This window comes from Saimiri boliviensis, chromosome 2, assembly GCF_048565385.1.
Source record: "Saimiri boliviensis isolate mSaiBol1 chromosome 2, mSaiBol1.pri, whole genome shotgun sequence".
Classification (NCBI taxonomy): Eukaryota; Metazoa; Chordata; class Mammalia; order Primates; family Cebidae; genus Saimiri; species Saimiri boliviensis.
In genome coordinates, this window is record NC_133450.1 from 3881393 (window position 1) to 3952999 (window position 71607).

Sequence of the window (71607 nt, forward strand, 5' to 3'; positions counted from 1 at the left end):
AGTGAGCTGACATTGCACCACTGCACTCCAGCCTGGGCAAGAGAGTGAGATTCTGTCTCAAAAAATAAATAAAAATAAGCAAATAACTATATAATGAATTTTTTTTTTTTGCATTTTTTTTTTTAAGAGCTCATCCGCTATCATTAGTGTTAGCGTTTTTTTTTTTTTCTTTTGAGATGGAGTTTCGCTCTTGTTGCCCAGGCTGGAGTGCAATGGCACAACCTTGGCTCACTACAACCTCTACCTCCCAGGTTCAAGCGACTCTCCTCCCTCAGCCTCCTGAGTAAGTGGGATTACAGGCATGTGCCACCACGCCCAGCTAATTCTGTATTTTTTAATAGAGACGGGGTTTCTCCATGTTGGTCAGTTTGGCCTCAAACTCCTGACCTCAAGTGATCCGCCCACCTCGGTCTCCCAAAGTGCTGGGATTACAGGCATGAGCCACTGTACCCAGTCAGTGTGAGTGTATTTTATGTGTGGCCCAAGACAATTCCTCTTCTTCCAATGTGGCCCAGGGAAGCCAAAAGATTAGACACCCCTGGTAAATTGTTGAGCCGAGATTCTGTCCAAAGCTTCCCCACTTTCATTACATCGTGTGCCTTGCTATGGAAAAAAGCCTTCCCTTCGTCCCTAGTACTTCTCCCAAAACACACACTCATATAGAGTGGCACTTGAGATCCAGCGCCCTTTGGCAGCCGACTGCAGTGGGTAAGCTGAGCTGGAGTTGGGGGGCTGCCAGCACACAAGAGCTTTCCTATCCCCCCAGGAAACCTGCAAGGACCCCAGTAGGCCTTAGATGGCCAGTGCTGGCAGATCCGAACTGGGAGGCAAATTGGGAGAGCCCACTGCCCTTGCAGACTGATGACTGTGGTGCCCTGCTGGTGCCCTGTGGAAGGGAATAGAAATCCAGGCCCAAGGAGGTTGCCAAGCCAGAGCCTCCTGCCCCCTAGTACTCTAGCCGAGGGCGATACAGTGAAGGTAAAAAGCAAGTTGCAACCTGAAGGCTGGGCATTCCAGGTGTAGGGCTTTTTCTGGTTAAAATGTGTGGGTACCGAGACTAGGGAAGGTCACTCAAAGAATCTGGAGCATCAGTAGCAGAATCCTTTGGTTCGGGAGGGGGTTTTTCCAGAGTTCTATGAGTGTGTATATACTTTGAAACACTTAGAATCTTATTGTCAGCATGGACAGACAGAGACCATGGGGACAGAGGGACATTAAAGCCAACATCTTGTTTTACAGATCAGTAAACTGAGGTCCAGAGACCCGTGGCCTAGTGAAGGAGTGCAGGTTCAGGGGCAGGGCTTCTTGCCCACAGCGCACTGCCAGGGTGCCTTCTCTGCACCACTGTGTGTGTGCGCGTGCGTGGGCAGCTGCACACCACCGTATACAGAAACGTACTTACGCACGGAGTGCATGTGCTTTGTGGTCCATGGGTGAAGGCACAAAGGCCTGGGGGTTATATTAGCACACTGAGCAGACTGTAACACGGGGACACACATCTCTCTTTTGGACCAACCCGTGTTTGGAGAAGACAGGAGCTTTCTCACGCAGAGGGGTCAAGGGAGGAAAGTAACCCTGGCTTTAGGCATCTGTGCTGACTCCTGCCGAGGACCATGTGGAAGCCTGAAGATGCCTGGGGCCTTCGGAGTACCATTGTGTTTAGCCACGCATGGCCACCTGCAGCAGCGGCCATCACCCTTACTGTGGGATGGTGCTGCACAAAGTCCCCAAGGCCTTGTGGGATGGCCAGAGATGTCTGCCCTTGCCCCACTACCCTCTGTCTTCCCTGACCACTCTGGTCTCCCAACCTCAATGTCGACCCCACATCTGCAAGTGACGTCACTGTCCATGCAGCTCTGTTAAGTCTTCAAACTGGGCATCAACCTACCTCCCACCATCACTGACCTTCAATCAATCCAGATGAAAAATGCCTCTGGGCATTTTGGGGACAGGAGATATAAGGAATGAGTCATAAATATCCTGTCATATTAGAAAACAGGAGGCTATGAAACACCCCTGGGGTTGGCTGGGTGTGATGGCTCATGCCTGCAATCCCAGCACTTTGGGAGGCTGAGGCAGGCAGATCACAAGATCAGGAGTTTGAGACCAGCCTGGCCAACATAATGAAACCTGGTCCCTACTAAAATTACAAAACTCAGCCGTCCCAGCTACTTGGGAAGCTGAGGCAGGAGAATCACTTGAATTCAGGAAGCAGAGGCTGCAGTGAGCCAAGATTGCACCACTGCACTCCAGCCTGGGCAACAAAGCATGATTCTGTCTCAAAACAAAAACCAAATAACAAAAAAAGCATCCCAGGGTCATGTCAAATGGACACAGTAGACAATCTGAATACACTTCTATTAGCCAAAGGAAGGATTTTTTGAACATCAGTAAGATTAATAACTGCAATGGACTGACACCTGTCATTGATGTTTAAATCCACGGATTCACACATTTAAAAATAACTCATTTTTCACCTTAGGGGGATTCTAGGCAGCTGGTAAATAAAGAGAAAGGAGTAAATATTTTTTCTGTCTTTTTTTTTTTTTTTTTTTTTTTTGAGATGGAGTTTCGCTCTTGTTACCCAGGCTGGAGTGCAATGGCGCGATCTCGGCTCACCGCAACCTCCGCCTCCTGGGTTCAGGCAATTCTCCTGCCTCAGCCTCCTGAGTAGCTGGGATTACAGGCATGCGCCACCATGCCCAGCTAATTTTTTGTATTTTTAGTAGAGACGGGGTTTCACCATGTTGACCAGGTTGGTCTCGATCTCTCGACCTCGTGATCCACCCGCCTCGGCCTCCCAAAGTGCTGGGATTACAGGCTTGAGCCACCGCGCCCGGCCCTGTTCTGTCTTTTGCATATGATCTCTCCCTCAGGGTAACTAAACAATCAATGAGGGCAAGTTTCACTTTGTAGAAATATGCAGGTTAATAAAAGAAGAATAAATAATATGGTTACAATGTCACTTTTTTTTTTTTTTTTGAGACGGAGTTTTACTCTTGTTACCCAGGCTGGAGTGCAATGGTGTGATCTCAGCTCACCATAACCTCCACCTCCCGGGTTCAGACAATTCTCCTGCCTCAGCCTCCTGAGTAGCTGGGATTACAGGCACAGGCCACTATGCCCAGCTAATGTTTTGTATTTTTAGTAGAGACGGGGTTTCACCATGTTGACCAGGATGGTCTCGATCTCTTGACCTCATGATCCACCCGCCTTGGCCTCCCAAAGTGCTGGGATTACAGGCGTGAGCCACCGCGCCCGGCCGTCATTTTTTTTTTTTTTTTTTTTAATATTTTTAAAAATAAAGATGGGGTTTCACGACGTTGGTCAGGCTGGTCTTGAACTCCTGACCTCAGGTGATCTGCCCACCTTGGCCTCCAAAGTGCTTGGATTACAGGCGAGAGCCACCAAGCCCGGCCCATAATAAAACTTTTTTTTTTTTTTTTTTTTTTGAGATGGAGTTTTGCTCTTGTTACCCAGGCTGGAGTGCAATCTCGGCTCACCACAACCTCCGCCTCCCAGGTTCAGGCAATTCTCCTGCCTCAGCCTCCTGAGTAGCTGGGATTACAGGCACGTGCCACCATGCCCAGCTAATTTTTTGTATTTTTAGTAGAGACGGGGTTTCACCGTGTTGACCAGGATGGTCTCGATCTCTTGACCTCGTGATCCACCCGCCTTGGCCTCCCAAAGTCCTGGGATTACAGGCTTGAGCCACCGTGCCCAGCCTAATAAAACTTTTTTTAATGCTTCCATATTAGTCTGTCATTGCTACAGTGTAACTGCATAACAAATGACCCCCCAAATTCAGAAAAGGCATTAAACTGACTTGGTCATCTACATCAGCCAGCTTCAGCCCTTGACCACCCACATGCTAGTACAAAGGACACGTGAAGTAACTGATCACAGTTGGAGAGATGGAGGCTATGCGTGGGCCCAACAAACAGCATAGGCTCCCACTAACCAAGGCTGAGTGAGCTGCTGGTGCCGCTGCACGTCCAGCCTGCCAGCAACAGAGAGGAATGCGGAATTCCCCATAGAGCACCATTCCTTAAGGACGCCAATTGCCTTTTTGGGGGTAAGTTAACTATTTTGGGTCCCTTCTATCCTGCAAAGGCCAGTGATTCATTATCATAGGCTAGTATATATCTATCTATACATTTTTTTTGAGACAGAGTCTTGCCGTATTGCCAAGGCTGGAATACAGTGGCATGATCTCTGCTCACTGCAACCTCTGCCTCCAAGGTTCAGGCAATTCTCATGCCTCAACCTCCCAAGTACCTGGGATTACAGACATGCGCCACCACACCCAGCTAATGTTTGTATTTTTAGTATAGACAGGGTTTTGCCATGTTGGCCAGGCTGGTCTCAAATTCCTGACCTCAGGTGATCCACCAGCCTTGGCCTCCCAAAGTGCTGCGATTACAGGCATGAGCCACCATAACCATGCTTGGCTTTTTTTTTTTTTTTTTTTTTTTTTTGAGACAGAGTCTCACTTTGTTACCCAGGCTAGAGTGCAATGGCACGATCTCAGTTCACTGCAATCTCCGCCTTCCGGGTTCAAGCAATTCTCCTGCCTCAGCCTCCCAAGTAGCCGGAACTATAGGCGTGCAGCACCACACCCAGGTAATTTTTGTATTTTAGTAGAAATGGGGTTTCTCCATGTTGGCCAGGATGGTCTTGATCTCTTGACCCTGTGACCGCCTGCTTCGGTCTTCCAAAGTGCTGAGATTAAAGGTATGAGCATGGCCCTTTTTTTTTTTTTTTTTTTTTTAAAAGACAGAGTTTCACTCTTATTGCTATTGCCCAGGCTGGAGTGCAATGGCATGATCTCAGCTCACTGCAACCTTCACCTCCCAGGTTCAAGCAATTCTCCAGCCTCAGTCTCCCAAGTAGCTAGATTACAGGCTAATTTTTATATTTTTAGTAGAGACAGGGTTTCACCATGTTGATCAGGCTGGATGGTCTCGAACTCCTGACCTCTGGTGATCCATCCGCCTCCAAAGTGCTGGGATTACAGGCGTAAGCCACCATACCTGGAGGAAATTGATAGTGATGCAATCCATAGATCTTGTTCAGATTTCAGCAGCTTACATATTCGAAGTGACATTTTAAACAAGCAAATCTGATCATATCACTTACCTGCTTAAAACTTTTCCACGGATATTCATTCATTGCATCACTGTTTGAATTTGTTAAAAAATTATAAACATTGTTCTTGACAGCCGGTTAAAAAGAAAAAAAAAATAAAACGGAAAAAAAAATTAAAAATAAATTATAAACAACCTACATGTACAGCAACAGCAGGATGGATGAATAGATTATATTTTGTTCATTCAATAGGCACACAATGCAGCCAGGAAAATAGTGGCAGCAGCTGTATGTGTACTGATATGTGTCGGGAACCAACCCAACCCAACCCTGTACATGGGTGCCCTGAGTCCCGGCGGTGACTAGGGAGTCAGAAAAGAAGTAAGACAGAGACAGAAGTAGTTCACAGCCTGGATCCAGGGGTCCAACACACTCTCTCGAGGACCTGGCCGTTAGCGTTGTCCTCCACAGGCTTTTATTAGGTGCATTATCTTGTTAATCTTGCAGGCTGTGGGGAGGGGAGATGAGACGGAAGATGGCTGGGGGAGGGGCAAGTGTCTGCGGCATTCAATAGCAAATGTGGTTCTTCTAAGAAATGCTAACTAAGGACTCTGAGTTTTTACCACCCATTGTCTATCAGGTGCATTTGCAAAGAGGCATAGTGGATAAGGCGGCATAGGTCTGACCACACACAATGCATCAAGGGGTTTTTATCTCCCAAGCATTGCGGCCACCGAGCAATCAGAATTACTCCATATGCTGAGAACATAGGCAGAGGCTGTGGCATTCTGGTTATCTCTGCCCTACAAGGCTTTCCTGTCCTACAAGCTCCCATCTGCAAAGACTCTCCCTAGTCTTGAGAGCAGAGGTTGCATTCCTTCCCAGAGTTCTTGCTACCAGACCCTCACACAGACTCTGTTGGGAAGTGATATGGGACCAAAGCAGTTCTTCCTGCTTTGCAGCCACACCGCAGCATTCCACCGTTATAAAGCGCTCTCAGATGGCTTTGCGATGGACCTCCTGTTACCGCTTGATCTCTGCTTTTATTTTACTGCACCATAATTTGGAGTTTTCTTAATTCAATATTTGATCCGTGGCAACAATCTCAGTGTATAAAAAGCAAAGCAGGGCCAGGCATGGTGGCTCACGCCTGTAATCCAAGCACTTTGGAGGCCAAGGTGGGCGGATCACCTGAGGTCGGGAGTTCAAGACCAGCCTGACCAACATGGTGAAAACCCATCTTTAAAAAAATAAAATAAATTTTAAAAAAATAAAATAAATTTAAAAAATTAAAATAAATAAAAAGAGCAAAGCAAACTTGTAATCATTTCACTATAATTAACACCGGTCTGCCCCTGGCTGTCTTTTCCTACAGATATGTGCTGGGTTCCAGGGTCCATTTTTTTCCTACTGAAAAGACCCTGATGCAGAACTGTGAATACCTTTTGGTATAGAGGCATAGAACAGAGGGAAGGGTAGGTAGCATACTGGCCACAGGAGTGGTCTCAGTAGGCTGAGATTCTGTAGTGGGATGGAAAGTTAATTCACTCTGTTTTGCAGTGGTTCTCAAAGTTCTGGGTTTGAAAAATCCCTCAAAGTTCAGGACCCCTCTCCATTCTAAAAATTACTGAGGGCCCCTCAAAACACTTTAATTAATGAGGGTTATTAGAAATTAAAGCTAAGAAATTGTAAAAATATTTACATATTAGTTCATTTAGAAATAACAACACTAGGCCGGGGGGCTCATACCTGCGATCCCAACATTTTGTGGGGCTGATGCAGGTTGATCACTTGAGCTCAGAAGTTTGAGACCAGCCTGGCTCTCTACAAAATATGCAAAAATTAGCCGGATCTGGTGGTGGTGCATGCTGGTGCTACTCAGGAAGCTGAGGTTGAAGAATTACTTGAGCCCAGGAGGCAGAGGTTGCAGTGAGCCAAGATTGTGCCACTGCACTCCAGCATGGGCAATAGAGTGAGACCTGTCTCAAAGAAGAAAGAACAACAATAAAGCAATTATAGGGTTAAGATAAATAACAGTTTTATTAAAAGTAACTGTTCTTTCCAAAACAAAAACACATAGTGAGAAAAATGACTTTGTTTTGCATTTTTGCAAATCTTTTTATTATCGACTTAATTTAAAAATCTTCGTTCTGGCTGGGCGCTGTAGCTCACGCCTATAATCCCAGCATTTTGGGAGGCCAAGATGGGTGGATCACCTGAGGCCAGGAGTTTGAGACTAGACTGGCCAACATGGCAACACCCCACCTCTACTAAAAACACAAAAATCAGCCAAGCATGGTGGCGAGCACCTGTAGTCCCAGCTACTTGGGAGGCTGAGGCAGGAGAATCGCTTGAACCTGGGAGGTGGAGGTTGCAGTGAACTGAGATTTTACAACTGAACTTCAGCCTGGGTGACAGAGCAAGACTCTGTCTCAGACAACTAAATTAAAAAAACAAAAACAAAAACAATTGTTCTGCCTTGTCCTTTTTTTTTTTTTTTTTGAGACGGAGTTTTGCTCTAGTTACCTTGTTACCCAGGCTGGAGTGCAACGGCGCAAGCTCGGCTCACCGCAACCTCCGCCTCCTGGGTTCAGGCAATTCTCCTGCCTCAGCCTCCTGAGTAGCTGGGAATACAGGCACGCGCCACCATGCCCAGCTAATTTTTCGTATTTTTAGTAGACGGGTTTCACCATGTTGACCAGGATGGTCTTGATCTCTTGACCTCATGATCCACCTGCCTCGGCCTCCCAAAGTGCTGGGATTACAGGCTTGAGCCACCGTGCCCAGCCTTTTTTTTTTTTTTTTTTTTTTTTTTAAAAAAAAAAAACAGGGTCTCGGCCAGGCGTAGTGGCTCACACCTGTAATCCAAGCACTTTGGAGGCCAAGGCAGGCGGATCACCTGAGGTCAGGAGTTCAAGATCAGCCTAACTAACATGGTGAAACCACGTCTAAAAAAAAAAAAAAAAAAAAAAGAATTAAGAATAGTTTTGGCCGGGCGCGGTGGCTCAAGCCTGTAATCCCAGCACTTTGGGAGGCCGAGGTGGGTGGATCACGAGGTCAAGAGATCGAGACCATCCTGGTCAACATGGTGAAACCCTGTCTCTACTAAAAATACAAAAATTAGCTGGGCGTGGTGGCACGTGCCTGTAATCCCAGCTACTCAGGAGGCTGAGGCAGGAGAATTGCCTGAACCCAGGAGGTGGAGGTTGCGGTGAGCCGAGATCGCGCCATTGCACTCCAGCCTGGGTAACAAGAGCGAAACTCCGTCTCAAAAAAAAAAAAAAAAAAAAAAAAAGAGATTGAGACCATCTTGGTCAACGTGGTGAAACCCCGTCTCTACTAAAAATACAAAAAAATCAGCTGGGCATGGTGGTGCGTGCCTGTAATCCCAGCTGCTCAGGAGGCTGAGGCAGGAGAATTGCCTGAACCCAGGAGGTGGAGGTTGCGGTGAGCCGAGATCGCGCCATTGCACTCCAGCCTGGGTAACAAGAGCAAAACTCCATCTCAAAAAAAACAAAACAAAACAAAACAAAAACCAGGGTCTCACTCTGTTACCCAGGCTAGAGTACAGTGGCTGGATCATAGCTCATTGCAACCTCAAATTCTGGGGCTCACTCCATCCTCCTGCCTCAGCTTCCTCACTAGCTGGGATTATAGGTGTGTGCCCCCATGCCTGGCTAATTTTTTTTTTTTTTTTGAGACGGAGTGTCGCTCTTGTTACCCAGGCTGGAGTGCAATGGCGCGATCTCGGCTCACCGCAACCTCCGCCTCCTGGGCTCAGGCAATTCTCCTGCCTCAGCCTCCTGAGTAGCTGGGATTACAGGCACGCACCATCACGCCCAGCTAGTTTTTTGTATTTTTAGTAGAGACGGGGTTTCACCATGTTGACCAGGATGGTCTCGATCTCTCAACCTCGTGATCCACCCGCCTCGGCCTCCCAAAGTGCTGGGATTACAGGCTTGAGCCACCGCGCCCGGCTAATTTTTTATTTTTAAAAATAAAGACGGGATCTTGCAATGTTGCCCAGGCTAGACTCAAACTCCTCAACTCTAGTGATCCTCCCACCTCTAACTACCAAAGTGTTGGGATTGCAGGCATGAGCCACTGTCCTCAGGCTCGTCTGGAACCTTAAATGAATCGTTTAGGTGAGTGTAATTTTGTAACATTATGCATTTGTCATTTGGAATGTACTGATAGAGTTATGCAGATCATCCAACTTTTGACACATTTCCGTGGACAATATTAAAAAATTACCTTTGTTAATATCACTATTAATCTCATAAGAAAAGTGTTGAAGTAAGGCTGGGCACGGTGGCTCATGCCTGTAATCCCAGCACTTTTGGAGGCTGAGGTGGGTAGATCAGCTGAGGTCTGGAGTTCGAGATCAGCCTGGCCAACATGGTGAAACCCCATCTCTACTAAAAATGCAAAAATTAGCCATGCATGGTGGTGCATGCCTGTAATCCCAACTACTTGGGAGGTTGAGGTAGGAGAATCGCTTGAACTGGGAGGCAGAGGTTGTAGTGAGCTGAGATTATGCCATTGCACTCCAGCCTGGCAAGACTCCATCTCACAAAAAAAAAAAAGAAACAAAAAGAAAAAAAAAACTGTTTAAGTACCAGGAAGCTTGTCAAGCTCACAATGGTGGATTCACATTTTCCAAAATTCTAACTTTTGCTTGAAAGCTCAAATTTTATCATTGGTAACAAATGCTGCCAGCTGCTTCTATGGAGTGACAGTTTCACTTTATTTATTATTGAGAAACGTCTGCTAAATACCAATTGGAATAATCACAGTTTGTCAGTCTTTCAAGTAAAAATGGCATTCTGTTAAAAAAGCAGCTAGTTTGATTGACAACTCAATCACACAAGCATTCATCCTTAAAGAAACCCATCATCCTTTGGTACGAAGCAGAAGTGCTTTCTACATGCTCCCCTTTCATAACACAAAATATCAAAAATATGAAAGATATATACTACTCATAGATTGACAGTTAATACAAATATTTTTTACTATTCCATCAAGGTCATTCATAAATTAAATGTTTTTAAATTGCAAATACACGGCAATGAAGAATACAATGCTAGCCTGGGGAACATACTGAGATGCTGTCTCTACAAAAAAAATAAAAAATTAGCTGGGCGTGACGGTACATGCTTGTAGTTCCAGCTTCTTGGGAGGCTGAGGTGGGAGGATGGTTTGAGCCTGGGAGGTCAAGGCTGCAGTGTCAGGGAGGAAAAACTTTTCCTCTGCTTTTTCAGGTTCATTGATTAGAGGTCTGTAAATTAAACTGACAAAGGACAGAATAACAGGAGAAAAGGCACACAACTTTTATGAGTTTTTACATGCATGGGAGTTCACAGAAAAGAAATGAAACTCAAAGAATTAGATATGGGGATTTACATACCATTTTAACAAAGAAAAAAGGGTTTGGGCATCAAGATCAAGGGTGACAAATTGTGGGGAAGTGGCTAGGAAATATATGGGGAATGAATGGACGATAAAGGTTATTTTAGTAAGGTCTGTTTATGCAAACTCATCTTGGTGTTCACAAAGAGAAATCGACGCTTTGTTTTTTGCAGCTAAGAGGAAAGCAGAGAACTCTTCCTGCAACTGTTGATTCCCAGTTGCATTCCGCTCAAAATAGTCCTTCTGCCAAAGTGGCTTATTTTGGAGTGGCATATTTTGATCCTCTCGGGCACTACTGCCTTAACTTGTACCAAAGCAATGACAGATTCACTTGCCATTGCTTTCGAGCAGTCTCAGTCATAATAACACAGCATTTGAATGAAAAGGGCATAGAAGCTGGGTATGGCGGCTCATGCCTGGAATCCTAGAACTTTGGGAGGCCGAAGTGCACAGATCACCTGAGGTCAGGAGTTCGAGTCCAGCCTGACTGATATGGAGAAACCCTGTCTCTACTAACAATACAAAAATTAGCTGGGTGTGGTGGCGTTTGTCTGTAGTCCCAGCTACTCCGGAGGCTGAGGCAGGAGAATTGCTTGAACCTGGGAGATTGCAGTGAGATGACTCTGTGCCACTGCCCTCCAGCCTGGGTACAGAGCGAGGCTCCATCTCAAAAAAAAAAAAAGAAAGGAAGAAAGAAAGAAAAGGGCATAAAATGTCTTAGTATTAGGCTGGGCGCGGTGGCTCACACCTGTAATCCAAGCACTTTGGAGGCCAAGGCAGGCAGATCACCTGAGGTTGGGAGTTCAAGACCAGCCTGACCAACATGGTGAAACCCTGTCTTAAATAAATAAATAAATAAAAGAAAAAAAAGTCTTAGTATTATCATAAACATAGTTTCGACCTTGCAGATCTCTAAGTATCTTGGGGACCTCCAGGGTCCATAGGCCATACTTTCACAACACTCCTCTTCTGTATTGTATTGCTTGTTTGTTTACTTTAACCAACAAATGAATAATTTTTTTGAGACAGGATCTTGCTCTGTTACCCAGACGGGAGTGCACACCACCATGCCCAGCTGATTTTTGTATTTTTTGTAGAGATGGGGTTTCACCATGTTGCCCAGGGTGGTCTCAAACTCCTGAGTTCAAGTGATCCTCCCACCTTGGCCCCCTAAAGTGTCAAGATTACAGGTGGGAACCACCATATCCAAATAAACAACTTTAAAGCACCCCTTCCATGGCTCCCCACTGCTGAGTGTAAGTACAGATGCCTTGGCCTAAGATCCAAAGCCTTATTAAGTGACTGGCTAAGTTACAAAAGCTACCGGGATTCTCAGGCATATTTGCATGCATTTCTGTCCCTGCACATCCATCTCTATTTTCTCCCAAGCATTCTTTTTGTTTGTTTGTTTTTTTGAGAAGAAGTCTCACTGTTGCCCAGGCTGGAGTGTAGTAGTGCGATCTTGGCTCACTGCAACCTCTGCCTCACTGCAACCTCCGCCTCGTAGGTTCAAGTGATTCTCCTGCCTCAGCCTCCCGAGTAGCTGAGACTACAGGTGCGTACCACCACCCTGGCTGATTTTTTGTATTTTTAGTAGAGATGAGGTTTCACCTTGTCAGCCAGGATGGTCTCGATCTCCTGACCTCGTGATCTGCCCGCCTTGGCCTCCCAAAATGCTGGGATTACAGGCATGAGCCACTGTGCCCGGCCTCTCCTAAGCATTCTTTAAGTCCAAGCCCTACAATCAATCTCCCTAACTCCTCCAACTAAAGGCCATTGTGACTCTGATTAATGAAGGGCTGCAGATACACATGTGGGGTGGGACGCATGGCAACTCACCAGGCATCCTCCCAGGGCTTAGTCTGCCATATGATCTCTGGTGCCAGACCTAAAAATGTGTGTGGGAGCAATGGCGGCAGGTGCTGGGGAGAGGGGAGGTCTCCTAGGAATTCTGGAATGCACCAAAAAAGGCCACTCCCTTCTGTTGCCAAGGTACTATCTCTCTCTATGCTCTAGGCCAGGGGTGTCTGGGGATGGTTCTTGTGAGGGGTGACTGGGAACCCTAGTGGGGCAGGCCTAGTGCTGCCAGATAAAATACAGAAAGCTTAGTTAAAATTAGATTTAAAATAACAACTACTCTTTTAGTGTAAGCATATCCCAAATATTGCATGGGACCTCCTCATTCTAAAAAAAAAATTAAGTGCTAGGCTGGGCGCGGTGACTTACACCTGTAATCCCAGCACTTTGGGAGGCCAAAGCAGGTGAATCATGTGGTCAGGAGTTCAAGACCAGCCTAATCAACATGGTGAAACCATCTCTACTAAAAATACAAAAATTAGCCGGGCACAGTGGCGGACCCCTGTAATCCCGGATATTCGGGAGGCTGAAGCAGGAGAATCACTTGAACACAGGAGGCAGAGGTTGCAGTGAGCTGAGATCCGTCATTGCACTCCAGCCTGGGCAGCAGAGTAAGACTCCGTCTCAAAAAAAAAGGCCAGGAGCTGTGGAGCACGCCTGTAATCCCAGCACTTTAGGAGGCCAAGGCAGGCGAATTCACGAGGCCAGTTAGGAGTTCAAGACCAGCTTGACTAACATGGTGAAACCCCCGTCTCTACTAAAGGTACAAAAACATTAGCTAGGGCCGGGCGCGGTGGCTCAAGCCTGTAATCCCAGCACTTTGGGAGGCCGAGGCGGGCGGATCACAAGGTCAAGAGATCGAGACCATCCTGGTCAACATGGTGAAACCCCGTCTCTACTAAAAATACAAAAAATTAGCTGGGCATGGTGGTGCGTGCCTGTAATCCCAGCTACTCAGGAGGCTGAGGCAGGAGAATTGCCTGAACCCAGGAGGCGGAGGTTGCGGTGAGCCGAGATCGCGCCATTGCACTCCAGCCTGGGTAACAGGAGTGAAACTCCGTCTCAAAAAAAAAAAAAAAAAAAAACATTAGCTGGGCATGGTAGCGCGCCTGTAATCCCAGCTACTTGGGAGGCTGAGGCAGGAGAATCACTGGAACTCGAGAGACGGAGGTTGCAGTGAGCAGTGATCGTGCCATTGCACTCCAGCCTGGGCGACAGGGAGAGACTATGTCTCAAATAAATAAAAAAATAAATAAATAAAAATTCAATGTTTATCTGAAATTCAAAATGGAGTTCTGTTCCAGGCATGGTGGCTCGGGCCTGTAATCCTAGCACTTTGGGAGGCCGAGGTGGGTGGATCACCTGAGGTCAGGAGTTCAAGACCAGCCTGGCCATCATGGTGAAACCTCATCTTTAAAAAAATAAATAAATAAAAATAAATGGAGTCCTGTATTGTTTGCTAAATCTGGCGTCCCCACGCAGTCCATTGCTCTTCAGCTCGGCGAGCAAAGTGGTCCCTCTTCACTTACCTGGCCACCTACTAAACCTTCCCGGACCTGGTCCTGGCTGCCTCTAAGCAGCACAGCCCGCTGAAAGGAACCCTTCCCAACCCAAAGCTGCCCAGAGCCTGGGAGCAGAAGCAAACTGCACGCTGGGACGGGGATGGCAGATTCGGCTATGCCTTTGGACAACTAACTTCTCTCGGAGAAGGGGCTGTCTCTCACAGCCAGGACTTCCGGGGCCACCTACGCGGACACACCCTCCTTCCTTGACCCACTTCTTCTCCCCACTCCCCGCTCCTGCCCAGCCCTCTCTCTAGCCTTTCTGGGTTGCCGTCTCTACAACTCCCCTGTGCCAGGACTGGTTGTCAATCCTGCAGAAACTAAAGCCCAGTCCTGCCCCTGGGAGGCCTGGGTGTCTGGGATTCCCGTGGTGGGATGGGTCTGGCCCGAGGTTGGAGGCAATGATGGCTCTCCCTCCCACACAGAGGCTTCTCTACCAGCAGCCGCTTGGCCTTTTCTCCTTTCAAGTACCCCAGGGCAAACTCTCCTTCCCTCTGGGAAGACTTCTTCCTTCCAAAGGTCCCAGAGGCGGATGTGTCCTCCAGCCTGAAGCCGTCACTTTTCTCCATTCTCATGACCTTGCCCCCTTCCCTGTGAAGGGTCTTGTTATGCTGAAGGCACCTTTCCCTCCTTCCAGGCTGGCGTTTCCAGCATCCCCACGGAAACTGAAAATGCCTGCTGCTGAACCGTCTGGCCACATGGCTCCAATCTGCCCTCTCTCCCACCCGCAGATTCCCCTCCCGGAAGGAGCCACAGGGAAAGAGGGTTAGGCAAGGTATCCCTGGCGTGATAATGTAATAGTGGCTGTGTTTCATGCCACTAAGTCTTGGGGTGTTTTGTTACATAACTGGAACATGTTTGATCACAGGCTCCATCATCCTGCCCCAGGCACAGCCTCGGGGTGGTGTGTGGGAGCTGCTGAACGCCTGTCCAAACTCTATGCTCCCGCCATGTCCCTCTGCACAGACAGCCCCCATTGGCCATCCTTTGGGCCTAGAAGTGCCTATCCTGCTTCCCCTGGGAAGCAATATGGGGTGGAGGCCAGCTCAGGTCTGGAAAGTGCACTTGGGGCCTTGTGGGCAGAGGACCCAGAGAGTGGTCTAGAAGAAGGCTCCACGTGGGTTGAACCCTTAGTCCCAGTGGGCCAAGAAGCAGGCAGCAGAGGACCAGAGTGAGGCTGTCTAAAGCATACGGTTAGACAGGAGCCCCATGCCGCAGCTAAGGGCAGTACTGGCTGAGCACTTCATATCTTTCATCTCTTTTTTTATTTTTCTTCTTTTTTTCTTTTATAAAGACAGGGTTTCATCATGTTGGTCAGGCTGGTCTTGAACTCCCGACCTCAGGTGATCTGCCCACCTTGGCCTCCAAAGTGCTTGGATTACAGGCGTGAGCCACCACGCCCTGCCTTTTTAATTTTTTTTTGAGATGGAGTCTCGCTCCGAAGCCCAGGCTGGAGTGCAGTGGTGTGATCCAGGCTCACTGCAACCTCCACCTCCCGGGTACCAGTTTGAGCAATTCTCCTACCTCAGTCTTCCAAGTAGCTGGGATTACAGGCACGAGCCACCATGCCCAGCTAATTTTTTTTTTTTTTTTTTTTTTTTTTTTTTTTTTGAGACGGAATTTCGCTTTTGTTACCCAGGCTGGAGTGCAATGGCGCGATCTGGGCTCACCACAATCTCCACCTCCTGGGTTCAGGCAATTCTCCCGAGTAGCTGGGATTACAGGCACGCACCACCATGCCCAGCTAATTTTTGTATTTTTAGTAGAGACGGGGTTTCACCATGTTGACCAGGATGGTCTCGATCTCTTGACCTCGTGATCCGCCCGCCTCGGCCTCCCAAAGTGCTGGGATTACAGGCGTGAGCCACTGCGCCCAGCCAATTTTTGTATTTTTTAGTAGAGACAAGTTTTCACCATCTCTGGTCTTGAACTCCTGACCTTGTGATCCGCCTGCCTCAGCCTCCCAAAGTGCTGGGATTACAGGCGTGAGCCACCGCACCCGGCCTTCATCTCTTGTTTGTTTGATTGAGAGATAGGAACTTCTTCGGTTGCCCAGGCTGGAGTGCAGTGACTCTTCCCGGGCACAATCACAGCTCACTGCAGCCTCAAACTCACCTCGGGTGACTGTCCCACCTCAGCCTCCCAAGTAGCTGGGACTACGGACATGAGTGACTGCATCCAGCACTATCCATCATTGCTTGATCCTCACCCAGTCCTGCTCCACTGGGCTCATCTTCATTGCCCCAATGAGAGCACCACGCCTTGTAGAAAGCCAGCCGCCTGCCCAGGGTTCTTGGACTGGGTGAAGCCAAGGCCAGGAACTCTCCATTATACCACGCGGCCTCAAAGACCCTGTCATTGGTTCAAAGATACTTGATTGAGCATTTTGTAGAATGGCTTTAGTTTTGTTTAAAATCAACATCACCATCCCCCAACCCCCCACCACACACACACACACACACACACACAAAGATGACTGGGCACAGTGGCTTACACCTGTGATCCTAGCACTTTGGGAGACCAAGGCAGGTGGATTGCCTGAGCTCAACAGTTCGAGCCCAGCCTGGGCAACATGGCAAAACCCTATCTCTACTAAAAATACAAAAATAGGCCGGGCGCGGTGGCTCAAGCCTGTAATCCCAGCACTTTGGGAGGCCGAGGCAGGTGGATCACGAGGTCGAGAGATCGAGACCAACCTGGTCAACATGGTGAAACCCCGTCTCTACTAAAAATACAAAAAATTAGCTGGGCATGGTGGCATGTGCCTGTAATCCCAGCTACTCAGGAGACTGAGGCAGGAGAATTGCCTGAACCCAGGAGGCGGAAGTTGCGGTGAGCCGAGATCGCGCCATTGCACTCCAGCCTGGGTAACAAGAGCGAAACTCCGTCTCAAAAAAAAAAAATATATTAGCCATGCATGGTGGCGTGCACCTGTAGTCCCAGCTTCCCGGGAGGCTGATTCAGGAGAATTGCTTGAACCTGGGAGGCAGAGGTTGTGGTGAGCTGAGATCGTACCACTGCACTCCAGCCTGGGCGACAGAAGGAGACTCTGTCTCCAAATAAATAAATAAATAAATAAACGTCAAAACTAAAACAACTTTAGGCTATAACTGGGGAGCCTGAAATAGGAAGACCTGGCCTTGATCCTAGGGGATGAGGCCAAAACACAGAGGCTGTAGGGATCCAGCTACTTAACTGCTGTCCAGCCAGGAGCACAGTTCCTTTGCAGGTCCCCAGACCACACTGGTGGAGCCTTATCTATCTCTATAGCTCCCCATCAAAGGGATCACTTTATCAGCTGCGCAGTCTTTAAGCCCAACGTCCACACCAGGACTCTCTTTTAAACCAGTTTGACCTTGAGGGGGCAGTCCCGCTTCTTATCTATGTTTTGTTTCGTGTTGGCTTCCTGGCGGGTTATCAGGGAGACTTTGGTTTCTCTGTCTTCTGTTATCTCCCTGCTGGGTTTCAAAGCTGCCCCCTCAGCTACTCCTAGCCTGAGCTGTGTCTTCTGCAGGGACAGAGAGCTGGAGGGGGAAGGGACCGCAGCTGGACTCTGCCAGAGCCTTCCCTTCCAGCCGCTGTCTCCTGGGCACCTACCCCCAACGCCTGGAACTTGCCAGCTGTCATCAAGGCTGGCTGGGTGTCACTTGTGCCTTCTCCAGGGACATATAATGTCTAGAGAGTGGGCTTCATAGGGCCAAGATCAGGGGGAAGGAGAGGGGTTCAAAACCCCCTTTACAAAAATTATAACTGAGGAAATTATGACAGTAAAAGATCAGACCTGACCGACTCCACCTTGCTTCTAACCTTTAAGCTGTCCTGGTTCATTCCTGGGCACAGGCCAAACTAACTTTGGGAAGGAATTCGGTTTATGGTTTGACTCTGAAACAAAATTGATAATAGATCTTTCCTGTAAAGACTCCCTTCTTCCCTGAGGACCCGCCTGCCTTTGCAGAACTAACAAATTAGCTGCGAGATTAGAAATTACGGTTTAAAGCTGGGGGCATCCTGGGTGGGATGGCAGAACTGGCTGAGCCAGATTACCGGTCTGGGTGATGCCAGCTGATCCATCCAGTGCAGGGTCTGCAAAATGTCTCAAGTGCTCACCTGGGTTTTACAATGACGATATTATCCCCAGGAGCAATTTGGGAAGGTTCAGTTTGGAGCCAGAGGCTGCATCTGCATGACCCTTAAACTGTAACTCCTCATCTTGTAGCTTGTCGCTATGTTGGAAACCAAGGAAATGACAGGCATGCTATTGCTACAAATTTACTTACAAATACCAAGGCACACTTTACCTGTCTGGGATGAAGTTTCACTCTGTCGGCCTGGCTGGAGTGCAGTGGCACCGTCTTGGCTCACTGTAACCTCTGCCTCCCGGATTCATGAGATTCTCCTGCCTCAGCCTCCTGAGTAGCTGGGACTTCAGGTGTGCGCCACCACGACCAGTTAATTTTTGTATTTTTAGTAGAGATGGGGTTTCACCATGATGGCCAGGCTGGTCTCGAACTCCTGACCTTGTGATCCACCCGCCTCAGCCTCCCAAAGTGCTGGGATTACAGGCGTGAGCTACTGTGCCCAGCCCGTCTGTGCTACTCTTTTTTTTTTTTTTTTTTTTTGAGACGGAGTTTCGCTCTTGTTACCCAGGCTGGAGTGCAATGGCGTGATCTTGGCTCACTGCAACCTCCGCCTCCTGGGCTCAGGCAATTCTCCTGCCTCAGCCTCCTAAGTAGCTGGGATTATAGGCACGCGCTACCATGCCCAGCTAGTTTTTTGTATTTTTAGTAGAGACGGGGTTTCACCATGTTGACCAGGATGGTCTCGATCTCTCGACCTCGTGATCCACCTGCCTCGGCCTCCCAAAGGGCTGGGATTACAGGCTTGAGCCACCGCGCCCGGCCACCCGTCTGTGCTACTCTTAACTTTCCAGTTTATATATATATATTGAGACAGAGTCTCGCTCTGTTGCCCAGGCTGGAGTGCAGTGGGTCGGTCTTGGCTCACTGCAACCTCTGCCTCCCAGGTTCAAGCAATTCTCTTACCTCAGCCTCCCAAGTAGCTGGGAGTACAGGTGTGTACCACCATGCCCAGCTAATTTTTGTATGTATATATATTTTCTGCTTTCTTTTTTCTTTTATCTTACTTAAAATTCTTGGAGTATAATTTTTGTATTTTTAGTAGAGGCGTGGTTTCACCATATTGGTCAGGCTGATCTTGAACTCCTGACCTCATGATCCACCCGCCTTAGCCTCCCAAAGTGCTGGGATTACAGGCGTGAGGCACTGTGCCCGGCCTCTCCATTTCTTAAGTCTGGCAGCCATGCTAGTTACTTTTAATTGGCTGACAGAGACCTTGTATTTTTTTTTTTCATTTTGGCTATTGTGGAGTCTGAAAAAAGGATAGAAAGAGCAGATTCAGCCAGGCACGGCTACTCATGCCTGTAATTCCAGCACTTTGGGAGGCTGCGGCAGGCAAATCACTTGAGGTCTGGAGTTTGAGATTAGCCTGGCCAACATGGCAAAACCCCATCTCTACAAAAATTAGCTCGGTGTGGTGGTGCATGCCTGTAATCCCAACTACTTGGGAGGCTGAGTCAGGAGAATTACTTGAACCTGGGAGGTGGAGGCTGCAGTGAGCCAAGATCACGCCACTGCCCTCCAGCCTGGGTGACAGAGTGAGACTCCATCTCACACACACAAAAAAGAAATAAAGAAGAGATCCATTTTTATTCATACTTCCACAGATCCTGGATGAGCCCCCAAAATGTTACAGGATCCTTGGGATGTCACTTTGCCAGCTGGAAACCTCTGTGGCCAGTGGCACCTTTGCCTGAGTTTTGCTCTGGCCTGCTGGGCTCATTTTGCCCACTCGCCCTGGCAGGCTGCCCTCGGCTCATGCTACTGGCCTGGATCCCACACCTGCCAAGGGTGAGTCAGGCGTAAAGTAACGAGGGGTGTGTGAGTGAAAATGAGGTTCAGCCACTGTGCACAACCAGACACTGGCTGCTGCAGAGTAGGAAGCTTCAGGTGCTGACACGGGCAATGGCTCCCGGCAAGGCTGCAGCTGGCCCAGGTGTGCCACAAGGAGCTTCCACAGCTGACATGGAGAATGTGGTGGTGCCTGGAAGCTTGGCGATGCCAAGAACCACAAAACCCTAAAGAGGGTGTCACGGCCCTGGCTTGGGGAGCTCCTCAGTCTAGGCTCCCTGAAGGACTGCAGCTCTTCTCTCCTTCTCTCTTCTCTCCTTCTTGTCATGTACAACACGATGAGCAAGAGCCACGTGGCAGCCCTGTTGGTGATAGAGCTCTTTTAGCCCTGCCATTTGGCCGGTCCCAAGTTCTTGTCCTGCATCCAGGAAGAAGGAGGTATACAGACAAGTGGAGGGTGAGCAAGACCAAGGGGAGCTTTACTGAGTGACAGAACCGCTCAGAGGAGACCCGCAGTGGGTAGCTCTTCCCTGAAGCTACTGAGTGTTCAGCTCTCAGGAGAGAGGGTGGGTCCTTTTTGCGCTGGTCGTCCCGTTGTCTCTTCAGCTCTCAGCAGAGAAGGTAGCTCCTCTCTGCAGCTGTTGTCCCATTGTCTTCTCAAGTCTGGCTGAATCCAGGGCTTTTTTTTTTTTTTTTTTTGAGACAGAGTTTCGCTCTTGTTACCCAGGCTGGAGTGCAATGGCACGATCTCGGCTCACCGCAACCTCCACCTCCCGGGTTCAGGCAATTCTCCTGCCTCAGCCTCCTGAGTAGCTGGGATTACAGGCACGCGCCACCATGCCCAGCTTATTTTTTGTATTTTTAGTAGAGACGGGGTTCCACCATGTTGACCAGGATGGTCTCAATCTCTTGACCTCGTGATCCACCCGCCTCGGCCTCCCAAAGTGTTGGGATTACAGGCATGAGCCACCGCGCCCGGCCTGAATCCAGGGCTTTTATATGTCTTAGAGGGGAGGAAGCATGTGTCGACCGGTCTGTGGGCAGCCATGTGCAACCCCAGAAAAAGCACCACAAGTTCCCACTCTGGTTTGTGAGACCAGCAGCCTGGCCCCCAGCTTCACGTCCTCCCCAGCTTGAAGGTGGGACTTCACTGGGGAACCTTCCGTTTCTGCCGAGGAGCCTGTCTCCTGCCTCTGTTCCTGATGCCCACGCTGTTCAAGCCAAGGCGTATCTGGAGGCCAGTGCCAAGCGGCCCTCAGTGCCCCCTCAGCCTCCCTCTGGTGCTTATCAGTGCCCAAAGTCAGGAGGGGACCGAGGTGGCAGGGGGCAGGCAAGTCAGCACTGCCCCAAGTGTGCACACAGCTGACCAGACTGTGACAGTGCCCAGGCTTGGCCCCAACCTTGCTCTGAGATTGGAGCAGGTGCCAGGAGTGGAGAGAGGCCAGGTAGTGAGAGAAGACACCTCTGAGCCTACAGGGGCAAGACACCTCAGAGCCCCTTCCTGGGTCTCCAAGAGTACAGAGATGCCTGAGTCCACGGCTGCAGCTGCTCCTGGAAATGTGGGGCTCCTACCTGCTCCTGGCCCCCAATAACACAGGGAGGCCTGGGTCCACAGCTGTGACTTGGGTGGCTGCAACCATGCCCAGTACTGCCAGGCTCCTGCCTGCTCCTGGCTCTTGCTGGCTCCTCGGAGTGTGGCACCAGCCTGGGCCCAGCTCCATGTTAGAGCCCCTTTTTGCCCGCCCCTCCATGCTCAATTACACTGCTCCCCAGCCAGTGAGTGACTCAGCCCAGCCCCATTGCAGTGGCTCCCAGAGTGGTGGGCTCTAGGGGGCTCCCAGGGGGCGGCTCCAGGGACTGCCCAGCTCCCCTCTGTATTTTCCTTGCAGCAGCCATGGGCAAGGTGCAGGTGGTGCTGTGGCCCCAGCCAACCCCACATATACAAACCCAAGGCTCTTGGGGCTGGCCCCATAAGTCCCAGCTGTGCCTTTGGCTGAGTGTGTGTGGGCTCACAGGACACAGTGGGTAGCAAGGTTGAGGCCGAGGTGGAGGCTCTGGGTCTGGGAGCAGGTTCTGTGCAGCTATGAGAGGATGGGGTGGTGCAGTCTACTGTCTCACGGATGCAAGGAACAGGGGACATGGGCCACAGGGGTCACACCACTGCCACTGCTGCTCCCACAGCTGCTCCTGCCACCACTGCCCATGCCTCACACTGCTGCCAGTGTGATGGCAGCAGCCACTTCAGATGGCTCACTGCTGCCATCAGAAGCACAACAGAGGTTTTTTTTTTTTTTTTTATGACACTGTTCTGTTCTAAAAACAAACAAACAAACAAACAAACAACTGTAGCCAGGTGCAGTGGTTCATGCCTGTAATCCCAATACTTTGGGAGGCTAAGGCAGGTGGATCACAATGTCAGAAGTTCAAGACCAGCCTGGCCAAGATGGTGAAACCCCATCTCTAAGAAAAAAATATATATATAAACATTGCTGATCCTTTTCGTTTTTCACAGCCAAGAAAACTTCTTCTGAGCTATTTTCAGCTTTTAGCAATTGAGTATATTCCTGTGAACAAAATTTGAAGCATATTTGTTTCTCTTTACCTAATTTTGCCAGATTTTGGAAACTATTTGTGAGTATTCTTAATTTATGGCAATATCATTATTTGCATAAGTGCAATAAGAATGTTTTCTTTTGCAGGCCAGGCGCGATGGCTCATGCCTGTAATTCCAGAATTTTGGGAGGCCAAGGCAGGTGGATCATGAGGTCAAGAGATCGAGACCGTCCTGGTCAACATGGTGAAACCCCATCTCTACTAAAAATACAAAAAATTAGCTGGGCATGGTGGCGCGTGCCTGGAATCCCAGCTACTCGGGAGGCTGAGGCAGGAGAATTGCCTGAACCCAGGAGGCGGAGGTTGCGGTGAGCCGAGATCGCGCCATTGCACTCCAGCCTGGGTAACAAGGGCGAAACTCAGTCTAAAAAAAAAAAAAGAATGGCCGGGCGCGGTGGCTCAAGCCTGTAATCCCAGCACTTTGGGAGGCCGAGGCAGGTGGATCACAAGGTCAAGAGATCGAGACCATCCTGGTCAACATGGTGAAACCCCGTCTCTACTAAAAGTGCAAAAAATTAGCTGGGCATGGTGGCACGTGCCTGTAATCCCAGCTACTCAGGGGCTGAGGCAGGAGAATTGCCTGAGCCCAGGAGGCGGAGGTTGCGGTGAGCCGAGATCGCGCCATTGCACTCCAGCCTGGGTAACAAGGGCGAAACTCAGTCTCAAAAAAAAAAGAGTGTTTTCTTTTGCAACAGGACACAGTTGGAGAAACTGGTTATTTTGCCAAAACTTTGACTGGAATCACGTGCTTTCCTTTAAGGAATTAAACTTGACTTGTAGAGCCAGTAAAAGCCCCTTGGGAAAACTGGCCTTGTACCTTGCCTATATAGTCTGTGTACCGGGTTCCTGATTTGTGATAAGTAAAGAATGTCACTTTCCGACAGTTCCAGGAACCCCGAGTTATCTAGGGACCTCAAGAGGAGAGGAATTTACCCAACATATAGGCATTTGAGGGTACAAACCCATGGCTGGGCTTGGCTTTAAAAAAGTCTTATCTAAGATTCCTTATGGAACACAGTTCATCAAAGCCAATTTTATTTTTAAAATTTATTTTCATGTATTTATTTATTTATTTATTTTTGAGACGGAGTTTCGATCTTGTTACCCAGGCTGGAGTGCAATGGCGTGATCTCGGCTCACCGCAACCTCCGCCTCCTGGGTTCAGGCAATTCTCCTGCCTCAGCCTCCTGAGTAGCTGGGATTACAGGCACGTGCCACCATGTCCAGCTAATTTTTTGCACTTTTAGTAGAGACGGGGTTTCACCATGTTGACCAGGATGGTCTCGATCTCTCGACCTCGTGATCCACCCGCCTCGGCCTCCCAAAGTGCTGGGATTACAGGCTTGAGCCACCGCGCCCGGCCTTCATGTATTTATTTTTTTGAGATGGAGTTTTGCTCTTATTGCCCACCCAGGCTGGAGTGCAATGGCACAATCTTGGCTCACTGCAACCTCCACCTCCTGGGTTCAAGGGATTCTCCTGCCTCAGCCTCCCGAGCAGCTGGGATTACAGATGCCTACCACCACTCCCACAAAGCCAATTTTAAAAGCCTATGTGAAAAATAATTATTCAGTCTGTGCTGGCCAAGTATATTCTCCAAATGAATCAGTCCTGCTATAATTTGTTTTTAATAAAACTAAGAACTAGAGGCCGGTGCCATGGCTGACACCTATAATCCAAGCACTTTGGGAGGCTGAGGCGGGTGGATCACGAGGTCAAGAGATCGAGACGGTCCTGGTCAACATGGTGAAACCCCGTCTCTAATAAAAATACAAAAAAATTAGCTGGGCATGGTGGCACGGGTGGCGCCAGTAGTCCCAGCTACTTGGGAGGCTGAGGCAGGAGAATTGCTTGAAGCCAGGAGACAGAGGTTGCGGTGAGCCGAGATCACATCATTGCACTCCAGCCTGGGTAACAAGAGTGAAACTGTCTCAAAAAAAAAAAAAAAGAAAAAAAAAAAAGAAAAGAAAAAGAACTAGAGAGAGAAAAATTATGTTCCAAAAACTATAGTATACCTGTTGTTGTCTTTGAGTTTTCATTTTGATTTTTCTTCAATTTAGATCAAATCCTAATTTTTTTTTTTTTTAGACTACAAGTCCCCAAACTAATGCTTTCAAATCTTTACTTTTAAAACTGGATATTGCACTCCTCAACCTAGAATTCATTATTTATTTTATAGTACACTGTCCATTTAAATGCTGTACTGAAACTACAGATGATGAAGCCACCATGGCAAAATTACAACTGAGATAGTGAAAGAGATCTGACCCAAGTCCCTCTTGCTTCTAACCTCCAAGCTGTACTTATTCATTCCTGGGTGTAGGCTTAGCTGACTTTGGGAGGGACTTGGTTTATAGTTTATAGTTTTTTTTTTTTTTGAGACGGAGTTTCGCTCTTGTTACCCAGGCTGGAGTGCAATGGCACGATCTCGGCTCACCGCAACCTCCGCCTCCTGGGTTCAGGCAATTCTCCTGCCTCAGCCTCCTGAGTAGCTGGGATTACAGGCAAGCACCACCATGCCCAGCTAGTTTTTTTTGTATTTTTAGTAGAGACGGGGTTTCACCATGTTGACCAGGATGGTCTCGATCTCTCGACCTCGTGATCCACCCGCCTCGGCCTCCCAAAGTACTGGGATTACAGGCGTGAGCCACCACGCCGGGCCTTATAGTTTATAGTTTAAAACAAAGATGATGACAGGCCTTTCCCAAGGGAAATCCCTTTCTTGCCTGGGGACCAGACTGCCTTTGTAGGACTGACGAATTAGCCACAAGATTAGGAATTGTGGTTTAGGAGTTGTGCAGCTGGAGGCTACAAGATTCTGGCCCTCCAAAAACTGCTCTTAAGATCGGTGCTTGAGATATTTTACAGACCCTGCACTTGATCGATCAGCTGGCACCACCCAGATCCATAAACTGGTTCATCTGATCTTGTGGTCCCCACCCAGGAACTGACTCAGTGCAACAACTGTCTCTGACTTGACCAATCAGCACTCCCGGCTCACTGGCTACTCCCCATCCACCAGTTGTCCTTAAAAAACTCTGAAACGGGCCCGGCGCGGTGGCTAACGCCTGTAATCCCAACATTTTGGGAGGCTGAGGTGGGCGGATCACCTGAGGTCAGGAGTTCGAGACCAGCCTGGCCAACATGGAGAAACTCCATCTCTTAAAAACAAAACACAGCCGGGCGCGGTGGCTCAAGCCTGTAATCCCAGCACTTTGGGAGGCTGAGGCGGGTGGATCACGAGGTCAAGAGATCGAGACCATCCTGGTCAACATGGTGAAACCCCGTCTCTACTAAAAATACTAAAAATTAGCTGGACATGGCGGTGCGTTCCTGTAATCCCAGCTACTCAGGAGGCTGAGGCAGGAGAATTGCTTGAATCCAGGAGGCGGAGGCTGTGGTGAGCCGAGGTCGCGCCATTGCACTCCAGCCTGGGTAACAAGAGAGAAACTCCGCCTCAAAACAAACAAACAAACAAACAAAAAAACAAAACCAAACCTCTGAACCCTGCTGGGCATGCTACCTCACACCTGTAATCCTAGCACTTTGGGAGGCTGAGGCAGGTGGAATCACCTGAGGTCAGGAGTTTGAGACCATCCTGGTCAACATGGTGAAACCCCGTCTCTACTAAAAATACTAAAAATTAGCTGGACATGGCGGCGCGTTCCTGTAATCCCAGCTACTCAGGAGGCTGAGGCAGGAGAATTGCTTGAATCCAGGAGGCGGAGGCTGTGGTGAGCCGAGGTTGCGCCATTGTACTCCAGCCTGGGTAACAAGAGAGAAACTCCGCCTCAAAACAAACAAACAAACAAACAAACAAACAAAAACAAAAACAAACCTCTGAACCCTGCTGGGCATGCTACCTCACACCTGTAATCCTAGCACTTTGGGAGGCTGAGGCAGGTGGAATCACCTGAGGTCAGGAGTTCGAGAACAGTCTGACCAACATGGTAAAACCTCGTTTCTAAAAAAACAAAACAAAACAAAAAAACTCTGAACCCAGAATGCTCAGGGAGACTGAATTGAGTAATAAAACTCCAGTCTCCCGCACAGCTGGCTCTGTGTGAATTACTCTCTCTATTGCAATTCCCCTGTCTTGACAAATCGTCTCTGTCTAGGCAGTGGGCAAGGTGAACCCATTGACTGGTCACCATGAGAATACTAATGCCTTTGCCATGAAAGCGGTGGAACCCCAGCCACCCTGTGAGAGTGTGCTCAGACAGCTCAGACAGCTGCAAAGCAGGTCCACTCCTCACCTTGGGGTCAACACCTACCTCCCCTGTCAGCAGGAAGAGCGATCGATGGGTTTTTCTCATGTTCATAGCCCACACCTTAAGAATAAGGTGCTATAAGAAAAACAGAAAAGAGAAAAAGAAAAAATAATAATAATAATAATAAGGTACTATGAAACCCAAAGGGAGAGACTGAAACTGCCTTTGCAAAAATAGTAACTGAGAAAATTATGACGGTGAAAGAGATCAGATCTAATCAACTCCATCTTGCTTCTAATCATCAAGCTGTCCTGGTTCATTCCTAGGCATAGGCTGAACTAACTTTGGGCGGGAATTCAGTTCTTGGCTCGACTCTGAAACAAAATTGATAACAGCCCTTTCCCAAAAAAACCACCTTCTTGCCTGGGACCAGTCTGCCTTTAAAGGACTAACAAATTAGTTGCAAGATTACGGTTTAGCCGGGTACGGTGGCAGGTGCCTGCAGTCTCGGCTACTTGGGAGGCTGAGGTGGGAGGATCACTTCAGCACAGGAGTTCTGGGCTGTAGTGTGCTATGCCAATCGGGTGTCTGTACTAAGTTCGGCATCAATATGGTGACCTTCCAGGAGCGGGGGACCATCAGGTTGCCTAAGGAGGGGTGAACTGGCCCAGGTCGGAAGTGGAACAGGTCGAAACTCCTGTGCTGATCAGTAGTGGGATCGCACCTGTGAATAGCCACTGCACTCTAGCCTGGGCCACATAATGAGACCCTGTCTCTTAAAAAACAAAATTATGGCCGGGCGCGGTGGCTCAAACCTGTAATCCCAGCACTTTGGGAGGCCGAGGCGGGTGGATCATAAGGTCAAGAGATCGAGACCATCCTGGTCAACATGGTGAAACCCCGTCTCTACTAAAAATACAAAACATTAGCTGGGCATGGTGGCGCGTGCCTGTGATCCCAGCTACTCAGGAGGCTGAGGCAGGAGAATTGCCTGAACCCAGGAGGCAGAGGTTGCGGTGAGCCGAGATCGTGCCATTCCACTCCAGCCTGGGTAACAAGAGCGAAACTCCATCTCAAAAAAAAAAAAAAAAATTATGGTTTAAAGCAGGGTGAGGTGGCTCACCTCTGTAATCCCAGAACATTGGGAGGCTGACTGCTGGGGAATTGCCTGAGGTCAGGAGTTCGAGACCAGCTTGGCCAGCACTGTGAAAACCCATTTCTACTAAAAATAGAAAAATAAGCTGGGCATGGCGGTATGCATCTGTAATCCCAGTTACTCGGGAGGCTGAGGCAAGAGAATTGCTTGAACCCAGGAAGCAGAGGCTGCACCGAGACTGCACTCCAGCCTGGGCAACAGAGCAATACTTCCATCTAAAAAAAAAAAAAAATTATGGTTTAGGGGACATGCGGACTCTGGTTCCAAGAGTCTGAACCTCGCCAAATTCCTCCTGAGAATAACATCACTGTTGTAAAACCGAAGATCAGTGTTTGAGATATTTTGCAGACCCTGCGCTGGATGGATCAGCTGACACCACCCAGACTGGTAATTAGCTCAGTCAGTTCTGCCATCCCACCCAGGAACAGAAGACAAGGAGAAAAAACTCAATTCGACCCCCCGTGATTCCATCTCCAATCCAACCAATCAGCACTCCCCACTTGCCTAGCCCCCGCCCACCAAATTATCTGCCCCACAGCTGGCTCTGCATGAATTACTCTCTCCATGGCATTTCCTCTGTCTTGTTAAATCAGCTTTGTCTAGGCAGTGGGCAAGGTGAACCCATTGGATGGTCACAGGTTCACAGAGCGGCCACTTTTTTTTAAAAATTAAGGAAACCACCATAGACTTCTCACTTCATCTTTGTATGTTTGTTTACCAACCACAATATAAAAAGCAACTTTTTGCTTATAAAAACACAGGATAGGCCGGGCGCGGTGGCTCACGCCTATAATTCCAGCACTTCGGGAGGCCGAGGCGGGTGGATCATGAGGTCAAGAGATCGAGACCATCCTGGTCAACATGGTGAAACCCCGTCTCTACTAAAAATACAAAAATTAGCTGGGCATGGTGGCACACATCTGTAGTTCCAGCTACTCAGGAGGCTGAGGCAGGAGACTTGCTTGAATGCAGGAGGCAGAGGTTGCAGTGAGCCGAGACCGCGCCATTGCACTCCAGCCTGGGTAACAAGAGCAAAACTCCATCTCAAAAAAAAAAAAAAGACAGGATATTTTAACTCCCAATGAGTAGGAAAGATGTAATGTCAGATTAAAATGACTGTGTTCTCGTCGAGCGAGGTGGTTCATGCCATTAATCCAAGCACTTTGGGAGGCCGAGGCAGGTGGATCACTTGAGGTCAGGAGTTCGAGACCAGCCTCCCAACATGGTGAAATCCCGTCTCTACAAAAATGCAAAAATTAGCCTGGTGTGGTGGTGCATGTCAGTAGTCCCAGCTACTCTGGAGGCTGAAGCAGGAGAATCACTTGAACCAAGGAGGCAGAGGTTTAAGTGAGCTGAGATCCTGTCACTGTACTTCAGCCTGGGTGACAGAGGGAGACTCTGTGTCAAAAAAAAAAAGATTGTGTTCTCCAACTCCCAGCCCCACCTCTCCCACAAAAGGGCAGCTGACAATCTTGCATGATTTCCAAAGCCTGGATTACATCAGCCCGAGTTGAAAAAATTTATAGACAAGGAGTTATCATTGAGATTAAATGGTGGCAGACATGTCCAAGGAATATTGCGGGGATTTGATTCCTTATGAATCTTGTGATCGATGAATGTGTGGAGATGGTGACTAGCGGACAACAGAACAATATTGGGGGGCCGGGCGCGGTGGCTTAAGCCTGTAATCCCAGCACTTTGGGAGGCCGAGGCGGGTGGATCACGAGGTCAAGAGATCGAGACCATCCTGGTCAACATGGTGAAACCCCATCTCTACTAAAAATACAAAAAAATTAGCTGGGCATGGTGGCACACGCCTGTAATCCCAGCTACTCAGGAGGCTGAGGCAGGAGAATTGCCTGAACCCAGGAGGCGGAGGTTGCGGTGAGCCGAGATCGCGCCATTGCACTCCAGCCTTGGTGACAAGAGAGAAACTCCGTCTCAAAAAAAAAAACAAAACAGAACGATGTTGGAATGGTGGTAATACGAGGAAATAGTATCATCATGTTAGAAGCCTTGGAATGAGTATAAATAATGGCTGTTCAGCGGAGAAACCCATGTCCTCTCTCCATAGGGTCTGTTTTACTATGATGTAAAAATTAGGTCATGTACATTTTCATATTAGACTTTTTGTTAAATAAACTTTTGTAATAGTCAAAAAAAAATTTTTTTTTTTTTTAAAGGACCCAGATCTGAGGAAAGGAGAGGTTCTTGGAATCCCACAGGGCTGCCCAGTCCTCACACACATCTGGATGTTTGCTCACCATGCTTCCCATGGCACTCTGACACTCACACTCATCCTTCACACTCAGGTCAGGCATCTCCTTCCAGCAGGGCTGGCTTCATGGGGGGAGACCTGTGAGGGCACAGAGCCCTGTGCTCCGTAGGGCCCTGTGCTTGGTTTAATGCTCTGCTACTGCCATCTTGAAATCTGAACAAGAAGCCTTGCATTTTTGTTTTGAACTGGGCCGTACAAATAATGTAGCATGATTCCATAACATCTTTTTTAAAGAATTTTATTGGCCTGGAGTGGTGGCTCATGCCTGTAATCCCAGCACTCTGGGAGGCTGAGGCGGGTGGATCACCTAAGGTCGGGAGTTCAAGAACAGCCTGACCAACATGGTGAGACCCTGTCTTTAAAAAAAAAAAAAAAAAAAAAAAAAGGGGGGCCAGGCACGGTGGCTCAAGCCTGTAATCCCAGCACTTTGGGAGGCCGAGGCAGGTGGATCACGAGGTCGAGAGATCGAGACCATCCTGGTCAACATGGTGAAACCCCGTCTCTACTAAAAATACAAAAAATTAGCTGGGCATGGTGGCACGTGCCTGTAATCCCAGCTACTCAGGAGGCTGAAGCAGGAGAATTGCCTGAACCCAGGAGGCGGAGGTTGCGGTGAGCCGAGATCGCGCCATTGCACTCCAGCCTGGGTAACAAGAGCGAAACTCCGTCTCAAAAAAAAAAAAAGAATTTTATTAACTGTACTACTCCCTGCAAAGCAGGATGAATTCATAGGCAGTGCTCCCGGAGTTGGCCCATAATATCTTTTTTTTTCCACTCAGAAAATGATTCGGTTCCAATGCACATAATATCTTTTTGATGTCACCTTTCAACCTAAGCTGAATCTGATGACTCTCATGGCTTACACAGCTCCTCTGTGCACTCTCCTCCCTAACAGCCCTGATCTCTCTCTGAACTGTAAGCCTTTACTCACTTATCTGTCTCCCCTCTAGACTCTGAGCCCCTTGAGGGCTGGGGCAGTCTAGCTGCACCCACACCACACTTAGCACACAGTAGGTACTTATTAAATGTGTGCTGAAATGAACAGAAATGGGAAGGCCTGATCCAGTTCCCTACATGATTCTGGCCAGAGCTGGGCTTAAATCATGTCTCTTGCTTTAGGGTGAAGACAGTCCTCCCTACCCTCTCATTCTCCTGATCAGTGGCCAAAGGCCAAAATCAACCCAGATCATAGCCAAATACAAATTTGTTTTTCTGATCTGGGACCCAAATTAATGTATTTTGTTTTTCTCAAAGGTACCCTGTTATTTTCTAGAACAGTTCAAGCCGACTAACCTAAAAATCTTAACACTCAAGGGAGACTGGGGGCCCTGCTGGATCACAGGGGGCTCAAACTGGATCCAGAGGTGAGGGACTGGTGAGCTGTGGGCAGTTCACATTCTTCCCTGTGTCGGGGGTGGGGGTGGGGGTGGGGGTGTTCAGTGGGGAACACTGAAGCTGGATTTTACAGGGGCCAGAAAAGGAAGGGAGGATATGGCTTACACTAGTTCTGCCAAATCTACCATGCAACCCCCTTACAGCCTTTCATTCATTCATTCACTCATTCATTTATTCAAGCAGGGGATGTGACCATGAGGCAGATCCACAAGGTCCCAGTCTTTATGATGCTTCTGTTCCAATCCACTTTGGGATAAGCAGAGTCCATTAGTAATATGAGGGGGTTCCAAGCGGAAAGGATCTCCCTGGCTCCCCATGCCAGACCGACATCACATAAGGATGCTCGGGGCTTCTGCTGTGTTTAATGGCAGCCCCTTCCTTGGCTCTGGGACTCAGGCCCAAGTCCAGAACTGATTTGAGACTGGTGGTTGATCTGAGAATGCAACAGGAAATGCTCTGTTGTGCTCCCCAACAGGGGCCCAGGGGCTCCTCAATTCTCTCTTCTCTCAGCCGAATTCTCACCCAGCAGGCTCTAGACCCCATCTAAGCAATTACTAGTTGAGACCAGACCCACAGCCACCAGGAGGTGTGTGAGGCCCAAGAGGCCATCAACTCCAACAAATACTTGCAAGATGCCCTCTGGGTAGCCGGCTCTGGGTCCGTTACCGTGAGGAGGGTGTGCCCAAAACCAGAAAGGAAGGGCACTCTTCTGCTTTCTAGAGCTGGGGTCTCCATGAAAGAGTTCTTGAAGGATGGAATGACCAGGCCTGGGCAAACTCTGACTTTTAGACAATTCTGGAGTGTGGGTTGTGGCTACAGATGATCAGTGCTTGGCTGATCAGAAAAGGGAAAGTCAGGAATGTGGGGGGAAGTGAAAATAAAATGTTTCTATTCTCTAAATTCACAGTAGGGTTGGGGAGGGAGCAGCCAGGCTCAGTGGCTCAGGTCTGTAACTCCAGCCTTTTGGGAGGCCATGGTGGAAGGATAGCTTGAGGCCAGGAGTTGGAGACCAGCCTGGGCAACATAGCAAGACCCTGTCTCCACAAAAAGTTAGCAGGGTGTAGGGGCACACGCCTGCAGTCCCAGCTACTACACTCGGGAGGCTGAGTTGGGAGGACTGCTTGAGCCTAGGAGTTTGAGGCTGCAGTGAGCCACGATCATGCCACTGCACTCCAGCCTGGGTAACAGAGCCAGACTCTGACTTTAAAAAAAAAAAAAAAAAAAAAGAAAGAGGGAAAAAAAACTGTTTTAGAAACCAGTCTGAAGTCAGGAACAAATCATACAGACTTATTTTCAACCTGGTCCAATCAGTCATTCATCATGTTACTTCGGGCCCCCTGAGAGCCAGCCAATCAGCAACAGCTTCATTCTAGGGACCATGCCTCTGAGAGCCGGCCAATCAGCAAGGGTCTTACTCCAGCGATTCGCTTCTGAAGGTCAGCCAATCCCTAACTGCCAAGGCTGAAAGTCAGCCAATCAGCACACAGTTCAGCTTTTGAAAATCAGCCAATTGCTGAATGCCATGCTTTCCATACCCTATGTCATATCAGCTCTAGGGTTGCTCCAGATCTGGGGTTTTTTGTAAGTAAAGTTTGCTTTTTGCTTTTTTTTTTTTTTTTTTTTTTTTTTTTTTACTGCAAGTACCGAATTCAGCCTCATTGTCTCTGAAATATATCCTGGAGAAGGAGGACTTGAACGCTTACATGTCCCAGCGGCCCATACAGGGTTCCGTGGTACTGCCCCCCCCACCACACGCACCCCCCAAAGGCTGGGCGGCTCCCTGGGCCCACTGGCTACAGCTACCTCACTGGCAGTTTCAGGGCCTCACGGCCACTTCTCTAAAACCCCGTCCTGTTCTTTCTCCTGTGGTTTCCTGAGAAGTAGGGAGGGAGGCTGTGGCTAAGGAGACTGGGTGGAGGGGGTTTCTCCACGTCTTTCGTGGGCCCCAGAGGCAAGGGGGAGGGGCTCAGTCTAAGGGGATAGACTGAAGAGGAGACAGCCTGCTCTCTAAGTGCCAGCCAGTCTGAGAGGGATACTGATGGATGGGGGGGCACATGCCAGGGCATCACATCTGACTGGGTCATGTAGTCTGATGGGAGAGGCAGGACGCCTGTGTGCCCAGAAAAGCAACTCACGATCGGACCACAGAGGGTCAAGTCTATCTTCCGGGGCTTGTACTAAGGACTGAGGTGGGCTGGGGATGGGGATGCAGTGGGTAAGTCAGGGAAGGCTTCCTGGTGGAAGTGAAGCTTAAGGGCCAGGGTGCCTCCCCAAGCCATGCTGCTGGGTCAGGGCATGGCAGAGGACAACAGGACTCACCCCTCTTTCTTCTCCCAAACCCCTCCTGCAATGTCCTACAGACCAGGCCTCCGATGAGGCGAGCCCAATGCTGAAGATCCTCTCAGAAGAGAGCTCCTGTGGGCTTCTTGGAAGAGAGCACCTGGGTTGGCCGGGAAGAAGGGTGGGATGGGCCACTTAGTGGCCGGCGCAGTAAGCGGAATCAGCTTGCTGTGAAGGTTCCGGGTCCTCTGCCGGGTCTGCCCGCCCCCTCCCCTTCCCAGACACCTTCTCCTTACTTCCTCTCCTCAGCAGAGCCCCAGGCTTCTCTGTGCAGTGAGCACCCACCCATGCCCCCTCCCTGCAGTCTGGCTGGGGTGCTCTGTCCTCGGCCTCTCCACCGCCACCGCCACCGCCACGCAAACCTCAGAGAGACTGATTTGCATAGCATTTGCCTGTGCCTTACCTGTGGCTTTTCTGTTTGGAGCCAGCCAGGAACTCCTGAGTTTGGTTTCAAGGAGCTCTACCCGTCCTGCCTGTCGGATGACTAGGTTCCTCAATCCTTCTGAGGTCAGGCTGGGACTAGGCATGCATCCCCAAACTACGGCTCGCGGGCCGCATGCGGCCCCTTGAGGCCATTTATCTGCCCCCCCCCCCCCCCGCCCGCCACACTTCAGGAAGGGGCACCTCTTTCGTTGGTGGTCCGTGAGAGGAGCACAGTATGTGGTGGCCCTCCAACGGTCTGAGGGACAGTGAGCTGGCCCCCTGTGTAAAAAGTTTGGGGACGCCTGAACTAGAGTGAGGCAAGCAAGGTGCTCAAGGCCAAAAAGTTTTAGGAGGCCCACCCCCTTAGGTGCACCTGAATGGCCCTGAGGGCCAGTGCCACCTTAAATTGTGGGTCCTCAGGTGCCTTATTGCCTTACCCCCAACTCCTCCAGCCAGCCCTGACCCTGCTTCAGTGTTCTGGCCTCGAGAGTCTGAAATCTTCTAAAATATGCCCTAAATATGGTAGTGCTGAGTCCTGGGGCTGGCCTGGGCAGCCAGGTGCCTGTCCCCCCACCTTCTGTCCTGGGCCCTGAGCCCTTTTGGGAGAGGAAGCCAGAAGCACTGAGGCCTGGGGTGGGTGGGACTGTGAGATCGGTATAAGGATGGGGGACCCCCACCCGCAAGGAACTGAAAACCATGTGGAAGGAGCAGAGTGGTCTGCCCGCAACGGGAACTAAGCAAACCAGGCCTTTGGAACCAAAGGCAGATGTGAAACCCAGGGCCCTGAGCTGACCTTGGTCCCACTGAGGCCTGCCCTGGGGATCACTGGGCCCTTCCAAGAGAGAGCTGAATGGTTCTGGGAGAGGCTAGGCTGAAACAGGGGCCTTAGACCCCAGGTATCTGATGGGAATTCACCGTGGAAGGCGACAGCTGTGAGCACCAGGAGAGATAAGGCAGTAAGAAACCCTGCCTGTGTGTGTCAGGAGCAGGGATCCAGGAGGGGTCTCCGACATCTCCATGCCCAGGCCTCAGTACCTGGGGGGCCTCTGGGGCCTGTGCCTTGGGTCCTGTCTGCAGGTAGCATGGTCACGCCTGAGTCCTCAGGCATCCCTCTTTTCGAAACTTGCCTTGAGCCAGGAGCCTCCCTGTTGAGATCTTTGTCTAATTGGGTCTTGGGGTCTCCCTTGGAGAGGTGCCATAAGCTGAGATTGCCACTCTCTAAAGGGCAGGGGAACACAGGGTGTGGTGGCTCACGCCTGTAATCCCAGCACTTTGGGAGGCTAAGGCGGGCAGATCACCTGAGGTTGGGAGTTCGAGACCATCCTGACCAACATGGAGAAACCTCCGTCTCTACTAAAAATACAAAAACTTAGCTGGGCATGGTGGCGCATGCCTGTAATCTCAGCTACTTGGGAGGCTGAGGCAGGAGAATTGCTTTAACCCGGGAGGCAGAGGTTGTGGTGAGCCAAGATCACGCCATTGCACTCCAGCCTGGGCAACAAGACTGAAACTCTGTCTCAAAATATAAATAAAGAAATAAGGCTGGGCACGGTGGCTCACATCTGTAATCCCATCACTTTGGGAGGCCGAGGCAGGTGGATCACCTGAGATCAAGAGTTCGAGACCAGTCTGACCAATATGGTGAAACCCTGTCTCTAGAAAAAAGAAAAAAAGATATGTAAAAAGAAAAAGGAAAACTAAATAAATAAATAAAAGGGTGGGGGGAGTTAGGACTGGGCGAGTGTCCGGTGAGACACAAGGAGTATCAGGAGCTCACAGTACTCACAGATCGTTGAGAGAAGTGAGTGCCAATGAGGGTCAACAGGAATCACGGAGACAGCACAGTGCTCAAGCAGGAGGTGAAGAGTGAGAGGGAGGTGGGGGACCTGTGGGACAAGGCCTTTATGCGGTCCAGGGCGTCACCCAGGCAGGTTTCCCAAGGTGGGTAATAATTGGTGGGTTTAGAACAAGCAGGGTCATGCTGTGGCTGAGAGAGGGTCACTGGCCGATCTGCAGAGTCCATGCGGGCTATGGGGTCAGCGGGACTAGTCAGGTGGGCTGTATGTAGCTGTCCCACAGGGAGGCAGTCACCAGGACACAACTGTCTAAGGTAGATATCTGGATTGAGCACATGGAGAAACTGGGAGGAGGCGGGGAGCTGGAAACGGTGTCAAGGGTGACTGAGCCCTGCTTCTGGTATAAGAAAGCCCAGCTTCTATTCAAAACGGATGCCAGGGCAGCATCAAAGTACAGGAATTCACTCCACTCCCTCTGTGCCTGGGTCACTGCTTGTGGTCTTCAGGGGGGTGAACCCTGCTCATTGGCCTCTTCTGGTACTCGGGTGGGGTTGGGGTGGTGGTAGCCCCATGAGGGCAGGATGAGCGCAAACCAAGTGCAGGGTGAGCATCCCCCGATGTCTGGGGAGGTGGCGAGCTACAGCTACAGTGTGTGGGTGGGGGGTGCTCCCAGTTACTCCAGGCTGCACCTCCTGCATTCCATTCTCTGCATGTCTGGAAGGCCTGAGCTCATGGGACAGACCCCACCCTGGCACCTGATGGGTGGGGCATTCCTCTCAGGAGGTGTTTCCTCACCTTTGTTTGGGAACAGAAAAAACAAAGGCGACACAGCTGGCTTGGTTCTGAGTCTCACCTCCCAGGGTGTGGAGTGAGCCCAAACTCCCTGCCTGCCACATCTCCGCCACCTCTCCCAGGGCTGAAGAACCCCAGGGAAGACTGAGACTCAGCTTCCACCCAACCCCTAGGTGACCTCTGACAGTCAGGCCTCCAGTCTTGGCTTACATCCCTCCAGTGATGGGTAGCTCTCTGTCTGCCACAGAGTATCAGGTGATTTAAAAAAAGAAAAAAAAAAAAAACATCGGAGAAGAGACTTTGGAGGTGAAGCTGAGAGGCAGTGGCCTGGGCAAGCTGGAGGGACTTGACCACAAACCGGAACTGGTGGGGCAGACACAACGCCACTGACCCCCTCATCTGGAACAGTGACTGGGTGTGTGTTAGTTAATGGGGTGAGGTTCCAGGGAAGCAAAATGCAGCTCAATAAGAAGAGCCAACCATGGTGGCTCACTCCTGCAATCCTAGCACGTTGGGAGGCTGAGGCAGCCAGATCACTTGAGCACAGGAGTTTGAGACCAGGCTGGGTAACATGGCGAAACCCCAGCTCTACAAAAAATATAAAAATTAGCTGGGCATGGTGGCGCACACCTGTAGGCGTAGCTGGGCATGAGGCTGGGAGACTGAGGCATGAGAATGGCTTGAACTCAGGAGGCAGAGGTTGCGGAGAGCTGAGATCATGCCACTGCACTCCAGCCTGGGTGACAGCAGGATCCTGTCTCAAAAAATAAAAAATGAAAAGAGGAAGGACTAAAGACTTCCTCTCAGCAGAGCCAGGAGCCAGTGATAAGGTGTTTGGGGGAGCTAATGAGCTCTCTGTCACTGGAGGAGTGCAAGTAGAGAGTAGCCCATCATCGGGACTGCCAGGGCTTCCGGAAGGTCCCCGGGAAAAGGACAGGACTCTACCTACTCTGGAAGGATGACCAGGAAGCGTGTCCTGGCCCGTCTGAGAGGGCTGGGAGGTGGGGAATAGAGAAATGGAGCCTGGGGGTTACCTGCACGTCTCACTCTCAGAAACACCCCACTCAGCCACATTTCTATCTCGGCCGGTCCCCTGACTCAACCCCTTTTCACAGACAGGTGAAGGCAGGACTGGGTTCAGATGCCAACTGTGCCTAGCATTGGATTAGGACACCCTGTGTCCCTCTCAGGCTCTTCAGGGCTGGACCTTGCCTCCTTCTGGTGCCTTTTGAAATCAGGTGGGTGGGGAGCGCTTCTCAGGTCCCTGGCTGCTGCTGGGGTAAAGTGGCTGAGGTCTGACAACAGACCTTCCCCTCCGGCCTGACCCTCCCGGGGAGAGCCAGGCTGCTTCACAGGCAGTGGGGCTGCACTCACAGGGAAGTGGGGTTTGGTGACACTGAACAGGGGAGGTGTTTGGGGCCAGAAGTGGATCTCCCTGAGCCCTAGGACCCTGCAGGTTGCCTGCTCTGGGTGTGGGGCAGCGAGATGCAAAGTCGCCCTGCAGTGCCTTGGCCAGCCCCTCGGGCTCCCTTCTCCCTCTTCCTCTTGTTTGATGGCCCAGGGAAGCCAAGGAGACACCTGCCTTCAGCTCACCCCCCAGGAAATGTGCCTTCCCTCCATCAGCCTCAGTTTCCCTACTTGAACCGTCTTTATGAGCCTGTCTCATGTGAACAGAGGCCCGGGAGGCTATCTACCACTCCTGGGAGTTGGGTTGGGGGTGGGTAGGTCTTGGAGGCTGCAGAAAGAAGGAGGCCATCTCAGCGCTGGGACCTGACATCAGCCATGGGGCACTCAGCCACTGGCTCAAGGGTGACAGATTCTTTCTTAATAGAATAGAATAAAGTCTATTTATCTGCCATTATTCTCACCATGTGCTGGTAATTCTGAACAATGTCAGTGACACAATACTTCTCTCTGAAAAAGTATTTTATTGGTCAAAGTTCTAAATGATTGCTAGAATTACTGTTGAATTTAAACAATTTATACAATGAGCTTCAAAGTAACATTTTAATTCTTTTTTTTTTTTTGAGACGGAGTTTCGCTCTTGTTACCCAGGCTGGAGTGCAATGGCACGATCTCGGCTCACCGCAACCTCCGCCTCCTGGGTTCAGGCAATTCTCCTGCCTCAGCCTCCTGAGTAGCTGGGATTACAGGCACGCGCCACCACGCCCAGCTAATTTTTTGTATTTTTAGTAGAGATGGGGTTTCACCATGGGTTGACCAGGATGGTCTCGATCTCTCGACCTCGTGATCCACCCGCCTCGGCCTCCCAAAGTGCTGGGATTACAGGCTTGAGCCACCGCACCCAGCACGGAAATAATAGTCTTTTAAACATCTTTTCAACAAATTGTGCTGGAAGAATTGAACATTCAATTTTTTATTTTTATTTTTATTTTATGTTTTGAGATGTGGTCTTGCAATGTTGCCAAAGCCAGTCTTCTACTCCCAGCCTCAAGTGATCTGCTCACCTCAGCCTCCCTAAATGCTGGGATTATAGGTGACTGCCTGGACTAATTTGCACATTTATCAGAACTATAGCTAGATTTGAGAGGGTCGTGAAGCCAACATATGCATTAATCCTAACAAGATCGACACCAGAAGTTTAGCTAATTTGCATATAGGCAATCATGTGAAGAAAAGAATGGTAACAGCCCTAGGGAACCTGTGGCATAGTCTGAGATATTATATAGATAAAATATTTCTGTATGGTATTTTATATTTTATATTAATATATAACATATAATGTGTGTACAACAATAGTGTACATGTAAGTCTTTGTCTCAGGTTCCTGGCACAGAGCTCCTGAAACCCTTGGCATTTTCTTTTTCTTTTTTCTTTGGATACAGAGTATCGCTCTGTTTCCCAGGCTGAAGTACGGTGGCTTAATCTCGGCTCACCACAACCTCAGCCTCCCAGGTTCAGGTGATTCTCCTGCCTCAGCCTCCCGAGTAGCTGGGACTATAGGCGCACACCACCATGCTGGCTAATTTTTGGTATTTTTAGAAGAGATGGGGTTTATCTATGTTGGTCAGACTGGTCTTGAACTCCTGACCTCATGATCTGCCCTCCTCGGCCTCCCAAAGTGCTGGGATTACAGGCTGGGATTACAGGCTGGGATTACAGGGGTGAGCCGCCACGCCCTGCCACCCTTGCCATTTTCTCAGTAATATAAGTGTGCTTGTTATTCCTAACGAGCCCCTTTGTTATACCTAAATTTATGCTAATGAAGTGACAGGGTGGGGCTCCTAGATAGCTACCGGGTGCTGCTTCACTAGAAAGAGGAAACATGTGATAAGAGGGTGAGAACAGGGAGGGACCTGAAGATTGGGTTATAAAAACAATAAGCTTTGGAATCTTCCAGGTCGGAGAATGGTTCTAAGTGCTGCAGGCGGGGGAGCGGGTGTGGCAAGTCCATCGGGGACACCCACATACCTTCCCCTGGGTATCTCTCCCATTTGGTTGTTCCTTTATGTGCTTTGTAATAAACCTGTAAATGTAAGTAGTGTTTTCCTGAGTTGTGAGTCATTCTAGCAAGTTACAGAACTGAGGGGGTTCTTGTGGGAACCTCCAATTTTTAGCCAGCCTAGTGGAAGTGTGGGTAGCCTAGGCAGCCCACTTGTGCTGGCATCTGAAGTAGGGGGCACTTTTGTGGGACTGGGTCCTTTAATTTGTGGGATCTTGGGCCAACTACAGAAAATGTCAGAATTTAATTGCTGGACACCTACTTCATGTCAGGGAATTTATTTTTAATGTAGAAAAAATCTCATAAGACAAAATTACAAAAAGAGGGGTCCCAACTTAATTAGTTAGGGCTACTATTAGGTTGATGCAAGAGTAATTGCGCTTTTGGGCCGTGAATTTTAAATTATTATTATTGTTATTTTGAGACAGAGTGTCACTCTTATTGCCTAGGCTGGAGTGCCATGGTGCGATCTCAGCTCACTGCAACCTCCTCTCAGCTCACTGCAAACTCGGTCTCCCAGGTTCAAGTGATTCTTCTGCCTCAGCTTCCCAAGTAGCTGGGATTACAGGCACACACCACCACGCCTGGCTAATTTTTGTGTTTTTAGTAAAGATGGGGTTTCATCATGTTGGCCAGGTTGGTCTCAAACTACTGACTTCAGGTGATCCACCCGCCTCAGTCTCCCAAAGAGCTGGGATTACAGGCGTGAGCCACCGCACCCAGTGAGTTTTAATTATAACTAGGCTCAAATACATCTTTATTAATCAAAGTAGGAACCATTACAATGAACACATTTTTGTGCATTTTCTGCATCCTGTTGGTTGTGGAAGTGTTTTCCATGCAAAAAGCTGTCGAAATGCTTGAAGAAGTGGTAGTCATCTGGCGAGGGTCAGGTGAATACGGTGGATGAGGCAAACCTTCATAGGAAGCCCAATTCATTCAACTTTTGAAGCGTTGGTTGTGCAACACGTGGTTGTCGATGTCGTGGAGAATTGGGTCCTTTCTGTTGACCAGTGCTGGCTGCAGGCATCAGTTTTCAGTGCGTCTCATGGATTTGCTGAGCATACTTCTCAGGTGTAACAGCTGTGTCGATTCAGAAAGCTGTAGTGGATCAGACTGGCAGCAGACCACCAAACAGTGACCATTCTAATTAAAGAAAGAGGAAGGAGACACAAAACATGAAACATGGCTGGCCATTAAAGACAGGTTTTCTTTAGATAAAACCTGAGGGGTGCTTCTGGCCAATTTTGGTCAAGAGCGCTTTCTCGACAGGTTGGCGGTCCCATGGATCTGTCTCTTGCTTCAACAGTGTTTGGATGGAACAGATCCTGGGGACTCTTAGGAAAAAAAAAAGAGCGCTTTCTTTTTTTTTTCTTTTCTTTTTTTTTTAAAGATGGGGTTTCAACATGATGGCCAGGCTGGTCTTGAACTCCTGACGGGTGATCCACCCACCTCGGCCTCCCAAAGTGCTAGGATTACAGGTGTGAGCCACCGTGCCCGGCCCTTTTATTTTCAGGAGTTTCCTCCGGTCGCCCAGGCTGGAGTGCAATGGTGAGATCTTGACTCACCACAACCTCCACCTCCCGGGTTCAAGCGATTCTCATGCCTCAGCCTTCTGAGCAGCTGGGATTACAGGCATGTGCCACCACGCCCAGCTAATTTTGTATTTTTAGTAGAGACAGGATTTCTCCATGTTGGTCAGGCTGGTCTCGAATTCCAACCTCAGGTGATCCGTCTACCTCAGACTCTTAATGGCTGGGATTACAGGTGTAAGCCACCACGCCCAGCCAAGAGTGCTTTCTCTTACAGACCAAGAGTATATATTGGTTTTAGGGTGAGGGGGCTCATCAGAAGCTTGGAATGTTTATGTGTGGGAAGAAGCTTATGGCAGGATTGGAATCTCTCTGGGAGGAGGGGAGGTTATCTTGGAGCAGACATCTTTATAGCCCAGAGCGGGGATTATCTAGGGGCTTATAGGTCTCTGGTCTGGGAGGAGTTTGGAATGTTTCCAGTTGGAGAAGTTATTTGTGGTTTATGGTCACGGTGACCTTAGCCATTAGGCTGATGCCCTTTGGATTTAGGTGGTTTGTTATTAAGGTGAACTTTAGAAGGAGGGGCTTGTCCAAGATGGCGATGCTCCTGCTCTGTGAAACATGACCTGTTACCGGTGCAAGTTTGGCTTTGGGAAGCGCTTTGGAGCTTCTTCTTGGTCCAATCACTGAGTTGGTCATCGCTGGTTGTATAAAATAAACTTTTGTTGAACGTCACAATCCAATCGAGAAATGGTTCATTGTTGTGTAGAATAAGAGAAGATGACACTTTACAACGATGATTTTTAGTTTTCATCAGCTCATGAGGCACCCACTTATAAAGCTTTTTCACCTTTCCAATTTGCTGCAAATGATGAATGATCATAGAATGGTCAAGGTTGGCCAGGCGCGGTGGCTCCCGCCTGTAATTCCAGCACTTTGGGAGGCTGAGGTGGGCAGATCACCAGAAGTCAGGAGTTCAAGACCAGCCTGACCAACATGGTGAAACCCTGTCTCTATTTTTTTCTTTGTTACCTCCAATAATGTGTATAAGCAATATATATATATATATATATATATATATATATATATATATATATACTTTTAATTTTTTTTTTTTTTTTTTTTTTTGAGACGAAGTTTCGCTCTTCTTACCCAGGCTGGAGTGCAATGGTGCGATCTCGGCTCACCGCAACCTCCGCCTCCTGGGTTCAGGCAATTCTCCTGCCTCAGCCTCCTGAGTAGCTGGGATTACAGGCACGCGCCACCATGCCCAGCTAATTTTTTGTATTTTTAGTAGAGACGGGGTTTCACCATGTTGACCAGGATGGTCTCGATCTCTCGACCTTGTGATCCACCCACCTCGGCCTCCCAAAGTGCTGGGATTACAGGCTTGAGCCACCGCGCCCGGCCTATATATACTTTTAAAAAAGAATGGTCAAGGTTGAGTTCCTCAGCAACCTCTCATGTGTTGTTGTAAGAGGATCAGCTTTCTTTCTTTTTTTTTTTTTTTTGAGACAGAGTCTTGCTCTTTTGCCAGGCTGGAGTGCAGTGGCACAATCTTGGCTCACTGCAACCTCCATCTCCCGGATTCAAGCGATTCCCCTGCTTCAGCCTCCTGAGTAGCTGGGGCTACAGGTGCGCAACACCATGCCTGGCTAATTTTTTTGTTTGAGATGGAGTTTTTGCTCTTGTTACCCAGGCTGGAGTGCAATGGCGCGATCTCAGCTCACCGCAACCTCCGCCTCCTGGGTTCAGGCAATTCTCCTGCCTCAGCCTCCTGAGTAGCTGGGATTACAGGCACACACCACCATGTCCAGCTAATTTTTGTATTTTTAGTAGAGACGAGGTTTCACCATGTTGACCAGGATGGTCTCGATATCTTGACCTCGTGATCCACCCGCCTCGGCCTCCCAAAGTGCTGGGATTACAGGCGTGAGCCACCTAGCCCGGCTGGCTAATTTTTTGTATTCTAGTAGAGTCGGGGTTTCACCATGGCCAGGATGGTCTCGATCTCCTGACCTCATGATCCACCCACCTCAGCCTCCCAAACTGTTGGGATTACAGGTGTGATCCACTGCCCCTGGCGAGGATCAGCTTTGATGACTGTTCTCAGTAGTTGTTCTTAGTCCGATAGCCAGCCACTATGCTCCTCATCTTCAAAGCTCTCATCTCCTTTGCAAAACTTCTTGAACCACAACTGCACTGTACATTCATTCGCAGTTTCTGGGCCAAATGCGTTGCTGACAGTGTGAGTTGTCTCTGCTGTTTTACAATCCATTTTGAACTCGAATAAAAAAACTGCTCAAACTTGCTTTTTGTCTAACATCATTTCCATAGTCTGAAATAACAGCAAGAAATAATAAGTCATAAGCAGAAAAACGTAAAGTGAGAAATGCTCATTAAAATGATGTATAACAGAACCATATTTATTTAAGAATGTATTCCAATATCAAACAGCAAATTCAAATTCAAAAACCACAATTACTTTTGCACTCACCTAATATAAAACAATATCTGAATAATTGATGAATAATAGAAATGTATTTCTCACAGTTCTGGAGGCTGGGAAGTCCAGTATCAAGGTGATAGCATAGTCACCATCTGGAAAGGGCCTGCTCCTCATAGATAGTGGCTTCTGTGTCCTTGCAGCCACCCAGAGGTTCACCTTGCCCGTTGCCTAGACAGCTGATTTATCAAGACAGGGGAATTGCAATAGCGAAAAAGTAATTCATGCAGAGCCAGCTATGTAGGAGAACGGAGTTTTATTATTGCTCAAATTAGTCTCTCCAAGCATTCAGGGATCAGAGTTTTAAGGATAATTTGGTGGGTAGGGCCTAGGAGTCTTGAGTGCTGATTGGGAGATAAAATCACAGGGAGCTGAAGCTGTTCTCTGGTGCTGAGTCAGTTCCTGGGTGGGGCCACAAGATCAGATGAGCCAGTTTATCAATCTGGGTGGTGGCCCCTGATCCATTAAGTGTTGGCAAAATATCTCTACCACTGATCTTAGGTTTTGCAGTATGATGTTATCCCCAGGAGTGATTTGGGGAGGATCCGAATCTTGGAGACTCTGGCTGCTGCTAAACCATGCTTTCTAATCTTTTGGCTAATTTGCTAGTCCTACAAAGGCAGTCTGGTCTCCAGACAAGAAGGGGATTTGTTTTGGGAAAGGGCTTAACTCTTTGTTTCAAACTATAAACTAAGTTCAACCTACATCCAGGCATGAACAGGGACAGCTTGAAGGTTAGAAGCAAGATGGAGCTGGGCGTGGTGGCGCGTGCCTGTAGTCCCAGCTACTCGGGAGGCTGAGGTGGGAGGTTCGCTTGAACCCAGTTCTGGGCTGTAGTGCACTATGCCGATCGGGTGTCTGCACTGAGTTCGGCATCAATATGGTGACCTCCCTGGAGCGGGGGACCACCAGGTTGCCTAAGGAGGGGTGAATTGATCCAGATTGGAAACGGAGGAGGTCAAAACTCCCATGCTGATCAGTAGTGGGATCGCACCTGTAAATAACCACTGCACTCCAGCCTGGGCAACACAGTGAGACCCTGTCTCTTAAAAAAAAAAAAAAGAAGAAGAAGAAGCAGCAGCAGCAGCAAGATGGAATTGGTTAGGTCAGAGCTCTTTCAATGTTTCAGTTATAATTTTGCAATGGCGGTTCATCCTCACCTGGCAGAAGGGGCGAAGAAGCTTCCTTGGGCTTGTTTTCTTTTTTTTTTTTTTTTTTTTTTATTTATTTTTTTTTTTGAGATGGAGTTTCGCTGTTTTTTTTTTTTTTTTTTTTTTTTTTTTTTTTGAGACGGAGTTTCGCTCTTGTTACCCAGGCTGGAGTGCAATGGTGCGATCTCGGCTCACTGCAACCTCTGCCTCCTGGGTTCAGGCAATTCTCCTGCCTCAGCCTCCTGAGTAGCTGGGATTATAGGCACGCACCACCATGCCCAGCTAATTTTTTGTATTTTTAGTAGAGACGGGGTTTCACCATGTTGACCAGGTTGGTCTCGATCTCTCGACCTCGTGATCCACCCGCCTCGGCCTCCCAAAGTGCTGGGATTACAGGCTTGAGCCACCGCGCCCGGCCCTTTGGGCTTGTTTTCTAAAGGCATGAATCCCGTTCAAGAGGGTTTTATCCTCATGACTTAATCATCTCCCAATTACAGTTCTGGGGACGCATTCACACCAAAATAGGTTCCCGCTGCAGAGTGTAATAATTCTGAACTTTCTTACTGAAACTGCCTTTGCAAAATTATGATTGAGACAGTGAAAGAGATCTAACTTAACTGACTCCATCTTGCTTCTAACCTCCGAGCTGTCCTTTTGTTATTCCTAGATATAGGCTAAACTAACTGTGAGAGAAAATGAGTTTAGAGTTTATGGTTTAAAACAAAGATGTTGGCGCTGTTATTCACATCCAATAGACCGAATATTAAACACATTTAATAAAGAGATCTTCCAAACAGGCTTTGTGTGAGCAACATGGCTGTTTATTCACCTGGGTGCAGATGGGCTGAGGCCGAAAAAGGTGTCAGAGAATGGCGGTGGGATAGGAGTTGGTTTGGTGTTACAGTGTAAGATCAGTTACAGTGCTGGCATTACCACTGTAGTGTACATTACCATAAATGGAGTATACATTACCATAAATTCAGTTACAATGATGGGTGGGGTAAGGCGTGAGAGTAGTTAAGATGGTAGGGTGTGGGGGAGGGATATTCACAGAGCAAGAATAGTTAAGATGGCAGGGTGGGGTGAAGAGTATTTACATTATCGTGAGAACAGTTAAGATGGCAGGATTGGGAGAGAAGCTTAATGTCTGAGGGAAGCTTCGCCGGGCGATCAGGGATAATGGCGAATGCAGGGGTTGGAGGTGGGGGCATTCAGCCGAGGCAGGCAGGACTTCAGACTTTCAGGGTCCAGGCTTGCACATGGAGGCCTGTCTTATAAAAAATAAAATACATGCCTGGAAATCGCTGTTTAAAAAAAAAGAAAGAAAAAAGAAAAAGAAAGAAAGAAAGAAAAAGCAAAGATGATAACAGCCTTTTCCAAGGACAGACCATCTTCTTGCCTGGAGACTAGACTGCCTTCGTAGGACTTACACTAGTCACAAATTAGAAATTATGGTTTAGGAGTCACGTAGCTGGAGGCCAGAAGAGTCTGAACTTCCCTAAACTGCTCCTAAGATCTCTGCCTGTTTTGCAGATCCTGCACTTGATGGATCAGCTTGCCCCACTCAGATCAATAAAGTAGCTCATCTGATCTTGTGGCCCCACCCAGGAATTGACTCAGTGCCAGAAGACAGCTTCAACTCCGTGTGATTTAATCTCTGACAAATCAGCGCTCCTGGCTCACTGGCTTTCCCCAACCCACCAAATTGTCTTTAAAGACTCTGCTTCCGGCTGGGCTCGGTGGCTCAAGCCTGTAATCCCAGCACTTTGGGAGGCCGAGGCAGGCGGGTCACAAGGTCAAGAGATCGAGACCATCCTGGTCAACATGGTGAAACCCCGTCTCTACTAAAAATACAAAAAATTAGCTGGGCATGGTGGTGCATGCCTGTAATCCCAGCTACTCAGGAGGCTGAAGCAGGAGAATTGCCTGAACCCAGGGGGCGGAGGTTGCGGTGAGCCGAGATCGCGCCATTGCACTCCAGCCTGGGTAACAAGAGCGAAACTCCATCTCAAAAAAAAAAAAAAAAAAAGACTCTGCTTCCAGGGCTAGGTGTGGGGACTCACGCCTGTAATCCAAGCACTTTGGAGGCCAAGGTGGGTGGATCACCTGAGGTCGGGAGTTCAAGACCAGCCTCATCAACATGGTGAAACCCCGTCTCTATTAAAAACAAAAAAACAGGGGCCGGGCGCGGTGGCTCACGCCTGTAATCCCAGCACTTTGGGATGCCGAGGCGGGTGGATCACGAGGTCAAGAGATCGAGACCATCCTGGTCAACATGGTGAAACCCCGTCTCTACTAAAAATACAAAAATTAGCTGGACATGGTGGTGTGTGCCTGTAATCCCAGCTACTCAGGAGGCTGAGGCAGGAGAATTGCCTGAACCCAGGAGGCGGAGGTTGCGGTGAGCTGAGATCGCGCCATTGCACTCCAGCCTGGGTAACAAGAGCGAAACTCCGTCGCAAAAAAAAAAAAAAAAAAAAAAAAAAACCCAGAAAACAGAAAAACTCTGCTCCCTGCAGGGAGCAGTGACTCATGCCTGTAATCTCAGCACTTTGGGATGCTGAGGTGGGTGGATCACCCGAGATCAGGAGTTTGAGACCAGCCTGGCCAACATGATGAAACCCCATCTCTAATAAAAATACAAAAAATTAGCTGGATATTGTGGTGGGCACCTGTGATCCCAGTTACTTGGGAGGCCGAGGCAGGGAGAATTGCTTGAGCCCTGGAGGCGGAGGTTGCAGTGAGCCCAGATCATGTCATTGCATTCCAGCCTGGGCAGCAAGAGTGAAACTCCATCTAAAAAACAAACAAGGTCAGGAAAGAGGGGGAAACAAAACAAACAAATAAACAAACAACAACAACAACAAGAAACACACAAAAAAAACTCTGTTCCCTGAATGCTGGAGGAGACTGATTTGGGTAATAATAAAATTCTGGTCTCCCGCACAGCCGGCCGTGCATGAATTACTCTTTCTCTTGTCAGTGTACTTTATTTAAAAAAAAAAAAAGAAAAGAAAAATTACTCTTTCTCTATTGCAATTCCCCTGTCTTGATAAATTGGCTCTGTCTAGGCAGTGGTCAAGGTGAACCCCTTGGGTGGTTACAAATTTGGGGACTTATCTGGAATTGCCCTTGTGGCTACCTGCCTGGGTTTGGTGGCCCCCCTCCAGTAATAAATCTAGAGGCCAGCCCAAGTGGCTGCCTAGCTCTTTTGGACTTGGGGCTGACTCTCGTACTCTCTCTACTGGTGGGCTGCTGCTCACCCAAAGTGCATGAATTTAATTGCAATAGAGAAATAGTCCTGGGGAGAGATCTCTCACTTGTATCCTTATCACAGGGTGTCTGTCTGTAGCCCGATTGTGGGGTATCTGGGTTGGTGAGTATCCTAGGCTCTGCCAACACCTCCTTCCTGCTCCTGACTGGTTCTGTAGTCCCATGGTGGGGCATCTGTAGTCCCATTATGAGGTGTGGTGTCTGTGTCCATGCAGCTCCCAGGGAGTGGTGGTTGGCTCTCCCTAACTAGCAGGAAGAGTCTTGGTTCAGGAGACTTTCCTCAGTCAGGAAGATTTCAAGGAGATTTATCAGATGGAGAATAAAAGGATAGTTTGGAAATGATACTCTTAGAGTTCTTGGTTAGGGAGCTGATTCAGAAGGCCTTCTGGCCTCGTCTTTGTGTGTGTTTGTACATGCGGAGGGGATCTCAGAAGGAATTGCCGATGAAGTCCAGCAGGCCTAACTCAGAGAACCCTCCTTATTCGTCTGGTCACATTCAGTGAGCCCTCAAGAAAGCTCAACAGGCCTGTCTTGGGTGACTATCTGCTCTTTGCCTTGCCCAGAGACCCCCTTGTGAATACCATTCGAAGGTCGCCCTTCCCCACCTGGAGTAGATAGAAGACAACAGGGACCAACCAACAGGAAGAACTTTGGGCACTGCCAAGGCAATATTGGGTGCCGAGGGAGGTGGCTAATGCCTGTTTTGTTGTGTGTATTTTGCTGGGATGGGATTCGGTTTGCTCCTCAAGCAGTGCCTCCCCTGTCTCTGCTCCAGGACAGAAACTTTTATCTAAAGAGATGGAATAATTCTATTATATACTGAGTGCCTTTATGTTTAATAATCCTATAACATGAATGATTTCGGAATGCCACCCACCTTAGCCCTGGGTCCTTTGAAAAGCAGAGTTTGGGTCAAGGATGAAGGTGGCTGTGGAGGCTAAAGCAACACCATCTTGGATGCCAACTTGCCATGTTGACTTCTGATTAACCCCTGCTCAAAGAATGCCTCTAAGACTTCTACATTATCTACTGTTACCATAAATCCTGCCCTTACGTCAGAACAATCTTGATCATAAATCCTCCCCTTCGGCAGATTCACATAGCATTTTTGCCTTTCCCTCAAGGGTCAACTTCAGTTGTCCTACACATTCTTTCTCTATATTGTATAAGCCCCTGGTCTGGGGGATAATGGCGGGGATTCACCGTCTCCACTTGCAGCTACTGAGACTGTGGCTTCTATGCCTAAATTCTTATTAAATATTTCTTTTAGAGAAACTGCATTTGTCAGCCTCTGTCTTTTTTTTTTTTTCTCTTTTTATAGACAGGGTTTCCTATGTTGGCCAGGCTGGTCTCGAACTCCTGACCTCAGGTGATCTGCCCATCTCAGCCTCCCAAAGTGCTGGGATTACAGGCGTGAGCCACCGCTCCCAGTCTGGTTTTTTTTTTTTTTTTTTTTTTTCAGACTCGCTCTGTCACCACACTGGAGTGCAATGGCATGATCTTTTCTCACTCCAACTTCTGCCTTTCAGATTCAAATGATTCTCCTGCCTCAACCTCCCGAGTAGCGGGATTACAGGTGCCCGCCACCATGACCAGCTAATTTTTGTATTTTTAGTAAAGATGGGGTTTCACCGTGTTGGCCAGGCTGGTCTCGAACTCCTGACCTCATGATTCATCTGTCTCGGCCTCCCAAAGTGTTGGAATTTCAGGCGTGAGCCACTGTACCTGGCCCTAGCCTCTGTCTTTGGCCTCTCAGCTTCCTCAGCCTTTAGGGATAGGTTTGCATAGGCCTGCTCCCGGGAACAGTGTCAATACTGTATCTGGGAGATGCCAGCCCAGGATGTCGAGTGAAGAATGAGGGAAGTAAGGCCAGGGCAGATGGAATGCACCGTGCCTGCCGTGCCACTGTGCTGGCCACAGCATCACGGCAAGCCTGGGTGAAACACAGCAGGTCGCTAAGCAGGCATGTTGCACTGCATGGGAACTTGTCCAGAGGGATGCAGGGAACCGCACCTTGGAGCCATTCAAGGAGAGTGAAAGGAGGGAGAATTTACCTTCCCATCTCCTTCCCGTTTCTCATTGCTTAGGTTTCACCTGGCGGGTTGGGGGAGCTCACTCATCCATGCTTTTGAGTTTCATTGCTCAACTCAGTGGCCAGTTTCATGCTTTGTGATGTGGAATTTTATCCAGTTCTGAAAATGGAGGAGTGACCTGACACTGGTGTTGTGCCAATCAAGAGAAATGAAGCAGATTGCCGGGGGAATCTGAACGGGCATCCAGGGTTTGCAGCTCCAGTTTTGGGGGCTCCAAAATTTTGGGGTTCCAAAACTTACCCTGAGGCCAGTAGGGGTTGGTGTAATGAGTTCACCATGGGTTGACACACAATTTCTCCATCCGTGAAATGAAGGCGCTGACTGAGGACGACCTTCCTTCACATCTCCCCTCCCCCACCCCCCACAGTCTTGTTTCCTGGGGAAGAAGGCCAGCAGAGGCCCAGCACAGTCACCTACCTTCCCCCACCACATCGCCACAAACCACTCTCTCAAACACAGCCCAGCCAAGGCTCAAGAGTTCCATCCACATTTCCCAGCACCACATCCTGTGTACCAGGCGCACAGAAGTGAGTCAGACCTTCTCTCTACTATTTGATTGCTAATGATAATAATAATCATAGCCACCCTGTTACCATCCGGTGGTACTGAGTGCCAGCTCTGTGTCCAACATCCCCACATGAACAGAAACACAGGCAACCTGCTTAATACTCACCTCAACCCTGAAGATATGCATCATGTTCCCATTTTACAAATGGAGAAAGTGAGGCTCAGATACGCCCTTGGATTTGCCCAAGATCGCTAAGGAGTACACAGGGCCTGGTTCAGACTCAAACAGCCTATGGTTTGAGTTTCTCTCTTATTTATTCATTTATTTTTATTTTTTGAGATGGAGTCTTGCTCTGTCATCAGTCTGGAGTGCAGTGGTAGGATCTTGGCGCACTGCAACCTCCACCTCCCAGGTTCAAGAGATTCTCCTGCCTAAGCCTCCCAAGTAGCTGGGACTACAGGCATGTGCCACCGTGCCCAGCTAATTTTTTTTTTTTTTTTTTTTTTGAGACGGAGTTTCGCTCTTGTTACCCAGGCTGGAGTGCAATGGCGCGATCTCGGCTCACCGAAACCTCTGCCTTCGGGGTTCAGGCAATTCTCCTGCCTCAGCCTCCTGAGTGGCTGGGATTACAGGCACGTGCCACCATGCCCAGCTAATGTTTTGTATTTTTAGTAGAGACGGGGTTTCACCATGTGGACCAGGATGGTCTCCATCTCTTGACCTCGTGATCCACCCACCTCGGCCTCCCAAAGTGCTGGGATTACAGGCTTGAGCCACCGCGCCCGGCCATAATTTTTGTATTTTCAGTAGAGACAGGGTTTCACCATGTTGGCCATGCTGATCTCGATCTCTTGACCTCGTGATCTGCCCATTTCGACCTCCCAAAGTGCTGGGTTTACAGTCGTACGGCACGGTGCCTAGCCTATGGTTTGAATTTCCGTGAGGAGACCCACAGAAGAACGTACTGGAGAAGGCCCACTGTTCCTTCACCAGGTGGCTTTTATCAACATGCTCTGAGGTGGTCTCTGTCCACTGCGCCTGCATACACTTCAGGACAAGGTTCCCAGATGCTTCCTGCCTGTATGTCTGTGTGTTTCTGTGAGTGCTGACCTGTCCCAGTGAGGCTCCTGCCCCCCTTTCATAATTCAGCACAGTCCTGAGAGCCGTGGGCTGGGCCTGGGCTCCCAGTGGGATGATCACCTGGACAGAGCAGGGGGCCGACCTTGCATCAACAGGCTACCGGAGCCTCTCATCCTCTGCCCACACTTGCAGCCCTCTTCCCTGGGGAGATGCTCCTCCCACTCCCAGCAGCTGGCCCAGAACATCTGGCCACTCCTGAGAAACGGAAATTCTACCTTTCTGGACTGGGGCCAGCGTGGTTCGAGAAGCACCCCTTTCAAATTCCCTTTGTCAGGAAGTTGATGCCTGGGCCACCGCAGTTATTCACCTCAAGGGACCAATTACCCTTGATACATGGAAATATTTCTTTCTTTTCTTTTTTTTGAGATGGAGTTTTGCTCTTGTTGCCCAGGCTGGCATGCAATGGCGCGATCTTGGCTCACCGCAACCTCCGCCTCCTAGGTTCAAGGGATTCTCCTGCTTCAGCCTCCCAAGTAGCTGGGATAACAGGCATGTGCCACCATGCCTGGATAATTTTTTAAAAATATTTTTAGTAGAGCCGGGCACGGTAGCTCAAGCCTGTAATCCTAGCACTTTGGGAGGCCGAGGCGGGTAGATCACGAGGTCAAGAGATCGAGACCATCCTGGTCAACATGGTGAAACCCCGTCTCTACTAAAAATACAAAAATTAGCTGGGCATGGTGGCGCTTGCCTGTAATCCCAGCTACTGAGGAGGCTGAGGCAGGAGAATTGCCTAAACCCGGGAGGCGGAGGTTGCGGTGAGCTGAGATCGCACCATTGCACTCCAGCCTGGGTAACAAGAGCGAAACTCCATCTCAAAAAAAAAAAAAAAAAAAAAATTTTTAGTAGAGACAGGATTTCTCCATGTTGGTCAGGCTGGTCCTAAACTCCTGACCTCAGGTGATCCTCCTGCCTCGGCCTTCAAAAGTGCTGGGATTATAGGCATGAGCCACCACTCCTGGCCAAAACATGGAAATATTTCTTAAGCCAAAAGCTGTTGTTCTAGATTTGCTAAAACTAGGTCAATAATTTGGCTTCAATCCCCAGGACAAATATCAGTGTGGAGAAAACTTTTATAGTTGTGGGTATTCTCTAGACCAATGAATGCAACAAATTGTTCGCTGCACAGATGGGCAGTGAATTGAGTGTTTGAAAATGTTATCTTTCACCTGTTTAGAAACAAAAGATCAATTTTTAGAAAGTATTTCTCAAAAAGAGAAAAGCGGCACCATGCAGATATAAAATGGAAGCGGTGATGCAGATGGTGGATGATAAATGTTCTGTAACAAAGGCTGTATTTTTTTGTTTGACAAGTTTTTGCCAAATTGTGTGCGTGCTTCCCCAAAGTAGGGGAGATTTCTGAGGAGGGAGGTGAGTCTCCTGGCCTCTGCTCCCCTCAAGGCACCCAGATTTCTCTGACGTGGGGACTGAGGAACTAAAGTTCCTGAGGAATCACTCTGCTGGGCCATTCTTTTTTTGTTTTCCTTTTTTTTCTTTTGAGACGGAGTTTCGCTCTTGTTACCCAGGCTGGAGTGCAATGGCGCGATCTCGGCTCACCGCAACCTCTGCCTCCTGGGTTCAGGCAATTCTCCTGCCTCAGCCTCCTGAGTAGCTGGGATTACAGGCACGCGCCACCATGCCCAGCTAATTTTTATTTTTAGTAGAGACGGGGTTTCACCATGTTGACCAGGATGGTCTCGATCTCTCGACCTCGTGATCCACCCGCCTCGGCCTCCCAAAGTGCTGGGATTACAGGCGTGAGCCACTCTGTGTCCAGCCAACCTGCCACACCATTCTTGTGTCACCTGGATAACACATAGTGAGGCCCACTTCAGTGCAGCCCACAAACAAGGCCCCACACTCGGCTTGGTTCAGTGCACTAGGACCAATCAGCACTTTGAAATTCTTCATAATTTTATCTTTGAATTTGTCTTTTTTTTTGAGACAGAGTCTTGTTCTGTCACCCAGGCTGGAGTGCAATGAGCCCACTGCAATCTCTGCTTCCTGGGTTCAAACAATTCTCCTGCCTTAGCCTCCTGAGTAGCTGGGATTACAGGCACATGCCACCATGGCTGGCTAATTTTTGTATATTTAGTAGAGTCGGGGTTTCACCATGTTGGCCAGGCTGGTCTTGAATTGTCACCCAGTCTCGTTCTGTCACCAGACTGGAGTGCAGTGTCACACCTCTGCTCACTGCAACCTCTGCCTCCCAGGTTCACCTCAGGTGATTCACCTGTCTTGGTCTCCCAGAGTGCTGGGATTACAGGTGTGAGCCACCATGCTCTGCCTAGAACTTTTTTTTTTTTTTTTTTTTTTTTTTTTTTAAAGATGGGGTTTCACTATGATGGCCAGGCTGGTCTTGAACTCCTGGCCTCAGGTTATCCACCCACCTCGGCCTCCCAAAGTGCTAGGATTACAGGCGTGAGCCACAGTGCCTGGCCTAGAACTTTTAAAAAATGTATTTAGAGCTGGTTGTTAAGCATTTACCAGCACACCACTGTACAGAGTACTCAATAAAAGTCGGAAACTTCTTACCCTTGTTAATTTAATTGGATAAATAGGGCAGGCCCAACCTTCTAGGAAGACAGTACAGAGGCATGGAAGGAAGGCTGGGGAAGAAAACGGCTTAGTGGGCTGGGCGCGGTGGCTCACGCCTGTAATCCCAGCACTTTGGGAGGCCGAGGCGGGTGGATCACGAGGTCAAGGGATCGAGACCATCCTGGTCAACATGGTGAAACACCGTCTCTACTAAAAATACAACAAAATCAGCTGGGCATGGTGGCACGTGCCTGTAATTCCAGCTACTCAGGAGGCTGAGGCAGGAGAATTGCCTGAACCCAGGAGGCGGAGGTTGCGGTGAGCCGAGATCGCGCCATTGCACTCCAGCCTGGGTAACAAGAGCGAAACTCCGTCTCAAAAAAAAAAAAAAAGAAAAAAGAAAGAAAACAGCTTAGTAAGTGCCAGGCACTGGTCCACACCATTTCACCACCTTTTCAGGAGTGAGGAAATAAGCTCAGAGGGGTAATGGGACTCACCCAAAACCACCATCAGGCCGGCTACTGTGCTAACATTTGGACCCAAAGTCCTAGCTCTTCTTGCAGCAAAAGGAGAGGCTTTCTTTTTAAAACTAGAGATAGGGCCGGGCGCGGTGGCTCACGCCTGTAATCCCAGCACTTTGGGAGGCCAAGGCGGGTGGATCACGAGGTCAAGAGATCGAGACCATCCTGGTCAACATGGTGAAACCCCGTCTCTAATAAAAATACAAAAATTAGCTGGGCACGGCGGCACATGCCTGTAGTCCCAGCAACCAGGGAGGCTGAGGCAGGAGAATTGCCTGAACCCAGGAGGCGGAGTTGCGGCAAGCTGAGACCGCGTCATTGCACTCCAGCCTGGATAACGAGTGAAACTCCGTCTCAAAAAAAAAGAGATACAAGGTTAGAAAGGATAATGGCGTAACAGTGTAAATCATGGTAGGGACCTTAAATCTGACTGTGATGGTGAGTGCTGGTAACGTAAAGTAGCCAGAGGTCCATCTCATTCCAAACTAAATTCAAACATTCATCCTTTCCTTGAGAAATCCAGTTGAGTCACAAGTAATACTGTGTATTTATAAAAAAAAAGAAAAAAAAAGAAAAAACTAAAAATAGGGTCTACTATGTTGCCCAGGCTGTTCTCAAACTCCTGGGCTTGGGCTTAAGCAATCCTCCCATCTTGGTCTCCCAAAGTGCTGGGATTACAGGCATGAGCCACTGTGCCCGACCAGAGAGGTTCCTTGGAGTCACATGTTCCTTTCTTTTTTTCTTTTTTTGAGACAGAGTCTTGTTCTGTCACCTAAACTAGAGTGCAGTGTTTCATCTCTGCTCACTGCAACCTCTGCCTCCCAGGTTCAAGCAATTCAGTTCTCCTGCCTTGGCCTCCCAAGTAGCTGGGACTACAGGCACATGCCACCACGCCCTTCTAATTTTTGTATTTTTAGTAGAGATGGGGTTTCACCATGTTGGCTAGACTGGTCTCGAACTCCTGACCTCAGGTGATCCACCCACCGCAGCCTCCCAAAGTGCTGGGATTACAGGCATGAGCCACCATGCCCTTCCAGAGAGGTTCTTTTTTTTTTTTTTGAGACGGAGTTTTGCTCTTGTTGCCCAGGCTGGAGTGCAATGGCGCGATCTCGGCTCACCGCAACCTCCGCCTCCTGGGTTCAGGCAATTCTCCTGCCTCAGCCTCCTGAGTAGCTGGGATTACAGGCACGTGCCACCATGCCCCGCTAATTTTTAGTATTTTTAGTAGAGACGGGGTTTCACCATGTTGACCAGGTTGGTCTCGATCTCTCGACCTTGTGATCCACCCGCCTCGGCCTCCCAAAGTGCTGGGATTACAGGCTTGAGCCACCGCGCCCGGCCCCCCCAGAGAGGTTCTTTAGAGTCATGTGTCCTTTGCTTGCACAGGGCCTGGCACAAGGTTCTAAACTTCAGGAATAAACTGGGGCTCAGGAGGTGTTGGCAGGAGGGGCGCTGGCGAAGGACCTGGAAGTTCAGACCCTGGGATCTTGATTTCTTGCAGTAACGTCACAGCCTGAAGCAGAAGCCGAGATGAATGAGAAGCAGGACAGAATGTTCCAGCAGCCACCAACTAGATCAGACACAAATATTTACTAAGCCTGGGGGCCTCCCTGACATGCTGGCAGAGTTGGAGGGAACAAGTGTATGGGGCCTCTCTCTCTAAGGGCAGAAAATACATGGCAGGGAGAAGCCCCTTGGAGAGGTCGCCCTTGACTCCAGCCTCTCTGTCACATTGGTATTTTCGGGTCTCCATATGCAAGCCTGGAGCCTGAAAGTCTGAAGTCCTGCTTGACTCGGCTGAAGTCTCCCACCCACTGTGTTCGCCATTGTCCCTGATCGCCCGTGGGAGCTTCCCCGACAAGCCCCTCACCCAACCCTGCCACCGTAACTGTTCTTATGATAATGTAAATACCTCTCACCCAACCCTGCCATTGTAACTGAACTTGTGGTCATGTATACTCCTTGCCCCTATCCCCACCACTGTAACTGAACTTACTCTGCGACACCCACCCCCCAAAAAACCACCCAAACCTATAAAACCAACTCCTATCCCCCTGCCCTTTGCTAATGCCCCTTTTGGCCTTAGCCCACCTGCACCCAGGTAAGTCAACAGTCGTGTTGCTCCCACGAAGCCTGTTTGGAAGGTCTCTTCATTCAAAGCCTGAGTTTTTCAACAGGTGTATGAGTTCTGCACACCCTCAAGTATGAAAAGCCCGTCACAAAGCACACTGAGGCCCACAGAGGGAAGATAACATACCCAGTGCCAGAGGACTGGGAAACGTGAGTCTACAGTGGGAGGCCAGACTGGAACTTCTCTTGACCCTGGTGGGCCTCCTCCCCGACTGATCCCCAGACCCTCTTCTTTGGAGAGACCTTTTGTGCCCTTACTTCCTGCAGCTCCCAAGGCTGGTCTCTTCCCAGGTTAACCTCCCCTTTCTTCTTCTTCTTTCTTTTTTCCTTTTCTTTAAAAAAAATTTTTTTTTCTTTTCTTTTTTTTTTTTTTGAGACGGAGTTTCGCTCTTGCTGCCCAGGCTGGAGTGCAATGGCGCGATCTCGGCTCACCGCAACCTCCGCCTCCTGGGTTCAGGCAATTCTCCTGCCTCAGCCTCCTGAGTAGCTGGGATTACAGGCACGCGCCACCACGCCCAGCTAATTTTTTGTATTTTTAGTAGAGACAGGGTTTCACCATGTTGACCAGGATGGTCTCGATCTCTTGACCTCATGATCCACCCGCCTCGGCCTCCCAAAGTGCTGAGATTACAGGCGTGAGCCACCGCGCCCGGCCATCTTTTTTTTTTTTTTGAGACGGAGTTCCGCTCTTGTTACCCAGGCTGGAGTGCAATGGCGCGATCTCAGCTCACCGCAACCTCCGCCTCCTGGGTTCAGGCAATTCTCCTGCCTCAGCCTCCTGAGTAGCTGGGATTACAGGCACGCGCCACCATGCCCAGCTAATTTTTTGTATTTTTAGTAGAGACGGGGTTTCACCATGTTGACCAGGCTGGTCTCGATCTCTTGACCTTGTGATCCACCCGCCTTGGCCTCCCAAAGTGCTGGGATTACAGGCTTGAGCCACCGCGCCCGGCTTTTTTTTTTTTTTCTTTTTGTTTTCTTTCTTCTTCTTTTTCTTTTTTGAGACAAGGTCTCACTCTGTCGCCCAGGCAGGAGTGCAGTGGTGCGATCACGGCTCATCACAGCCTCAACCACTGGGCCCAGGCAATCCTCCCATGTCAACGTCTCAAGTAGCTAGGACCACAGGCATGTGCCACATTTTTTGTTTCTGGTAGAGATAGGGGTCTCACTATATTGCCCAGACTGGTCTCAAACAATCCTCTTCCCCAGCCTCCCAAAGTGCTGGGATTACAGGTGAGTGCCATCTTGTCTGGCTCCTACCCTTCCTTCCTATTTCCCAGCTCAGAGAAACCTTCTCATCTCACACCTCTCTGTAAACCATGGCCCTCCTCCCTCATCTAGCTCAAACCTGGCCTCTCATCCAGGAAGCCCTCCTAGACTACTCCCTCCTACAAGGCTCTTGGGCTTTCAAGAGTGCACCAGGTTTGTTCGTATTGTACCGTCGATTATTAAAAAAAAAAAAAAAAAAAAAGGAGTGCAAGAGGGACTAGCACACAGGGTCTGGGTCCTAGTTGTAGCTGTCACCAACTTACTAGGTGACCTCAGGCTCCCCTGCTGTCTCTGAGCCTCAGCTCCCTCGTCTGTAGGCAGCCTCACCAGCGAATAGAGTCTAGATGAGAAAACTCTGGCGGTGGGCACAGGTCACAGCTGTGGGCGTCTTTGCCAGCATCGGCACTGCACCCTCCAGATCCGTTCCCATCCATTACCATCTGGCCACGCCCTGCCTTGCTCTTGCGCTCCCCTAGGGGTGGGAGGCCTGTGTCTGGCTGGAGAGGCCTCCCCGCCCCACCCCTCCCGCTCAGGAGGGTGCTGTGAGTGTAGGGAGCCCTGCTGTTCCCCACGGGCCACAGTGAGCCAGGCCTTGGCTTGGGGCTGGAAAGGGCCCAGGACTGGGAAGCGCTGTCCTAAGCGAGGAGCCCCAACCCCTAAGCCGCTGTGCCCTGCAACCCGCCAGGGTGTGAAGTTTGCCTAGGGAAAAGCAAACTCTCTCCGTGCCAGCAGTATTAGAAAGAACCCCTGGGAAATGCTGCTTTTGTCTCCTGAGGCAGACTTTTGGGGAGTCCAAAGAAGGGCTCCCAACGGTGCTGACGGTCACAGAGCAGGGGGCAGGAGCAGGAGACAGGCCGGGAAGGTGCGACGACTGGGAGACGCAGATGGAGGGCCCCTGTCCCGAGGCTGCGTGGGGCAAGCTCCGGGATTTTACTTCGTTGCAACGTTCTTTTGAGCTACTTTGGGGCTGTGACTGAGAGAGCCCGTGGGGGGGCTCAGGCCCTTTCAGAGTCACCTGTGTGGCTCGGCCACTGCGCCAGGTCTTGGGACCAACGCCCGCAAGTCTCGGGCCCCTGGGGCTCCGTCCAGCTTTAGGGGTGGGGGGTTGGGGGGAGGTGCGGGGAGGGCACGGTGGGGGCGGGGCGGGGCCCGGCTGCCGCGACTCCACCCCGCGCCCGAGTAGGGTAAACAAGCGGCGGGCGGCGCCTGGGGACAGCTCCTGCAACTGGGGCGCCGGGTTACATCAGGGTTCCCCCGAGACTCCCGGCCCGGCTGGGTCCCTGAGGCTCGCGGCCGCCCGCCGCCGATGTCCAAGGATCAGAGCGCTGGCAATGGCCCCCCAGGGCGGAAAGGCTCCCACGTTTTTTCCGGAGGCCCCTAGGACATTGTTGCAATCGGGTGCAGCCCCAGCGTGGGCTGAACGTGGACGCGCGGGAACCTCGCCTCTCTTTCCCTGTCTGTGAAACCTGGAGGCTGTATGAGGATTCTGCACCTCCTATTAGGATTCAGCTGGGGGAAGAAGAGAGGCAGCCAGGGCCGGCTCCAGGCGGGCTGTAACCAGAGCCCGGCTTTCTACGATCGGGTTTCGGTGGGTACTCGCACAGCCACGGTCCCAGAACGCACTCTCCCTCCTTGGGGCGAAGGAGACCCCTCGCTGGGCCAAGGCGCAGCAAGGACGGCCTTGTATCCTAGCATCCTCCAGTCCCCACCTGCTGCTGGACAGGGACCCTCTAGGTAAAATTCAACAGTGGTTCCTGCCTGCCACCCTCACAGCGGGTTCGTGGCAGTGCTTCGGAAAAGATGCTGGGTTGTCCAATTAGGAGGGAGGGAGATTTCTGCTCAACTTCAACAACTCATCCACCTCGGAGCCTGAGCCATTGGCCTGGAGGAGGCTGCGGGGGAGGCAGGGGTGGTGGGCACCCGGCTTGGGAGACGCTCAAGCAGAGTACGGGCCAGGCACGCACAAGAAGGTGGCACAGGTCATGCTCGCCAGCGTCTCCGGGAGCTGCCCTGCCCCGGGGTTCCATGATTTAATGATTCAGCACCTGCACCATCTGATAGGGTAACGGCATATGGCTGCTGTGCAGTTGAAATGTGTGGGAAACCCACTAGGAGCCCCAGAGTTGGCATAAACATTATTATTATTTATTTATTTATTTATTTATTTATTTATTTTTGAGACGGAGTTTCGCTCTTGTTACCCAGGCTGGAGTGCAATGGCGCGATCTCGGCTCACCGCAACCTCCGCCTCCTGGGTTCAGGCAATTCTCCTGCCTCAGCCTCCTGAGTAGCTGGGATTACAGGCATGTGCCACCATGCCCATGCCCAGCTAATTTTTTTTTGTATTTTTAGTAGAGACGGGGTTTCACCATGTTGACCAGGATGGTCTCGATCTCTTGACCTCGTGATCCACCCGCCTCGGCCTCCCAAAGTGCTGGGATTACAGGCTTGAGCCACCGCGCCCAGCGGCATAAACGTTATTTTAAGCCGAAGACATTTGAGATGCAACAGACACAGGAAAAAGCCTCCTAGGAGCTTCCTTTATCTGACAAAAAGCAGCAACTTATGGGAAGTAAGGCTACCATAAACTCTCTCATGGGGGGAGTTTTATGGCCCCAAAAAGGTGAAGAGGCCCCTCATACCTGTATAGACAAGTATTTTCACAAACTTTTTTACCTCTTGTCAGTTCTCTTAAAACTCCGTTTGTCCTTCCTGAGAAACCTGTTCGTTTTTCCCATGGATGCCCTTTCTTTCCCCTCCCTTTTCCCTACGAATTTAGGTACATAAGCCCTCAACTCTATTTAACCAGCCAGCTCCGTCCTTTGTTGGTATGGTATGCAGACATAATAAACTTCTGTCTTTTGTCAGTTTAATTCAAAAGCTCCAATCACGGAACAAGTGAGGGTAGAGGAAACGTTTCTTCCTCTCCTGCGGCGGCTAGTACACATTGATATGGGCGGTAAGTGTAACATACACACAGGATTTAGGAGAATTAGCAGAGAAACAAAAGAATGTGAACTATCTTAATAATTTTGTTTATGATTACATATTGAAATGGTAACATGATGTGATCTGTTTTCAGATCTCCTAGCAAAAAGAGAAAAAAAAAATTAAAAAAAAAGAAATGGTAACATAGGGGTCCATTAGATAAATTGGGTTCTCGTAAATATATTGCTAAGATTGATTTCACCTGCTTCTCCTTACTGTCGACTGGAAAATTTCAGATAACATATGTGGCTCATATTTTATTTCCATTGAATAGCACTGCTCAATGTCAGGTGACCTTGTATCTTTGGGTTGGCTTTTCCCAAGCAACGTCAACACATCTCTATTAACTGAATGCTCTGTGTCAGGTCCTGAGCATCGTGGGCAGTGGGAAGTGGAAGAGGAGGAGGCACAGTGCCAGCCCTCGGGGAGCTGCCAAGCCCCTCTTGGCTTCAAACTCGGTCTGGCCATATCCTCCTTCAGTCCTGCCTCCCCTCTGCTGACAGCCAGGCCAGCAGAAAGCTGGGCAGAGGGTTCTGGGGCTGGCCAGGGCTCTGAGAACTCAAGGAGGGAGCTCCATGTGGGCCAAGGATTCAGAAGCCAGTGTGGCCAAGGCCAGGAACTATGGCTGCAGCCTGAGTGCTGTTCCCATGTCCGGGATCAGAGACTCATCCCAGGCCCCACTGCCCAGTGCCCCCCGCTTAGTGGTGGCAGCGTCCCCTTCCTGCTCTGCCAAGCCCCATCTGGCTCTCCCATCCTGTCTGCCATCTCCCATTCCCCAGGCCCTGCTGGATTAAAACATTCTCCTGATAATCATTCCGGGATATAGCATTCTGAGAAAGCAAGCTACACCAAGGCTCCTGAAAAAATAAAATAAACTTTAGCTGGTATTTCTGATAAACAGCCCACACTTGGCAATTTAGAGGGATGGTCCCGGTTGGTGTGACCCAGGTTTAACCTCTGCAGCTGATATGAATGTGACAGCTTTACTGCTCCATAAAGCTAACCAGATCTTACATAGTTAAACAACCTTATCTAACATTCCTCATTCTTCTATATAAACTTGCTCATAGCAGCTAACACTCATATCATGCTTATTGTATGCTAGGCACTGCTTTGGGATCTTACATGTATTAATTCATTTAAGGCTGGGTGCAGTGGCTCTGTAATCCCAGCTACTCAGGAGGCTGAGATGGAAGAATTGCTTGAGCCCGGGAGTTTGAGACCAGCCTGGGCAACAGAGTGAGACCCTGTCTCTACAGAACATAACATTTAGCTGGGTGTGGTTACGAGCACCTGTAATCCCAGCTACTTGGGAGGCAGAGGTGGGAGGATCATTTGAGGCTGGGAGTTTAAGACCAGCCTGGGCAACACAGCAAGACACTCCCCTACAAAAATTAAAATTAAAATTAATTCGTGTAATTTGGATTAAATTGGATTTCAGGCACAACAAACCCGTGAAGTGAGTGCTGTTATTGCCTGCTGTTCACAGATGAGAAGCTGAGGCACAGAGAGGTTAAGTAAACGTGCTCAAGGCCACACAGCTACAAGGAGGCAAAGTTGGGATTGCAGCCAAGGCCATCGGGCTCAGTGTTTGGGATTTGTGCTCCAGATCACTCCATGACACGGCTTCTCCCGAAATGCTGGGGGAGTTGAGTGTGTTTTGTTTTCCTATACTTGTTCCCAGCTTGTTATAAACCTGCGACAGGTGTTCATGATCCAAAATGTGTCTGAGATCAGCTTTAACAGATTAAACATGAGATGGGAAAGTGACCAAAGGCATGAGGAAGAATAATAAAATCCCGGAATAAATCTTTTTTTTTTTTTTTTTTTTTTTTTTTTTTAATTAGAGATGAGTTTTCACCAAGTTGGCCAGGATGGTCTCCATCTCTTGACCTCATGATCCGCCCACCTCGGCCTCCCAAAGTGCTGGGATTACAGGTGTGAGCCACCATGCCCAGCCAATCTTTTTTTTTTTTTTTTTTTTTTTGAGACAGAGTCCTGTTTTGTCACTCTTGTTTTGTCACCAGGCCCCAGGCTAGAGTACAGTGGCGCGATCTCCGCTCACTGCAACCTCCGCCTCCCAGGTTCAAGCAATTCTCCTGCCTCAGCCTCCTGAGTAGCTGGGACTACAAGTTCGCACCACCACCCCCAACTAATTTTTGTATTTTTTTAGTAGAGAGGGGATTTCAACATGATGGCCAGGATGGTCTTGATCTCTTGACATCGTGATCCACCCTCCTCGGCCTCCCAAAATGCTGGGATTACAGGCGTGAGCCACCGCGCCCGGCCTATAAATCTTCCTACCATCCTTTGTCCATGTGTCTGTGCGGGTGGACAAGGGGATACTATGTAAGCATGGGTGCGGCTTGTTCAAAGACAAACTGTAGCTGAAGGTTGCAGCCTGCGTTGATAGTTGCCCCTGGTTTAGGGAGCTGCCTGAGCTCTGTAATGGAGACATACCCGATTTGCAGAGGCATGGGAGGAGGGCTACATTGCCACAAATGAGAATAAGAGAACAGGCATTTCAAAAAGGGATGGGGGTGGGTAGAAACCCAAGAAGGTGTCAGCAAACTGTGACCTGAGTGAGGTGTAGCAGCACAGAAACGGCTCTGATGGGTTTTCAAACAAGGACAGCTACTGTTTAATTGTCCTGCTGCTTGCGCTGAGCTGGGATGTCATTATTCTCAATCTCCTGACCTTTGGTTAAAGCCTAACATCAACCCTGCTTTGTGACTGCCAGTGCTGACACAGTTAGTGCTAAGGGGCCAGGGGCCACGAAGCCTGGGGAGGAATGGGCCTGGAGGCCACGGACACTGGGCAAGTTGCCGAGTGGGGAGTTGGCCTGGAGAAACAGAAGCACCTCTGCCGTTCTAACATCACTGGGGGTGCCGGGTTCCTGCCAGGCACACAGGTTGTCCAGCCAGAGTAGCATCTGGCTTCTGAAATCCAGCACATGCTCTCCTCCCAAGTCAGGTGTCCTGGCCTAGGGCTCTGTCTGCAGAGAGTGGTACCTTTGGGCCGGCAGTGGCCCTGCATGGATCCTCTGCTGAAAGCTGAGGACCTTGGGTCCCAGGCACAGTGCAGGCCCTGGACTACTGCTCTCGACTTCCTGAGTCAGAGAAAGTCCTGTTGGGCCTCCCAAGGCCTCATCCTGACCCCATCCTGACACCTGAGTCAGCTTCCCTCTTCTTTCTGAGCCACCCTCAGACAAGAAGCCCCTCTCTGCTGGTGTGGAGACCAGAAACTGTAGAAATAAAAGATATAAGACACAGAAAAGAGAGAAGGGAGGGGGAGAGAGAGGCAGAGAAAGAGGGAAGGGAATGGGAGAGGAAGAGAGGGAGGGAGGGAGGGTGGAGGATGGGGTAGGGAGGCAGGCAGGCTCCTGCGTGTCCACAGTTGCCTGTGTGTGTCTCTGTGTGTGTGTGCATGCACATGTTTGCATGTGCATCTGGGCAACATCTTTTTCTCCTTGATCCTCTAAGCTCCTGTGAGTCCTACTGGGCCAGGAAGTCTTCATCTGGGGTAAGGGGTTGGGATCCCCAAGCTTGCCTGGCTCCTGGTTGCTGCTTCCTGGGGGCACCATCCTGAGAAGTCCTTCCACCTCGGTGCCCTCCTCTAAAACAGGCAGGATAAACCGTAGCTCAGGAGATGACCATCCACGGAAGTGATTTATGAACCGAAAGGCTCTGCCCTGACATTATTCTCCTTACGAGAGTCAGCAGCCCTAGACGTTGTCCACAGGCACTGGGGGTGGTCAGGAGGGTTGGAAAGGCCATGCGGAGGGGTAGGAGTGGAGAAGCCCTCAGGCCTGGGGTGGCTGGGAGAGGCAGTGAATGCTCCAGGCAGGCCTATGGGGGTGGGGGGACTCTCTGGGCTGTCCCATGCCAGGCAGTCCCCAACATGCATGTGTACTCCAGGCTGCATGGCCCAGCTGGGACCCTTCCTCACCCCTTAGGCTCACTTTCTCTAGAAGCACTGAGCCTTGCTGTGCCCGTTCTGCACTGGGTTCTTCATATTCACAGACAATTGATCTGCCGGATTATCCCATGATGTGGTTTGCAGTTATCCTTTTTTTTTTTTTTTTTTTTTTTTTTTTTTTGAGTCAGAGTTTCACTCTTGTTGCCCAGGCTGAAGTGGAGTGGCCAAACCTTGGCTCGCTGCAACCTCCACTTCCCGGCTTCAAGAGATTCTCCTGCCTCAATCAGTGGAGTAGCTGGGACTACAGGTGCCTGCCACTGTGCCCAGCTAATTTTTTATTTTTAGTAGAGATGGGCTTTCACCATGTTGGCCAGGCTAGTTTCAAAGTCCTGACCTCAGGTGATACACCCCCCTCAGCCTCCCAAAGTGCTGGGATTATAGGCTTGAGCCCCATGCCCACCATCCAAATTTTTTTTTTATTTTTAATTTATTTTTATTTTTATTTTTTGAGACAGTTTCGCTCTTGTTACCCAGGCTGGAGTGCAATGGCACGATCTCGGCTCACTGCAACCTCTGCCTCTGCCTCCTGGATTCAAGTAATTCTCCCACCTCAGCCTCCCGAGTAGCTGGGACGACAGGCATGCGCCACCATGCCCAGCTAATTTTTGTATTTTTAGTAGAGATGGAGTATCACTATGTTGACCAGGATGGTCTTGATCTCTCGACCGCTTGATCACCCGCCTCGGCCTCCCAATGTGCTGGGATTATAGGCCTGAGCCACTGTGCCTGGCCTCATTTTTTATTTTTTTTGAGACAGTGTCTCACTCTATTGCCCAGGCTGGAGTACAGTGCTGTGAGCATGGCTCATTGCAGCCCTGACTTCCTGGGCTCACTGATCCTCCCACCTCAACCTCCTGAGCTGGGACCACAGGCACATGCCACTACCATGCCCAGTGAATTATTTTTTTCTTTTCCAGTGGGAGATGGGGGTTTTTCTCTGTTGCCTAGGTTGGCCTTGAACTCCTGGGCTCAAGCAGTCCTCCCAGTGTGGCCTTCCAAAGTGCTGGGATTACAGGCGAAAGCTACCTCGCCTGGCCTCTTTTTTTTTTTTTTTTTTTTTTTTTTTTTTTTTTTTGAGACAGAGTCTTGCTCTATCACCAGGCACCAGGCTGGAGTGCAGTGGGGCGATCTCAGCTCACTGCAACCTCCACCTCCCAGGTTCAAGCAATTCTCCTGCCTCAGCCTGAAAGTAGCTGGGACTACAGGCGCATGCCACCACGCCCAGCTAATTTTTGTATTTTTAGTAGAGATGGGGTTTCACCATGTTGGCCAGGATGGTCTCAATCTCTTGACCTCATGATCCACCCGCCTGGGATTACAGGTGTGAGCCACCGTGCCTGGCCTATCCTCATTTTTATATCTGTGTAAAATGAGCCCCAGAGAAAGGAAGTGACTTGCCTAAGGCAGCACAGCTAAGAAGTAGCAGAGGCAGGATTTGAGCGCAGGAAGGCAGGGCAACAATCTCAGCCCCCAGCCCCTTTAGCACAGAGTAAGGGTCCCCCGCCTTCTGCTCCACCCCATCCTCCCAGCCTCAACGGCACACGCACAAGTACGGGGAGGGCCCCTCTTCTGTTCTGTGAGGCCCGCATCGACTAGTCACGGGGTGGAGAGCCCAGCTCCCTGTTGGAATCACATCAGGTCATAGTGACAGAGTCCTGGCTCCCAGCGACAGCTTTGGGGGCTGGGATAGCACTCTACCCCACTGAACCTGCAGCACAGGGCCAGCCGGTCATGGAGCCCCTCAAATCCACTGGGGTGCTGGGGGCCAGAGAGCTTGCAGGAGTGGATGAGAGGTGGCTCTGCCTTGGGCAGGCCCTGGCTGAGAAATAAAGAGGCTGTTCCTGAGTGCAGATGTGGCTCTGGTCGGCTGGGCCCCAGGGAGCCTGAGCAGGCCTTGTCTGAACCCAGATCTACTTCTTGGGTTTGTCAGCATTCCCTACGACTGCCCTCAGCTCCACAGCCCAGCCCAGCAGTGAGTCCCTGTGGGTAACCCCCCATATAGGCACCGAGGAATGAGAGCTAAGCAGAGCCCTGGCACAGTTAGGGCTTGAGGAATATCTCACTTTATAGTGTTACTACTCAGCTATTTCCTTTTATATAATCCTTTACATAATCATATATTAGTTTATAGAAATAGGGCTTGTAGGCTCCCTTTATATAATCCTCTCTATATAATCATATAATAGTTGATAGTATGAGTGCCTGAAGAATATTTCCTTACATATATACCTATAATTATATCTTAGTTCATAATCGGAGGAATGCCTAGAGTGGACACAGTACAGAGCAGGAATTAAGGAATAAGCAGCTTATAATCGGAGGAATGCCTAGAGCAGACACTGTGCAGAGCGTGGTTTAAGGGAAGATAGTTATACCAGGACAAGAATCCATGGCCCAGGCGGCAGCGTTCAGTGTCGTAAAGATAACCGCTGTATGGCAGGCTTGGGGCGAGAGCCACTCCTCCTGATAAAGGAGTTGTAGAACCTTGCTCCAGTTCTTGTGGAAGCCTGCCCTTAGAATGGCAATCCACCTTGGTGACTGTGAACTTTATCAGCTCTTGCTACTGTGCTGCTTGAAAAGCATCTTCCCGTAGAATCCACTGGAAGCTGCCAGAAGGCGGCAGTAACCTTGACAGCTCTGTCACTGCTATGTGACTTAAAGCGTCCTCCTATAAATCTTCTTAGAAGTAGTTTTCCCACAGATACAGGTGAGGGGACGGAAGGCAGCAAACCACACTGCCATGTGTGTACCTATGCAACAATCTTGCATGTTCATCACATGTACCCCAAAACCTAAAATGCAATAAAAAAAAAAAAAATATATATATATATATATATAAAAAGTAGTTTTCCCATAGATAGAAGTATTGCACACTGCACCCTCTTCACTTCGCACGGCCCACCTTCAAGCCTCGGTGACCTAATGGGGATGGACCCCTTACTGCACCTGGCCCTTGCCTTCGTGGGAACAGGCCCCTTGCTGCACACTGTCCACCTCCTGGCCTAGGTGACCTAATAGGGGTGGACCCTATGTTTCATTGCTCACGATCCTATCACTATCCTTAAAGATGATTTCACTCACTGCCCTGCCCCCTAATCTATACACAATAAATACTCACGCTTCTGGACATTCGGGGCCTCGCCTGACTCCACTTGCAGGTGGCGTGGCTCCCCTAGCCCAGCTGAATTTTTTTTGTACTTCGGCGTCCTGTCTCTTTATTTCTCGGATCTTGGCCTCAGCACAGCATAAGGCTCACCCCACGACCCTGTGGGGCCCTCAGCCTTATATCTGGCTCCCAACGTGCCCCACAGGTCGGATCTCTCAAGCTGCCCTGAATGCTTTCTCCGGTCTCTTGTCTTCAGGAGTTGCCTGCTGTCTGGAAACAAACACAGACCGTGATACCAGGTGGGGCTAGGCTGCCACTCCTGCCCTACCCCTGGCTGCAGTCAGATGGGGTCACAAAGCGATGTCAGCACACAGTGATGGGGGTGTGGGTCACAGGAAGCCTGTGGACTTCTGGAAGGTTCCGCTCAGAAGACACATCACAGCCAAGGAGGACTGGGCAGGGGTGGCAGGCGCCCCTCTGATTGCCTGTTATAGATGGGGAGCTATGGAGGTTTCTTCGTCCCTTCCTTTTAATTGAACAACCCCAGCTGGGCGCCTGTAATCTCAGCACTTTGGGAGGCTGAGGCAGGTGAATCACCTGAGGTTAGGAGTTCGAGGCCAGCCTGACCAACATGGTGAAACCCTGTGTCTACTAAAAATACAAAAAAATTAGCTGGGCATGGTGGTGTGCGCCTGTAGTTCCAGCTACTTGGGAGGCTGAGACAGCAGAATTGCTTGAACCCGGGAGGCAGAGGTTGCAGTGAGCTGAGATTTCACCATTGCACTACGGCCTGGGAGACAGAGTAAGACCCCCTCTCAAAAAAAAAAAAAAAAAAAAAAAAAATTAACAATCCCTTTCCAGGCGTTTTGTCCCTATTAGGAGTGTCCTATTGTGTTCCCTGGCTGCTGCCTCAGAATTAGGTTAGGAATGGGGACAGAACCGGGTCTGGGAGTTGGGATTAGAATGGGCCAGGATTGGGATGGAGATGGGCTAGTCTGGGCTGGACACAGCTGGGGCTGGGGGTGGAGGGCTTGAAAGCAGAGGGTTTTATTGGCAGGGCTGTCTATCCCCTGCCCCCGCTGCATTGAGCCTGTCAACCTGAATGATGAGATTCAGGCAATATGATTAAATATTGAGTTTATTGAAGTGCAAAGTTTGAGGATGGCCACTTGGGAGGACACAGGTGCTCTGAAGTGAGAGATTTGAGGGTCGCTTATATAGGCAAGGATGTAAACAGGGCTCATCATTTTTCATACATAGTTACAGCAATTGATTGGTCATAGGTAGTGTTTCTTTTTTGGGAAAGGTATATTTGACATTGCACATTAAGGATGTAATAGTCAAGGGGTCTTTTATCTCAGTTAAGGGGTCTTCTATCTTAGGGCCATCTGGTCTAAGCCAGAAAGAAGGAAGGAAATTCGTTTATAACAAAAGGTCAGTAATTGGCTGGGCGCGGTGGCTCAAGCCTGTAATCCCAGCACTTTGGGAGGCTGAGGCGGGTGGATCACAAGGTCAAGAGATCGAGACCATCTTGGTCAACATGGTGAAACCCCGTCTCTACTAAAAATACAAAAAAAATAGCTGGGCGTGGTGGTGCGTGCCTGTAATCCCAGCTACTCAGGAGGCTGAGGCAGGAGAACTGCCTGAACCCAGGAGGCGGAGGTTGCGGTGAGCCGAGATCGCGCCATTGCACTCCAGCCTGGGTAACAAGAGCGAAACTCCGTCTCAAAACAAAAAAAAAAAAAAAAAAAAAGGTCAGTAATTAAGAGGTCAAGCTCTGTGACTCAGCCTCCAAAGGCAACCTTCCTCAGAGCCTAGTAACCTTTATTTATTTTTGTTCTTGCTTTTTGTTTGTTTGTTTGTTTCAGAGACAGGGTCTTGCTCTGTCTCCCAGGCCTGGGTACAGTGGCACAATGACAGCTCACTAAAACCTCAACCTCCTGGGCTGGGCTCAAGCAATCCTCCCATCTCAGCCTCCTGAGTAGCTGGAACCACAGGTGTACACAAGCACACTGGCCTTTATTTATTTATTTATTTTTTCTTTGGTAGAGACAGGGTCTCACTATGTTGTACAGGCTGATCTCAAACTCCTGGGCTTGAGCACTCCTCTGGCTTTGGTCTCCCAAAGTGCTAGGATTACAGGTGTGAACCACCGCACCTGGGCCCTAATAACTTTTGAAGCCCCAAAGAGATGGTCCAGTTCCTTTCCCGAGGCTTCGGAGGAATGGCAGACTGAGGAGGTGGTTTTGGCTTTCTGGGCTTCACAGAACTTCTTCCCAGAGATGGCAAAGCAGACTTCAGCCCCGCATCTTCTGGGAGTCCTGCCTGCTTCCCAGGAATTGGCCTGAGAAGGAGGAACACGGGTTCGCCGAGGCTCACTGCATGGCAGGCCTGATTCCGGGGCATTAGAACACTGGGCAGCTGACCCCATCACAAACCTTGGGGCACAATTCATCGTCCCACAGTCAAAGACTCTGGAGCTCAGAGAGGTTAAGAAGCTTGCTCCGAGTTCCATGTCGAAGAGTGGCAAGTTGGGATCTGGGCCTGGATTAGGTGGCTGCTGC